The 70,476-nt window shown below is 35.6% G+C and overlaps 7 protein-coding genes and 1 pseudogene across 10 annotated transcripts; 3 read left to right on the forward strand and 5 right to left on the reverse strand.

Moving 5' to 3' along the window:
• The first annotated feature begins 16,134 nt into the window (after positions 1-16,134).
• On the forward strand, positions 16,135-20,679 carry scoca (short coiled-coil protein a). 4 transcript variants are annotated; one of them, XM_051100993.1, is made up of 4 exons: positions 16,135-16,381; positions 18,877-18,948; positions 19,071-19,151; positions 19,346-20,679. In XM_051100993.1, exons 1-4 carry the CDS (start codon positions 16,318-16,320, stop codon positions 19,486-19,488), a joined length of 360 nt encoding a protein of 119 aa, XP_050956950.1. In that variant the 5' UTR covers positions 16,135-16,317; the 3' UTR covers positions 19,489-20,679. The 4 variants fall into 4 exon arrangements, with proteins under 4 accessions (XP_050956950.1, XP_050956949.1, XP_050956953.1 ...); XM_051100992.1 differs by having other exon boundaries at positions 16,137-16,381; positions 18,877-18,969; XM_051100996.1 differs by lacking the exon at positions 16,135-16,381 and adding an exon at positions 18,122-18,285 and having other exon boundaries at positions 18,877-18,969.
• An 18-nt stretch (positions 20,680-20,697) lies between these two features.
• Positions 20,698-32,742, reverse strand: clgn (calmegin). The gene is made up of 15 exons (XM_051100991.1): positions 32,592-32,742; positions 31,848-32,021; positions 31,295-31,368; positions 30,925-30,983; positions 30,642-30,783; positions 30,480-30,561; positions 30,102-30,294; positions 29,685-29,874; positions 29,304-29,417; positions 27,365-27,521; positions 26,962-27,177; positions 26,748-26,864; positions 24,034-24,196; positions 23,837-23,952; positions 20,698-21,699 (listed from the first exon to the last, which is right to left on the reverse strand). The coding sequence occupies exons 2-15, from the start codon at positions 32,019-32,021 to the stop codon at positions 21,619-21,621; spliced, it is 1,878 nt and encodes a 625-aa protein (XP_050956948.1). The 5' UTR covers positions 32,592-32,742; the 3' UTR covers positions 20,698-21,618.
• A 1,151-nt stretch (positions 32,743-33,893) lies between these two features.
• Positions 33,894-50,311, forward strand: naa15b (N-alpha-acetyltransferase 15, NatA auxiliary subunit b). Its single transcript, XM_051100998.1, has 20 exons — positions 33,894-34,137; positions 38,759-38,843; positions 39,774-39,878; positions 40,597-40,754; positions 42,455-42,589; positions 44,115-44,268; positions 44,462-44,581; positions 44,673-44,768; positions 44,859-44,965; positions 45,049-45,121; positions 46,642-46,811; positions 46,976-47,128; positions 47,221-47,349; positions 47,445-47,658; positions 48,583-48,776; positions 48,947-49,055; positions 49,148-49,246; positions 49,381-49,524; positions 49,605-49,702; positions 49,807-50,311. The coding sequence occupies exons 1-20, from the start codon at positions 34,084-34,086 to the stop codon at positions 50,005-50,007; spliced, it is 2,598 nt and encodes an 865-aa protein (XP_050956955.1). The 5' UTR covers positions 33,894-34,083; the 3' UTR covers positions 50,008-50,311.
• Positions 50,312-50,906: 595 nt separating this feature from the next.
• Positions 50,907-54,644, forward strand: LOC127157741 (ras-related protein Rab-33B). Its single transcript, XM_051100999.1, has 2 exons — positions 50,907-51,540; positions 53,545-54,644. Exons 1-2 carry the CDS (start codon positions 51,328-51,330, stop codon positions 54,016-54,018), a joined length of 687 nt encoding a protein of 228 aa, XP_050956956.1. The 5' UTR covers positions 50,907-51,327; the 3' UTR covers positions 54,019-54,644.
• A 2,306-nt stretch (positions 54,645-56,950) lies between these two features.
• LOC127157735 (GTPase IMAP family member 7-like) lies at positions 56,951-57,618 on the reverse strand (annotated as a pseudogene).
• Positions 57,619-59,325: 1,707 nt separating this feature from the next.
• Positions 59,326-60,548, reverse strand: LOC127157743 (GTPase IMAP family member 7). Its single transcript, XM_051101001.1, has 2 exons — positions 60,482-60,548; positions 59,326-60,366 (listed from the first exon to the last, which is right to left on the reverse strand). The coding sequence occupies exons 1-2, from the start codon at positions 60,483-60,485 to the stop codon at positions 59,651-59,653; spliced, it is 720 nt and encodes a 239-aa protein (XP_050956958.1). The 5' UTR covers positions 60,486-60,548; the 3' UTR covers positions 59,326-59,650.
• A 3,896-nt stretch (positions 60,549-64,444) lies between these two features.
• On the reverse strand, positions 64,445-65,813 carry LOC127157742 (GTPase IMAP family member 7-like). Its single transcript, XM_051101000.1, has 2 exons — positions 65,780-65,813; positions 64,445-65,661 (listed from the first exon to the last, which is right to left on the reverse strand). The coding sequence occupies exons 1-2, from the start codon at positions 65,796-65,798 to the stop codon at positions 64,940-64,942; spliced, it is 741 nt and encodes a 246-aa protein (XP_050956957.1). The 5' UTR covers positions 65,799-65,813; the 3' UTR covers positions 64,445-64,939.
• A 3,650-nt stretch (positions 65,814-69,463) lies between these two features.
• Positions 69,464-70,457, reverse strand: LOC127157736 (GTPase IMAP family member 7-like). The gene is made up of 2 exons (XM_051100990.1): positions 70,338-70,457; positions 69,464-70,194 (listed from the first exon to the last, which is right to left on the reverse strand). Exons 1-2 carry the CDS (start codon positions 70,339-70,341, stop codon positions 69,464-69,466), a joined length of 735 nt encoding a protein of 244 aa, XP_050956947.1. The 5' UTR covers positions 70,342-70,457.
• Positions 70,458-70,476: the final 19 nt, after the last annotated feature.

Here is a 70,476-nt window from a genome sequence, read left to right on the forward strand (position 1 = left end):
GTCTCTGTGGCTCCCTCCATTCCCCGCCAGCGGGAGCCTTCACCGGAGTTCTAGTCACTACATTTCCCATAATCCCGTGCCTGGGGCGCCACTTCCGGTTCCGGGTTACCCCCGGTGCACTTCCCGTTTGGCGGCCATTTCAGAGCGTCGCGCCGAACTGTTCCCCGCGAAGTTTTGTTAGTCATGCTATCAATCCTGAGCTTTTTTCTATCGGACTGCTTACCCGTTGCCAACCGGACTGTCTATCATTTGTGCGAACCGTTGCTGCCTGCCCTCCTTTGACCCTCGCTATTCCCTTGGATTATCCCCGCCGCCGGCCCGCCGCCTGGACCCTGACCTCTTGCCTGACCACACCAGTCTTGTTGACCACCCCTGTTGCAAAATAAAGGTTTGGATCCTACGTCTCCGGACTTCCACTGTGTCACACTACAGTCCGCAAAACTGTTGTTGACCCAAGCCTGTCGTGGCTTTTATTTATTGTCTTGTGTGCAAAAATTAAAAACTGTTGTTTTGCAAATGGATCCCACTACAATTATAATTATATTCCAAACTGTAACACCACTACATCTTGTAACACCACTACAATTCACTACAATTATAATTATACCCCAAACTGGTATAATAAATCTGTCATTATATGTAAAAAAAAAAAAAAAAAAAAAAGTAAATAAATAAATACATGTTGTGTGTTTTATTTGTTTATTTACACATCTTGTAACCCCACTACAATTATAATTATACCCAAACTGTTATTATAAATCTGTAATGTGTAAACAAACAAACAAACAAATGCTGTGGCTTTTATTTATTTATTTATTTATCCATCTTGTAACACCACTATAATTACATTAATAACTATTATTGTATTATGTTATTGTAAATCTGCCTAAAGGGCAAACAAAGATACAAAAAACAAACAAACAAACAAACAAAACAAAAAACAGACAAATAAAAGTAAAAGCTTTAAAATAAAAAAATAAAAATCTTTAAATGCATAATAAATAATTTAAATGCAGACTACATTGTATGGTACACATTTGAATAAAAAATTTAACAATTTTAAGTTTAAAATTTGCAATGACATGCATGTCAACCATGAACAGAAGAAGACAAGTGTTACCAACAAAATCAGTGCATTAAATTTTCCTGCAGCTGGTGTTTTGGTAAATCTGTTTTACACTGTCGCTTTTGCTGCAGCCAAATCATGTTTACAGTGAAGTAAAGACAACATGTGTTGCGCATACACTCTCTGACCTGTGTGGAAATGCACATCGCTCCAGGATCTTGGCTGAAGAATCAATGGCAGAACAGCAGACTGCAGCAGACAGCAGAGGCGAGCAAACGATTGGCCTGTGCTTTTAACCACACTCTTGTTTGCTGCCTTTTTCCTTTTTTTTATTTTACAGGAAACCAAAAACGAAAAGACTGCATTTATTCCTCCAAAAAATGTTAAAAACCTTTTAAAATCATCAAGCTTGTTCGCTCTCCACAGCATCTGAAATGTAAAGAAATCTTAAATATAAGGCTCTTCTGAAGAAATTAAATTTATCACATGACATTAAGTATCAAACTAAAAGGATTTGATAAGTAATATTGCATCTTACCACAACCCCAAAACACAACACAAATATAGTACCTAACAATCCGAAGCAGATATGGAGTTGAAACTATATTTATATCGCTACTGGTGCTTTTCTTAACATCAAATTCAAAGCTCTTACAGTTGTCATCTTCTACAGCAAAAAAAAAGGAGGTACAGCATAAATGGCAACAACATAACAGAGACAGCTCACATGAGACTGAGCCCTGAGATCTGTCTGGGGTATTTACCATGGTTTGATTACACTGGAAAGACAACCTTTTCCCCGGAACACTCAAACAAAGACATTCCTTTTTCCCAGAAGAACAGATTTATGCATCTTTTGTCATCTTGACAAAAGAACTCAGGCGTGGTTGTGCTAATCATACTAATTAAAGAAAATGAGATGCATGGAACAGTTCCCAAGATTTAACTGTCCACATGCAAATTTAATTGGCATACAGTATGGTGCGAACTCCTACATGCTTTAAATGTCTGTTTAAAATTCTGTGACAGAATAGTCGTAACAAGTTTCCTAGATTACAAAAAAAAAAAAAAAAAAAAAAAACGAATGCAAATCTGTGCCAAGTAACTGTATAATTCACGATTTTCTTTCTTCTTTTTATAAAGACTGTTTAGCATGCTTTTATGATACTTTTGCATCATTTTTGATGCTTGAAAGTTTTAGCCCTGTTTATAGTTATAGCATGAAAATGTGTGACACACTATTTTCTGCAATATTTCTCCTTTTATGTTTCTATGCATGACAAAATTTTCATTTCTTTGGTGAACTTTTCCTTTAATGAGGGTTAAAGAAATGTCATTTTGAAAACAAAATTTTGTTTTGACAACTTTGTTTTCACATATTTACCACAGTCATGGTTGCAATCACGATAATGACTGTCCAAACCACTAATAGCAGTTTGGTTGGCCAATTAGCATTATTATGTTGCAACCAGGTGTTTTCTCACAATGTCGATGGCATTAGATGTAGACCTATGTGGGCAACACGGACCAAACAGTGTTAAATAAGAACATGACCTCATTGTTTGTTTGCTCAATCTTAGATTAGTGTTTTTCACATTTTACTAGTCATGCTGAGACTTGGACTTCTGGACTGCCTCTGGGCTAACCAATGACTAAGCATATTTTAGTACATACAAGACACAGCTTGGATTCTTAATAAATGAACAGATAAGCACTGAAAGGAGGTGATTAACACTCGGAAAATGACGTTTGTCAACCTCAGGAAATCAAGCTAATATAAGCTATGTAAATTAAAGGAATAATTCACCCAAAAAAAAAAAAAAAATTACTAAAAATGCACTTAACTTCAGGACATCCATGATGCTGATGGGTTTGTTACTTTATAGTAACAGATTTGGATAAATGTAGCATAACATCACTTGCTCATCATAGATCCTCTGAGGTGATCCTCAGAATGAGAATCCAAACAGTTAGTAAAAAACATATGACTACAGTGTATCAGTTAATATCGTGTGAAGCAAAAAGCTGCATTTGTGTAATAAAGAAATTTCATTATTAAGGTGTTTTAACTTTAAACTATTGCTTCTGTCCATAATTCATAATACCTTTTCCACTTGTCATCCTCTCACTTTAAAATCCACCAACATATTTGTTTAGAATAATTTTGGACTGTTTTCACTTGTAAATTGTGCTTGATATGTGCACTCCTCCTATCAGTGAATGTCCTGTGAAGCAACAAGCATTCTAAACAAATATGTTGGTGGATTTTGATGTGAGAAGTCAACAGAAGGAAGAGATGTTATTGATTACAGGCTCGTATTTTGGCCAGAAGCAATGGTTTAAAGTTAAAACACCTTAATAATGGATTTGTTTCTTACACACTTGCAGCTTTCAATTTCACAAGAAGTTAATTGATGGACTAGAGTCATGTGGATTACTTCGATAACGATAAAAAGACGATATTTTGCTGAGTTTGTTATTGTGCTGGTATCTTAAGGACTACTGTGGACAGCTGACTCCTAAAGTTTTTGATGTTCTTCATATTCTGTGTGGTCAGTTCACAGTTGTGATATAAATGATTCTTTTCCAGTAAGTCTGAATTGATTTTTACCTTTTATGGGCATTTTTACCTTAAAGCCACTTTTTCTAAAAGTGTGCATTGCATTTGAGTCAAATCCTTACAATCAGTCAGTTATAATCATAATAATACATTTAGACAGTTATCAAACAAATGTGACCAGTATCAACAAAAGTCATGTTTGCAGAAGTTGCATCTGAAGTGACATGTATTTACACACTGTTTAATGCAGCTCAGCAGGACATGGAATGCTTTAACCTGCAGGTACAAATGCATAAATAATGTTTTGATATTTTAAACATAAAACGTTGAATACTGATATTTGAAATTATTTTTAAAATGAAAAGATACTTTAAATGTGAAATTAAAACTAGGATAGGTGGCAGCAATAAGTCACAGTTAATAAGTGAGTCATTGAAATTGAACCGAATCATTTAAATTGATTCATTCAGGAACGAAACACAGTTATGTTGCTCAGAGACACTCTGGCTTTTTCGTTTGCAAATAAAAAATAGTAAAAACAGCTAATTCGGTGTCTAAAACGTGTCTCTTATTAACTTACTGTTTACTGAACAGTATAAAATCAATATCACATTTTGTAACCAATTACAATATTGAATATTGAAGACGATATATATCACACCCCTAAGTTTGAACTCTCATTCTGACAACACCCATTCACAGAGGATCTGTTGGTGTGCAAGTAATGCTAAATGTCTACAAATCTGTTGTGACTATGAAACAAACTCGTATACGTCTCGGATGGCCTGAGGGTGAGTACATTTTTAGCGAATTTTCATTTTTGGGTGAATTATTTATTTAAATACACTTTTAAAACATGATCAAATAAAATGTAACTACTCATTTTAATACAACTACACGTTCCTGGACTACAACTTTACGTTTTAAAACAAGTATTTGTTTGATCGTTTATTCTCACAATAAGACGGGTAGCATATTTCAGCTGTTGATGAATTTAAACAATTATGAAAATTGTATAGTATTCACGTCGTGAAAGATTCTGAATGTCCCATTTCGTGAATGTGTAAAATGTAAAATGTTATGTAAAGCAGTGAAATCAAACAAATATATAAATATCAAATATAAAATGAATATCACTTCAAAATATTAAAATTATGACACTCGTGAAAGGTTTTAATTGTTGGATACAGTCTGGAAGGTCATGACCTGTGAAACGGAACAGGTTTAAAACTAGCTACATTTCATGCTAGGTTTATTTTTTGTTAGATAACAGTTTGTTTATATAAATCTCACAGAGAACATGTGCCTAATGCTTTCAAAATATGACCGTAAGGTGTACTGTAATCATACACTTATATATGAGGTTGTTTTCTTAGACAAATACATTTATGTTGACAAGGCCAATTCTGTGACAAAACAGAAAGACTCAGAGGAAGGTGACTATATGAAACTCATAATATTACCTTGTAGCACTTTACAAAAGATTATAGGTCTTTCTAAATCATGAAATGGAGTCATGGGCAGGTGAGTTGGAATCAGGTTTTATCTCTTCACTTCAGATGTTTATGCTTATACCAGGAAAAAAAAAGTAAAAGTAAAACCCATGTATTCTATGATCACTCAGACTTAAGCAAGTCCACAGAACTTATCCATGATCGAAAAATGTAACTAAACCCACATGCACTATCACACACATACCTAGACCAGCTGAGATCTGTTAAATATTTTAAAGCCAATTCCATTAGTAAAATGAATTACACAGTAAGGTAGACTGGTAAGAAAGACACACAAACACACCTATTCATGTACTCACAATATGTTCATGCATAATCCATGTGCAAATCTATTTGTGTCCTATTTTGAACCACAAAGCACTGGTATTTATATCTGGCAACATTTTTTTTATTTAAACACACAAAAGAAAGACTCTGTGCTGTTAGACAGTGAAAACCCTGATGATTAGCAGATCACTTGAGGACATGAAAAGCCACAGTCAGGACACCGACACACACACACTCACACAGAGCTTAGATTAAATTCTCCCAGTTAAAGTAGACATGTTCACATTCCCTACGGATCACATCTTATACAGTAAATACAGTATTTCACATCAAGTCTAAATGAATTGTTTTTGATAAGAGGAACCACTGGAAGAACTGTGAATCATATGCTCAGATGATTTTTTACAAGGACAAATCAATTGATGATCAGATAAAGGCCACTTAGAAAATAAAATATAAGAACAGTCTAGACCTACTTGGTTTTAAGCATGTATCTGGTATGTATGAGTATGTTTATACATGTTTTGTGTTCAGTATGACATGATTATGTAATGAAATCCACTTTTGAGTCAGCTCCTGTTAATGTTTTGGGAGATTTACCACATAATTATGCTCTGGTTTAAGACAAGTACATGGGTGCATGTATTCGTCTGTACTTTTTGGAGTGTTTCAGTGGCTGCCGATGATGTTTTGGACTGACTGAATCATGCTAACTGGCTAAACCCTGATACATCTGTATTTGTACTAGAACAACAGGAAGACTGAACTGGACTACAGTTATGAGCTGGCAGTGCGTAAGAGCAAAACCTGAAAAGGAATGAGTCGAGCTGAACTATGGAATGTAAAACTACAGGTTGCAGATTAAGGGAAGGTAAACTTACAAGAAGGTCATTCAAAGTGTTAAGCGTCTTTGACTGATTAGAGGGAGGGTTGATAAGATTGCGCTGAACTGTGCTCATATATTGGTCCTCTTCGAAATGTAGTGAGAGAACATATAAGGGAGAATGACAGTAGTGGAATATCAGTCAGAATATTAATAGACCTGTTTCTCATTGAGAAACAGAGCAGGAGGTTTTCAACCTTCACCTTCTATTTTATTGAAAATTATGAAGTAATTTTATTGTCAATTATTATTAAAAAGAATACATTTTGAGAATATATAGACAATCCTATGTTGTCAAGCAAAGTGGCCTTGACAGACCAACCAGGGGCCTGCAGGAAAAAATAAGGTAAGCAGTGCTTCTTAAGCTTTTAGACTCCAGGGTCCATAGCAATATTCAACAGCTCAATAATTATTCCAGTCAATCTTTATTAACAGGATATTTAAAAAATATAATTGTTTTATAATTTTTAACCAAATAAAATATTTTAGAGCTAGAAAATGTGTGTTCTTTATGAAATATGTAAAGATTTTTTAAATGTACTTTACTTTTCTATGCTTAAAAGTCAAATTTTCAAAAGTCAATGTCTTGATGTTTTTTTTTTTTAGTTTTAAACTTACTGAAAAAATATGTTAAATCATTTTAAGTCATCTTAAGGCCCCCTTGGAAGTTTGCTGAGGCCCCCTAGTGGGCCTGGCTCCCTGACTGAGTACCACTGCTTTAGAGTGCTCTTGTCCATAAGTGCAGTGAGCCTTTAGATAAAGACAAGGTGATTTTAATTTCACTACAAGAACGCATATCATGTACCCTGTTAAACCAGAAAGATGTCAAAGGATTCCTCCATTAGTGCTTTGTGCTATGTCCTTCAAACATTATTGTTTTTCTATTATTGCAAATGTTGCATCATAGTCTATGGCCACGTTCACACTGTCAGTTTTTGGGATTGACAACCGCATTTACTTACAGGTGTGAGTCTCAAAATGTCCCGTTCACACAGCAGCTTACAGTCGCTTTTTGAATATTGTCTGTATGAATGTGCAATGGGAGTCAAGCCTGTATTCCTTACAAGTAACCATACCAACACAGACCAATGCAATATCAAAGATGGCGACGTCCGTAAAACTGAAATCCAATCTACCCGCGAGTTCATCCATCAAATCATCATTAATGACAGCAGCTTTTAAATTTGAGTGGAGAGCGGAGCATTTGAGCCGCGCGAAGAATGCAAAGCTGATGGGAGGGAGCGGCTCCGGTGGAAAAAGGATATAAAACTTTCCGATGAAATTTTCTCTCTCGCACTGTATGACGTGACAGACAACTAGTTGTCGAGTCCTGTTCTGTTTACACAGCCCGAGTGTTCCAAGAATGCGGTTGTGAGTCCTGAAAATTTACGGGTGTGAGTTCGGTTGTAGAATACGGTTGTCACACCCGTAAATAACTGTACTGTGTGTGAACGTAATCGTATTAAGGACTCAAATACGGTATTCTGCTGCTGTGTGAACGTGGCCTATGATGGCTGATATTTTGGAATGAGAACTGTAGACAGTAAGAATGACCAATACTCCAACTGAACTTAAAGGGTTAGTTCACCCAAAAATGAAAATTCTGTCATTAATTACTCACCCTCATGTCTTTTCAAACCCGTAAGATCTTTGTTCATCTTTGGAACACAAATTAAGATATTTCTGAAGAAATCCGGGAGCTTTCTGACCCTGCATAGACAGCAACGCAACTACCACGTTAGGTAATAGGGACATCATAAAAATATGTGGTTCAACCATAATTTTACGAAGCTACGAGAATACTTTTTGTGTGCAAAGAAAACAAAAATAACAACTTTATTCAACAATTTCTTCTCTTCTGTGTCAGTCTTTGACTTTCGTTCATGACATTAGCCACCACATGGCCACCATTGGCCGACAAAGTTTGAGCACCTGTTAGACAAGGTTAGACAAGACTCATGGCCCCAAAGGTCTGAAAGAAGTTTGAAAGAAATCGGCCACTGGGGGCGATATAACATTTTTCAAGGGCGTAAACGATTGTACGTTGCATGGTTTTTTTACACATACGCATGATATTCCTATTATACGATAGAACTGCTCATTCCGGACAACTTTGCCTATAGAAACGTTTGTTAAATGACTCCCGTTGCACGTTCACACAGTGTTCGAGACAAATACTGATTTTACTTACAGGTGTGAGTCTCGAAATGTCCCATTCACATAGCAACTTACAGAAGCGAATACTGTCTTGAATACTGCAACGGGAGTCAAGCAACGTGCAACGGAGTCAAGCCTGTATTAATTACTAGTAACCAAAGCAACAGTGACCAAAGTAATATCAAAGATGGTGACGTCCATAAAAATTAACGTTTTTTCACTTTCTGACACGACAGCAGCTTTTATATTTAGATAAGGTGCGGAGCATTTGAGCTGAGCATAGAACATAAAACTGACAGGAACGGCTCTGGTGGAGAATGGATATAAAACTTTCTGATGACACACAGCTCATTTCTTCATCACTGTAAGTTACTGAAACTACACATGAAAGCACGCAACACATGGTAGACTTGCATTTTTGCAGCAGAGCAGCTCTCGCGCAATGAATGACGTGACAGAAAACTTGTTGTCCAGTCCTGTTCTGTTCACACAGCGTGTGTGTTCTGAGAATGCGGTTGAGTCCTGAAAATTTATGGGTGTGAGTTTGGTTATAGAATGTGGTTGTCACACCCGTAAATAACTGGACTGTGTGTGACCATAATCGTATTAAAGACTCAAATACAGGACTGACAACCGGATTCTGCTGCCATATGAACGTGGCCTGGGTGAATGGCACAATTTGAAACTCACACCTGTAAATAGGATTGTCAGTTCACAGTGTGAACATAACCATGGACTATTTTAACAATGTCCTTATTACCTTTCTGAGCCTTGAACGTGGTAGTTGCGTTGCTGTCAGAAAGCTTGTGGATTTCATCAAAAATATCTTAATTTGTGTTCCGAAGATGAACGAAGGTCTCATGGCTTTGGAACGACATGAGGGTGAGTAATTAATGACAGAATTTTCATTTTAGGGTGAACTATTCCTTTAAAGAACAGTTTGTTTAGCATGTGGATTTACGGGTGGAGGTTCTGTCAGGCGAGGAAGATGACGTGATAATGTCATAGAGACCATCTGCGGAGATGGCCCTGGCACTCCACCACGATGACAGCTTCTTCCTGTAGTGTCGTCACAACAACGCCTCGCACTCCCCTTCCTGAAGCCTCTCCAGGGCCAAACCTCCCAATTTCTCTCTTACACACTCATATACATATCATACTCGCAGCATGAGTGTAAACACGTTTAGACAACAAATCAATACATCATATACTGGAAATGACAGAATTACAGACTATCTACATTATTTACAATGACACATAAATTCATATATATTTTGTTGTTTTTTTTTCCTGTGTCTGTGTCATTGCACAAGAAAGCAGGACTGTTTACAGATTAGAGATTCCTTTCTTGAAGTCTTGTTAAGTATCTTAAGGAGGATTTCATGCACTACACAGAAGGGAAGTGATTTGGAACATGTCTTCTGTGTCTGGGGTTTAGTTCTACTGCATCATTTTGCAGTGCAGGCAGATTGAACCTCGGCTGGATGTCACGCCTCAAAGCACTGGAGCCAGGTTCAGTGCCGCCTCCTCTTCCCCTGGCTTGGCTGACCAAAACGTGGGCACAGGGGCACCTTCACTCCCTGGTGTGTCCTACGGTCTGGACACGCTATGTTAGCATATTATCATTTGCATGGTCAACTGTGACATGATTTCTATTGATAGAGAAGAAAGAAAGAGGAAGTTGGAATTGGTGTGAAAAACTAAAAACAGAAAACCACATGCAGGTGTTTACTGTACTGCATGGTATTATTGAAATAGATATATAGCCCTAGTATATTACAAAGCCGTGTTTTTTTTTTTTTCATGTTTGATTTGTCAGTGTTTCTAGTGACCCTTTTTTCATGTGTACATCTTTCCACTATTAGGTGGCAACTAGTAACTTCTAGTCAGTTTTTTTTTTTTTCAGGATTGTTCAGGAATAAAACAAGTGACTACCTGCACCTGAAATCAGATGTTTTCTGAGTATGTGTAGTATGTTTGAGCATGTGTAGTATGAATGTAAGATACTCAATATTTAGGGGTCCGAGCGCATGTAACAATTGTTAGAATGACCAAGGATCAGCACGCTCCACGTAAAACTGATCGGTCAGACCAAACTGTAAGTCATAGAGACTTGAAACTTGGAGAGATGGTAGTACTCACACTGTCTACAAAGTCACCAAGGCTCATCCAGTTCGGCCTGACAGGGCGCAACAGCGATCAAAAGTACAAAATCGCTCATAACTCCTCAACCATTCGTCGCAGGTTTAAGTGCCTTATGTTGCTGACAAACTTTTCAGGTATTTTGAATTTTTTGAAAAACCTACTTTTGAGAACTAGTCCGAGGTTTTTCACTTGATCAGAACCAAACCAGTGCAGGAAGATTCTCTGAAGAATGAATATCAATAATTATTCAAAAAAAAAAAAGCCCTCTGTTGCAAAGCGACCCCAAAATGTTTGAAAGAGGGAGGGCCGCGTTTACTAAAACGGCTATAACTTTTGAGTGGAATGAGGTACCAAACTAATGTGTATGTAAGAGCTGAATCTGAGGTCACCTGACAAAAGTTGTGGAGATTGGTCACTTGGTGGCACTATAAGAGGGGAAAAACATAAATTCGGCCATAACTACACACCCATTTGTCCTAACAACATGAAAATCATTACACACAGTCTTGGTCCAAAGTGCCACAAATCGCTATGGGGACATTTGCGTTTTAAAAAAAAAAACATGGCCACCATAGGCCCTTGAATTTTTAACACCTATTAGACAAGCTTAAGGAGAAGTCCACTTCCAGAACAACAATTTACAGATAATGTACTCACCCCCTTGTCATCCAAGATGTTCATGTCTTTCTTTTTTCAGTCGTAAAGAAATTATGTTTTTTGAGGAAAACATTTCAGCATTTTTCTCCATATATTGGACTGATATGGTGCCCCGAGTTTGAACTTCCAAAATGCAGTTTAAACATGGCTTCAAACGATCGCAAATGTGGTTGTAAACGATCCCAGCCAAGGAAGAAGACTCTCGTCTAGCGAAACAATTGGTTATTTTCATAAAAATAATACAATTTCTATACTTTTTAATGTCAAATGCTCTTCTAGTCTTGCACTCCCTGAACTCTGTGTATTCTGGCTCAAGACAGTTAGGGTAGGTAAATAAACTCTGATCATGTTTTCTCCCAAAACTTTGCTGTTTTACCTTTTTTGTTAAGGGTGTTTGATCTTTGCATGTTCACTTTGCAAAGACTGGGTCAGAACTTCTGCAGTGATGTAGGATGATTTTAAAATGATTTTGAAGTTGAGGGAGAAAATACTGTTGGAGTTTTTCAACATACCGACATATTTCTACAACTGTCTTGAGAAAGAAAGACATGAACAAATTGGATGACAAGGGGGTGACTATATTATCTGTAAATTGTTGTTCTGGAAGTGGACTTCTCCTTTAACAGAGGTCGATCAGAAGGAAACTCTGTGGGCCTGTTTGACTCACAGCCCTAAAGGTCTGTGAGAAATTTGAAAGAAATTGGCCACTGGGGGCGTATTGAATTTTTCAATGCCGTATGTTGTTGTGTGGTTTTTCACACATATGCACAATATTTGTATCATAGACCTCATTGTTCTGAACAACTTCGCCTCTAGAACCACTGCTGTCAATCAAACCATTTGTTAAAGGATTGAGAAAATGTAAAAAACCTACTTTTGCGAATTAGTCTGGAAAAAACTGCAGTGCAATTCTCTGGACTCTCTAGGTGAATAATCATCAAGAAATGTTGAAATTTACCCTTTGGGAAGCGATAACGGGGTCGTTTAGAAAAGGGGCCTGTCCAAAAATACCCAAAAGCTTATAAAGCCTAAACAAAAACCCAAGACTTCATGAATCTTGGTGAGCTCATGCGACAGGTGATTCTAAAAAAGCATGCAAAGTTTTAGGAAGATCGGACCACACCTGGCACTATAACACACACAAACGGTAAAAAACTTTTCTATGGCTAATGATGTGAATTCGCCAAAATGTTTTTTTAAATAATTGATTTAGGTTGTTACAGGCTTGATAAATAATATGTAATGTCTTTTTTATACTTAAATGTCCTAAAGCGCATGAACCCCGATAATCACTGCTTACTGCTTTACCTTCTTGTTTGCTGAACTGCTATATAACAGCCCTTCTTTGTTCACAGCATTACATTTACATTACAGCTATTCTGGCTGTACAGGGAGAGATTCCGTCGCAGCACGTGTTTGGTAACACGGTTAATTACAGCTCTTGCACCAGTCAAAAAATAACATTAATTCTCATTGCTCTGCTGGTGTTTCTAAACCCAAAGCTGATTTTGGGTCTGTACAGGATTGATTGTTGCTGGTGCTTATGCACAGTGCAGATGGGTCGAGCCTTCTTTACAAGCATCAAGAGAGCTACTGCCAGCCATGGGCATCTGTTAACTTTGCTGTTAGAAAGGAATGAGAGAGACTGCCTATACATCTCCATTAGTGCGTATGTTTCATTCTGGGCCTCTGTCACTTATTGTGCCATTTTCTATCTGTCAAATTCTTATCTCCTGTCAATATATCATTTTGGTCTATACTTCCATCTCTCCTATTTTCCTGTCTTCATCTCAGCCTTCATCATCCTTTCTTTATAATTCCCTTATTCCTTAATTTTCATTCACTCACTTTTTATCTGAAGAGGCCTTTAACATAAACTTTATTATTATTATCTTTTTTTATCTATTGCTATAATGTTATTTATTATTTAGGTATTTTAAATTATGTTTATGCCATAAAACCCTTACCTTCATTATTATTACTACACATTTAATAGACAAAATTAATGTATTTTCAAAATGAATATAAATATTTGAAATTAGCCTACTAATATTTAACAGGCAGGATTAAAAGCACACACAAACATTTAACCTAATTAATAGACAGTAATCTAGCTGTGATGCATAAGTATGTTTATTTATTTTGACAAGCACTACATCTGAGTTTCATGAGCACAGCTAGAGACCAACACAGACGATGAAACACTGTCAATTCCTCGTTTAATTTATGACAGGCTTTATCCACTAGGAGGCACTTCACACATACTTGTCAGACGATTATCAAAGCTTTGTTGGCAACAGACAGCCTTCATTATTCTTAACCAACCCGGATATGGATAACGTGATTTTGCACAGACGATCCTTACCAAGTATTTAATATTTTATTCCACACTAAATATTTTGTAAGGCTATGCCCTATGCTCTCAAATATATTTAATAAAGTATAGATTTTAAAAATAGTTAAAACTTGTAAGTATTTTAGAAAGAATCTAGCGCTTGTGTTTAGTCTAAAATTTTAATCTTAATTATATAACGCATTAGTCTATGTGTTTTCCTTTATTAGGAGCATAAGTTGCTATCAAGAGAAAACATAGGTAATCGAAATCTGGATTTATCCTGGTTCTAACCTCTGTTATATCCATCAAAAGTACAATGAGCACACTTCCCAACTGTTATATATATACTGTAGATGTGAGTTCGTTTTTAAAGTCTTTAATCTCATTTATTCTCTGGCACATTTACAGAGTGCTCTACTGGATGTGTGTTTAATCTTATCTGCTCTGTCTGTAAGCATGATTAAAATCATTTACATTCTCACTAGAGCTTGTCTCAAGTATTTCTTTCATTAAATGAATAGTTCACCCCAAATATGAAAATTTACTGAAAATATAGCCTACTCACCCTCAGACCATCTAAGATGTAGATGAGTTGGAGAAAGGTAGCATTGCATCACTTACTCACCACCAGTGGATCCACTGCGGTGAATAAGCGCCATCAGAATTAGAGTTCAAACTGCCGATAAAAACATCACAATAATCCACAAGTAAACCACTCCAGTCCATCCATTGATGTCCTCTGAAACAAAAAGCTGTATGTTTGTAACAAAGGAATCCATCAATAAAGAAGTTTACTTCTAGAACAAAAATGTTCAGATAATTTACTTACCCCCTCATCATTCAAGATGTTCATTTCTTTCTCTCTTCAGTCGTAAAGAAGTGATGTTTTTTGAGGAAAACATTTCAGGATTTCTCTTCATTTCTCTCTTTTATGGTGCCCTGAGTTTTAACTTCCAAAATGCAGTTTAAATGCAGCTTCAAAGGGCTCTAAACAATCCCAGTTGAGGAAGAACGGTCTTATCTAGCGAAACGATTGGTTATTTTCTAAAAAAAAACAAAAAAAATTACAATTTATATACTTTTTAACCTCAAATGCTCATCTTGTCTAGCTCTGCGTGAACTCTGTGTATTCCGGTTCATGACAGTTAGGGTAGGTCGAAAAACTTCTTCAACTTCAAAATCATCCTACATCGCTGTTTTACGTTTTTTTGTAAAAGGTGTTTGATCTTCTTTGCATGTTCACTTTGTAAACACTGGGTCAGTACTTCTGCAGCGATGTAGGACAATTTTGAAGTTGGAGGAGAAAATAAGATGGAAGTTTTTTGACATACCCTAGCTGTCATGAAGCGGAATAAAAAAAGCAGAGTTCACGCAGAGCTAGACAAGACGAGCATTTGAGGTTAAAAAAGTTTTACTCTATCGCTTTGTTTTAAGAAACGGGGGCATTCCGGGACTTGAAATTCACAGGGTAGGAGGGGGTGTGGTGATGCTGAGTGTAACTAAAAAGGTCCCATTGTCCGGTGAGGTCCGGTTGGGGCGTTACGGAATGGCCCTGCGATCTTATATCGCATAATTTTATTAACTGTTTATCCACCACGCTATTCAGCGCCAATCCCAGCGTGCAGTCAGTTTCACTGGTTAAGGTTAGGGTCAGGTGTGGGGTAGGTTTAGGGGTTAGCATTGTTTGTAGCATAGTGTAGGAAATCAACACTGTGATTGACACAACCAATAAAATCTTTAGAATCAGTTGTGGGGCGGAGTTTGCAGTTAGGGAAAAAATTTGTGTATGTGTGTCATGTGCCTGTATGTGAATGGGAGGAGGCCACGCCCTATTTTGGAGCTCCCACCACATTTTGGAGTTCCCGCCCCCATTTGGAGATCTCCAGGCTGCAGTTATACCCTTCTCTCTTCCTTGGCAAGTTCAAAATCGGAGGCACCATAGAAGTCAACTATATGGGGAGAAATCCTGAAAACCCACAAAATCAAGTAATTTGAAGTCCATGTATGTTAGCTTTGCTGTCTTTGCTGAAGATAATAATATTAGGATCAAATGCTATTGCATTATAGAAATACAGCCTGTGCATACGAATTGTTTGCTGCAGGTGTCTAACTCTAGAATCAGAAACTAGACTGTCAACATTTCTTATGCCTGCAGTTTAAAATGAAACAAGAACAAAAGCACCTAGAGTGCCAATCAATGTATCACCGCAAGTCATTTCAGTAGCTTGTAGTAATACTCTGGGCTTTTTACAACACTGATCAAAGTGCAAACCAATTAAGTCGGTGTAGTTAGACACTGCCATGTGGTTTTGTTTGTGTGAGGCCATCAGACACTTCCTTTAGTTAATGTGCCACACTGTTACACAGATGAAATGAGACAGATGGTGCGAGAAAGTTAAAGGTGTGCGCAGTTGGGTGAGAAGGTGGGGGGGGTCTCACTGTAATCTGAGAAAGTGAACGAGTGAACTTTGGATCTCTCAGCAGGCGTCGCCCTACAGTCTGCTCCGGCTTTGTCACCTGAGTTACCACACAGGTCTGGTTGGTAACCGTGGTGATGGTGAATAATTGAGAGGGTAAGGCCGGACAAACTACACAGCGTTTCAGGAAGAGAAAGAGAGAGCTAGACAGAGAGAAAACAACCTTTTCAAAGGCATTTAACTACATGGTTTAACTTAGTCAACAGTTGTTTTGCTAAAAAGCTAAAGTTGAGTGCGTTTGCAAACACACTCAGTCATGGATGGTGACGTGGATGAAGATGATGGGACTTTTACTAATATCTCACTAGCTGATGATTCAGGTAAGCCTTGCATTGTCTTGTCCTAAAGCTGATCTGAAACCAGTTTTATTTGTCCGGGAATCAAGTCAGTGATGGAACTGAGAAATGTACATGAATGAAAGCATACACGTGCACATTATATGACAGCTATAATCTGAATGAGAGACTTTCAGGGTAGTAGTAGTTATCTAAAACAACTAAAAAAAAAAAAAGTGAAAAAAGCAGTATTTGTAGTAAATTTTGGCAAGGTAATGTTCACTTAAAAACTGAGGTGAAAAACTTTTGAACTTACCTCACGATTTGGTCAGTTAGCCAGAAGCTAACCATATTGGAGATACTCGGATGTAAACAACAGCATGGATTGCAGAGTTAATGTACTACTGAATATGTTGTTCTGCTAATTTGTGCTGTCTAAACCATGGAAAAAACATGTGGAAGCTGTTAAATCATATAGGGAAGGACTCAGTAAGCAGGAAAGGGCGCAATATTTTGACAAACTAAAGTTAACAGATGGTAAAGATACATACAAGCAATAATAATTAAGGGAGTGCCAAATATTTCACCTACCTGACAGGAAATAATAAAAACAAACACAAATGTTGTCAAGATTCTCGCCCTGGAAATCCTGGTTTAGCCAACCACAAGCACACTTTGTTCCTCAGACAGTTTTTTGCACCTCTCCTTGATTTCTTATAACTTTTGGCAGTCTAAAGTACTCCAAATGTTTTTCCCAGTCTGACCGATTAGCACAGCCCAAAACATGACAATATTTGATCATCTTCAGCAGTAATAATCAGCAAAATATGCAAGTTTTGTTCGGTTCAGTGGCGTTGTTTATGTTGAGTGCCACCAGTATGGCCGATTGATGACGCGCCGTGAAAACACACTATACAAAAACTGTGCAAATTGAAAGAAAACAAGTTAATAAAACATTAAATCCAATATTTGGTAACAATGTAGCATAACAAAAAAATTGTAAGAAATTTTTATACCCTGAAATATAAATATTATATATATTTGTTTTTTTGGAGGGAAGTTGTTGTACCCTAAAAGAGCAATGTCAGTAAGTTTTAGCCCAATCCAATAACATCAAAGGTATTTTTGTGGAAAAAGAAAATCTAAGCTTCGTTTAAACTTGTAAGTATAAGTTAGCACAATAACTTAAGCATCTAAATGCTTTAGTGCTGTGCAGCATGTGGTTTTCTTGTCCAAATACAGAAATGAATGGAGAGGCTTTGTGTCAACACATGTCAGAAACCTCCATAAGAGGCAGTAGGTGTGTGTTTGTGTACAGGGAATGTGCAGAGACGAGCTCACACATATACAGTAAGCATGTGTGAATGTAACTACTGCCAGAGCAGCAAGTAGAACAAAGGCTGCATATTTCAAAAGACTCAGGCCTATGCTGATCTGTCATTTTTAAAGGGATAGTTCACCTATAAATGAAAAGTCGGTCATCATTGTAGTTTCGAAAAACCTGTATGACTTAATTTCTTTTTTAGAACAGAAACGTTATACTGGAATATATCATAATACTGGAATTCATTCTAATGAAGCCATGTGACAGTAAAATAGCATAATGAGATATGAATGATTTAAAATAATTATTAAAAATGATTATAATAAGCTGAAAATTTGATTATGTTGCATAATGGATTCTGTTTCACATACTATTCTTTAAAAAACAGAAGACCGTGTGCAAAAAGCAACATACTAGTATTGCTTTGTGTACAGCTAGGCAGCCTCATGTTTACAGAGAGCTTTTGCTCCATCTGTCGGTGTTTTTTGGTAGTGAGTGTATGTGAGAGAGAAACAGAGAAGCGATGAGGTAACGGACGGTCTGTATCATTACCTTGACATCAGCTTTGAAGGCTTGATAATTTTGAACATCTTTAATAACGCGGAAAGATTTAGTCTTCTACCAGGTAGGACTGTATGACTGTATCAGTGTGTTGTTGTGTGTTTAACGTACTTAAGTTCTTTACTATAACAAGCGATCATGTTCATTTCTTCTCGGTGTGTAACGTTATTTATTTTTCTATTTGCCTCTTCACCAAGTTTATTTGGTGCTGATTATTAAGCTGAATCTTGATATCGGGGTCATTTAAAACCATTTCTCCAAGTCTTTTAGCACTTAGGCTGCAGCGGCCTGCAATGCATGAAAACCAATAGAGATTGATAAGTTAGACGTTGGATGAGTTAAAACTTCATTAAACTAAGTTAAATGCAATGTCTTGAGTACTAATTGCAATATAATTATGTTTTAAGCATGTAATGTTAAATGACAGTGATCTTAGCTCTCTGTGGACTATATTTCATTATGTCAGGCGATGGTTTGTTTTGTTAGCAAACAGCTAACTGTATCTTGATGCGCTGGGATCTTGAAACAGCCTAGTTTGCACTGTATTTGTGTGGTACTCGAACGAATATAAGTAAAATACTTTTGTACATGTCCAAAAACATAAGTACTTGTTTGTATTATAAGCATATTTTATATCACATAATATCTCTCACAGCTGACGGAGAAACGACAGTTCTTCGCTTCAGACCAGAGGACCAAAGCAGCACCATGAACTGTGAGATTGATGGTAAATATCACCCACAGTTTGGTATGTTGTATATTTTTATACATATATTATATTTTAAATACGAGTTTCCTCCGTTTAAATCGCTTTGGAACGATTTTAAATGTATATGTGTGTCTTTTTAGGAGATATGGAGAATCAAGTTGAGCAGGAGGAGAAGACGAGACTTATAAACCAAGTGTTGGAGCTTCAGCACACACTTGAAGGTTTAAAAGTCTTTCAACATACATTTTTTAAAGAACTACTGGTTAACTGTTGCTGTTTTGTTTTATAACTGAATATACACCCCTCATGTTTCTGTTTTTCCTCTAGCCGTTCTCCTCTGATACACTCAGGCACTAAATGGCTGCCGGAAAAAGCTAAGTGATGCGCTCTAATGTGTTTTGTCTGTTTCCATTAGATCTCTCTGCGCGTGTGGACGCAGTGAAAGAGGAGAACCTTAAGCTCAAATCGGAGAACCAGGTTCTCGGGCAGTACATAGAGAACCTCATGTCCGCCTCCAGTGTGTTTCAGACCACCGACACTAAAAGCAAACGGAAATAAGTGAACGTGTGGATCGCATAATCCGTCATGTCCTCCTTCCGGCATTCAAGCTACTAGCCCATACATATAAGCCGCTGTTTGTTTTGTATTTATTTTGTTGTATAGAATTTCCTGATGCATCTACACGCATGGTTTGGGTAATACTTGAATGGACTCTCAGCCGCTGCCTCTCCCTGTCAGCTAACTGTGTTACAAGATATAAAAGGATGCATGATGCAGTTTGTGATCAGATACTTACAGTACCACTCCTGTAATTCATTTAGCAAGTACATAACCAATCTCAGACCCTCTCGACCTTTTTAAATACAAGACAGCCAACGTCTGGTTTGGAAGAGGTCTTTTAAAAATACTTTTTTGGCCTTCCAAGATTAACTTTTACAGTACAGACTGAACAAAGATATGTTCCCTTGAAAGTGCATGACATCTCATAACCCATAACTAAAGTGCATGATCTAAAAGGTTAAGGATGGATCTAAATTAGCACACTTGGCATGTGACTTTTCTAGTTTGAACCAAGTTTATTGCCAGTTATCTCAACAAAGGTTGCTCAGCTGGTGCAGAAAGTATGCCGTTTCTGTAATTTACTGACCCATTGGTTTAAATGAAGTACTTCCTCGGTATGTTACACTATAAGAGGCCTTTGATTCACCGAATGACATTTACTCACTTTCATACTTGGATTTATCTTAAAAGGTCTGACTTGTGCACAAACCCGACATCTCTTGAGCAGGATCAATAGATTGAAACCTGCTCGTAGTGTAAACCGCAGCATTGTGTTGGAGAGTTTGCTGTTCATGGTCGTGTCCTTTGGATTGAGGGACTTAAAATGGATGAAATAAATGGATTTTAGCTTTTACTGCTTTCAATGACTGAAGTGAGGTTGGGTCTGCTGAGTGATATTGATCTGATTGCTCCAAAGCGTCTGCTTGAGCGGCATTTATGAGGACGGATGCTCTGCTCTTCGCTCGGAGTTTGCTGATGTGAAATTTCACTTACTATGAATTATTGACATGACACTGAAGCATCTGCCACTACATACCCAAGCTGTTTAATATTATTTTTGTGAAACTTTTCATTCATGTAATTTATGTTCGCGAGCACCCGATGTAAAGTACTGCCTGTTCTCAAAGTGTACATTTTATTTTGTTACAATTATGCCTTTAATAAAATACTTTGCCTTTGCACAAACAAGTCAACAGTGCACAGAAATTTATAGTAAATATTTATTTCCAAGAGCAATGAACAGTTTGCAAACATGTAAACAAAAGGCTCTTCTTGTAAGGCTGAACACATAACCTAAAAAAAGCAGAAAAACAAAACTGTTCATCACTTGAAAAACAACCTGTCTGCTTTCAAAGCTGAATGGTTTCATACACGGTGATCAGTTTTCAGTGTGCTTATGTTTGGGTCTGCAGTTAGAGAGTGTCAGTGATGATGCTGAGCTGAGATCAGCTTTGACTGTGCGTAACGACTTTCTTTGATGCCAAAAAGCAATACTGATTTGCATTCCTAGCACTTTACTGACCTAGATGTTCGTTGAAGACAGCTCCTGGTCTCCTGGAGCTCTTTTCCAGAGCCTGCTAACAGTGGTAATGACAGTAGAATGTGAGATTAAAAAGTCCTATGTCTAAACTCAACTGCATCATATTTCAAACAAGATACAAACAATAAATACGATCAGAGCGATTTGATCATGTTAAAATGCTCATAACTTAAAAACAAAGAACTGAACCCTTTTTAATAACTTAAACTGAAAAGTTGATCATAAACTAGTTTATCTTTCTAAAATATCCATTTTACATTTCCCTTCACAGTATTCTTACTATTCAGGAAACACCGGCTCAGTACGACTCTTTGAATACTATTTTAAAAATGAAAAAGTAGGAAAAACATGGAGCTAAAACTCAGCAGGTCTGACTTTTGTATCTAAATCCCAACGGTAACCGATAAGAACTAAGCGGAAGACTGAAAGAGGGAGGCGAGGTTCGTCGGATGAAGGATGACCTCTTCAGGAAAGCGGCTAGGTTTGCCGTTTTTTGCATGCTGAAGGGCATAATGCCGAAAGCATGCAGCAAAAAGAGGCAAAGGAACGAGAGAAGGGAGGAAGAAACGTAGGGAGAATGTGGGTTTTCAGTCCTTCCGTACTCTTCGCTTTCTCACAGCTTTAGGTTCTTCTCCTGTGCTCTGAATTCCTTCGTCGGCGTCCTTCATCTGCAAAGACCCAAAACTGTCAGTCTAACAACAATCAGTGGATTTAGATAATCAGTACAAATGGAAATCTCAGTCGAGATTCAAAAACATGGCACAATCACACTGTTTCTTTAAAGGGGACATCAGATGCAAATTCACTTTTACATGGTGTTTGCATGTAAATGTGTGTTAGCAGTGTGTGGACACAACCACTCTACAATGATAAAAATCCGTTCATTCCTTTTTTCTTTAATTCCACAAAAACCTAAACAGTCTCTATCAAGCCATTTTGATTTTCTGAGCAGTGTGATGTCATATTGTTCGGGCCCGGCCTACGACTGCTGACAGATTGTCCCGTATTTGCACATTTACGCTCTCAGCCAGTTGTACGCTGTCCTCTATTTTCTCCACACTCGAGCAGCTGTAGCGAACAACAATGTCTCATAAGCAATACAGGTGTTCTTTGATAGTAATGTGCCACCAAAGAGACAAATAAGAGAAGAGAGGGGCGGGGTGAGCAGTAGCTCATTATCATTTAAAGAGCCATGCACCGAAATGGGTCACTGAACAGAGCGGTTCTTAACAAGGTAATTTACTTATTAGTGTGTAATATGTTACATTTTTTTAAACAAATTTTGAGTTGTAAAAATTGTTCAGAATTCTCTTTTGCTTTAGACCATTTACAAATGTTAAATCTTAAAATAAAATGTTAAGGTTATCACTTCATTTTTCAGAGAAAAAAAATGCAGCGATGGATATATCATTTATTTATAGTTATTTTTAAAGCTTCAATGTACTGTCATTATAAAAGGACTTCATTATTGTTTATTTAATTTCAACAAATAGGTTCTTGTTAAAAACTAACCAAAATACCAAAAAAACTATACTACAAATACATAATATACTGGTACCAGCATCGGCTATTAGCCAAAATAAGTTGAAAAATATTGGCATATCGGATATCATCAAAAACCCAATATCGTGCATCCCTAGAATTTTGCAGACATTTCATGAAGACCCTAAAAAAGTCATACTAACTTGTGGAAAATAGGTATTCGATGCCCCCTTTAAAATAGAGTCAAACACTGTGACCATTCTTTATATTTCAAACAGGTTATTTCTAACTGTATTAGCACTTATTTCAGATGTACGCACTCATAAATGTCACATAAAAACACTATGATTGATCATTTTTGATCATTTTTCCAAACTGTCTTTGTCATTTCCATGATAAGAAAACTGACGCAATTGTGGAATCCATTCTTAAAAAATGTAGTATACAGTATAATGCTCAGTGTCACAGAATTTGTTATATTTTGGATGAATAAATCACAGATGATTCTGTGTGAATATTTAAGTGCATAAAGACTGATATAAAAATCAAATATGAAGACCTTTTTAAAAGACACTATTACAAAAATTTCGTTTAATCTTTAAAATCGAATCTAGAAAAATTAAAACAGAATTTGGGAAATTAATAAAACAAATATAAAAAATTAAAAATAAATAAAACTACTCTAAAAATGTAAAAAAAAAAAAAAAAAAAAAAAAAAATACAATGTCTTTAATTGGTGATAAATAATTAATTAATTAATTGAAAAATCTGTCAATATCAGGGCAACGCTGCAGTTTATAGTGCTTTGAAGTGCCTACACATTTGGATGCAAAATATGTGAAAATATTTTAGTTTCGCATTCCAATCAGCTCCAACTATTTGACTCACATACGTGCACCGGCACTCATTGAAGTCTGTAAAGTTAAATGCAGACTCACTTGCTGTCACGATAATCCTTTATGCAAAATGAAAGTACTTGCCCAAATTTGTAACATTTACAGATAAGTATATAGCCATAAGATGCATTTTGTGTGGTGAGCCAAACAAATCTCAAACACATTAAACCACACACATATCTGACAGTAGGGCAGGAAGTGTTTTTGCAACATCAAAGTACAGAGATATGAACGATAACGTCAAATCATAGAGGGGAAACCTGGAGTTTGAAATTATGTTTCATACCCAGTGAAGTTCCTCACATGCAGTAAAACAACACTATACTGTGTGTGTTAAGACCCATACCAAAATTATTTGGTACTAATTCATGTACCATTACATCCCTACTGGCTACAGAGGACTAAGTGTCAATGCAAAATTGCTTACTTCATCCTCTGAAGGTGTGTCATTTGGCTTACTGGCCTCTTCCTCCTCTTCCTCATCCTCTGTATCTCCTCCATCTTTTCCATTCTCCTTGTCTATCCCGTCCCCATTCTCATTACCTGAAAAGGAGGAAATTATGTTTAACATCTACCCTGAAAAAAGTACTTAAATAGCAAACAAGGATAAATCATTTTACAAACCAGTAGCTTCAGTAGCTTCCTCTGCTTTAGCATCTTCTTCATTTTTTCCTTTCTCCGCCTCTTCTTCCTCCTCCTCCTCCTCTTCTTCTTCTTCTTCTGCTACCTCCTCTGGTTCAGCTTTGGGCTGATCAATTTTCTTGTATACATAGTCATCATCTGACTTCTGCAATAGATGCACAAGTGTGTGAGTTGAGAATTTTCAAGATCCAGTTGACCAAGATGACCTGACCATGACGGGCTCAAAGTAAAGAAGCATTAAGATGAAGACATGCTTCATCCTGTTCATAACTGGTGACAAACCTGTGGAATGCTACAGGACAGGTCACTGATTGTCTGTTGCTATGCTACTAATGATAAATACTTATTAAGAGGATTTTGTACTTGCAAGCTAATCCTAAACACTCTAATCTTTAGCAATATAACAAATGAGGTTAGCATGATAAACCAGATTTATCAACTGTGTTATGCTCAGAAAAAGGCTAGCTGTAATGAGGTTCTGCTTATGTGGATCTCATCACACAGCAATAAACAAATACTGCATTTAAACAGGGATTCTCAGAATGACCAACTGAGCTTGAGTATAACAATCATGGCCATATACAGGGTTTCAGAAATATTTACTAAGGTCCAAAAACCCAGCTTGCTTGGGGAGTTTGGAGGCATTTGGACCTTTGGAAAAAGACTGATTTTCCTAATATACGTATGTGCATTTTAAGGTATAGTTCATTCAAAAAACACAATTCTGTCATTAATTACTTTCCATCATGCCGTTTCAAACCTGTAAGACCTTCGTTTATCTTTGGAACACAAATTAAGATATTTTAAACAAATCAGAGAACTTTCTGACCCTACACAGACAGCAAGGCAACTACCACTTTCAAGGCTCAGAAAGTTACTAAGAACATTGTTTAAAATAGTCCGTCACATCAGTGGTTTAACCATAATTTTATAAAGCTTTGAAAATACTATTTGTGCCCAAAAAAAAACACTTGAACAGAGAAATTACATTGCTGTCTATGCAGAGTCAGAAAACATTTGATTTTCATCAAAAAATATCTTAATTTGTGTTCTGAAGATAAACGAAGGTCTTACAGGTTTGGAACGACATTAAAGTGAGCAATGTACGACAGAATTTTCATTTTTTGGAGAGCAAAGTTCAGGTAACAATAGCTGTAAAACCATCCCAGTCTATTTCATTTTTATCTGTGTCAGTGTAACAAAAAAATTACACATGGTCACGAAAAACACCATGTGAACTATCCGTTTAAACTAAGAGAGGCGAGTATACAGACACTGTAGAGTTTTTTTTTCTTAATAGGCTAAATGCTAATCACAACCTATAAACACACTATTCAAAGCCACATGTTTTACCACATTTTAGTTTACGTCTGAGGATAAGTGAATTTAGATTTAGATTAAACAAGAATTTATTCTTGAGAGCTTTCTGACTCTGCATAGACTAATTACCATGTTCATTGCCCAGAAAGGTAACAAGGACATTGATAAAATAGTCCACGTGACATCAGTGGTTCAACCATAAAACCAGAGTTTTCTTTGCACACTTCTTTGTATTCTCATAGCTTTATAAAATTAAGGTTGAACCACTGATGTCACATGGACTATTTTAAAAATGTCCTTACTACCTTTCTGTGCCTTGAACATGTCAGTTGCATTGCTGTCTATGTAGGGTCAGAAAGCTTTCGGATTTCAACAATAACATATAAATTTGTGTTCTAAAGATGAAAGAAGGATTAGTAATTAATGACAAAATGTTCATTTTTGGGTGAACAGTCCTTTTAATATGCTCTGGTTGACTTGTTTGCATCTCACTTTTTGGCCAAAACACCATGCTGGAATTTACACTCGGTTTCTGTAAAAAGTAATGGCACTGCCTTCTTTGACTTGATTGGCCATCTCAGGCATTTTGACATTTAACAGCACTGATATGCTGCTTAGTGTTATCTTGGCATTGTACAATATCTTCAGCTATTATTAGCCAATTATTTCCAGACCTCTGGGGCCTCAATGGTGGGTACAGCTATGAACACGGTACCTCTTTTCTAGAGCCTTATTAAAAAATAATTACAGAACTGAATAATCGGTTTTGGATATCGATTGTTCAGTACAGCATTTCAGCCCTTTGAGAAAATAACATATTGCACAAAACAGTCAAAAACATGCCTTGCTTAAAAAAAATTGGACTGAATTTCCAGAATTACCAGTTTTTTCCAGACAGCAAACGAAACGAAACAAAACAAAACAAAACACTAAACAAAATCAACCCAAAACAATGGTTTTAGGAAAGCTCTTTAAAGCCACATTTGCTTGCTCGCACTGTATGTTCTAGCACATTTTGGCTCAGTGTCTTTCAGCAGTTCTCCTCAGGAGTCCTCATTTGTAAATCGCTTTGAATAAAAGCGACTTTTAAATGTATACATGTAAAATGTAAATGCAATGCAAATGTGTACAGTTAACTGTGCATGTGTGTAGGCAGAGTGTTTGTTTAATTCTGCTTCTCTTGTTATCCACTTTGATTATGGTTATACGGAACAGATCCTTTCTGTTGTGATGAAAACAGATTATGTAATGAATCATTACGCTGTACCCACACATCTATATGATTCACAGCCTAAATATAGCTGTACTTCAGGCCTGCTATATCAAGTGCTTTATTTTGCATTCACTAGGATCTCCTCTGTGGGGTTAGGACTTACCTTTGGCCAACAAAAGAGCACAGCCAGTCCAATAGGCAAACCAACGGTAAGGATGTAAACCACCCACAGCCAGGGCCTCTCTTCTGCAGCCAGTGCCAACTGACTCAACACTCCAGGCTAAGATAGAAAGAGACAGTCTGAGTATGTCAACCAAACGAAAGCCCAATGAGCAATAATGCCCAGAGCAAAACATGGGTGAGAGGCAGAGGCATACCTCATTGGCACTAGCCACCAGTTTTTTGAGTCCCCAGCTGTCTGCAGCCCAGCGGTCCGCCACTTCCTTTTCTGAGGTAATAATAAAATTGTCAAAGTAAATGTCAGAGGTCATAGACCACAGCTCCAGACCCACAGCTCTGAATGACTCCATTCTAAACGGGTGAAGATCCTCAAAGTAGTCAGGGTTTGCAATCTTCCTTGGACTCCACACACCCTGTAAACAAAGACGCAAAGTTGATGATCAAAGCTGAAGATCTTTGGTCATTGTGTCCACTCATTCTTTAAAAAATATAAATAAAATCAAAAATTAGATTATAGCAAAGACAGGCTGTGTGGCATTTTATTGTACTGAATAAAATATGGGCTCTTCAGCAAGATTTCCAGATTCCACATGTCAATACCTGGTAGTTGGGGTTGTCTATGAGAGGAGCCTTCCATTTGCCCTTATACTGTGGATTATTGATCATGGGCGGCTTCCATTCACCACAGCCAGGAGCAGATGAACATGCTGGATTTGGCACTTGAGGGGCCTCCCATTCTCCATCCATTTCTTCATCCCTGAGAGAGACAAGGGTGAAGAGAATATTGCTGACAAGGTGCTATAAAAGGATGAAATACAGCTAAAAATGAAAGCATAGGGTATTACATAGTGTACTAAAGAAGACTGTCTGCCATTTCTACCAGATAAAGGGAGGCTAGACTGAGGCATATTATATAATTCATGGAATAATTGCATAATAATAACATACTTGGCACTGTACAAAATTTACAGCACCCAAGATAACTGTCTTTCTCTGAGCCTCAGGGGTCTAATGTCAAAATGATCGAGACGGCCAATCAAGTCAAAAAAGGCGAAAATCAAAGATTTTTCTGTTCACAAAGTCTGAGCATGAATTCAAGCACAATGCTTTATTTTAATGGTAAATGTGTGTAGCTATATCATATTTGACAACTGTTACAACAGAAATGTTTAACAAATGATAGTAATATCCAGGGATGAAACTACTCAACATTTGTCAAATTTCACCATTTTGAATTGCAAATATGATAAATGCATATAACTAAATGTGATAAGACCAAAAACATCACTGAAGCAGTTTTCAACATTTTATGCATACAATTAGAAATGAATGTGTGCACATTGTGAATGTTCATTTGAAAGTGAAAATTCCTTTAATTAGTAAATTAGTAAAACGTAAAAAAAAGTTTCCATCCTTAGGGCTACACTGACATGGTAAAATGTGGCTTTGACTTAAGTGTGTTTATAGGTTGTGGTTAGGACAGTCATTTAGCCTATTCAAATAAAATATTATTTGCAAATAGTTCAAATGCATTACTTTACAATAAATTGTACTTCTTGAACTTTATTCGTCTCTTTCTTCATTCTCTTAATTTTCTCTTTTTAACAAGAAACCCCCAAAAGTCTCCAAACTAGGGCTGTCAAGCGATTAATCATGAATAACTACATCCAAAATAAAAGTTTGTGTATATATTTTAAATATATGCATGTGTGTATTTATATATACATAAACATATATATGCAGCACACATATATTATGTAAACACAAGCCTGGTTTCACAGACTAAGCCAGAATTAGGCCATAGCTCAAATAGGACATTTAAGTCATTTTTAGAAATGTGCCTTAGAAAAAAAACATTACTCGTGTACATCTTAAAACAAAACAAAGGCACTGATATATTTTAAGATCAGTCAGTGCAAGGCTCTTTCAGTTGAAACAGCTCAGACTTACATTTTAGTCTTGGACTAGGCTTAAGCCATGTCTGTGAAAGCAGGGCACAAGCTTTTATTTTGGATGCAATTATTCACAATTAATTGTTTGACAGCCCAAACTTTGTATTTGTCTATGTCCGTGTCTGGTCTGTGTTCAAAAAGGGTAATTTCACATAAAAATTAAAATTCTTAAAATTATGTCCTCATGTTTTTCACGACATTTCTCATGAACGTGTTTGTTTTCTTCACTGATAAAAATGAAAAAGACTAACAAAAATTTCCTTATAAAGGTAAAAATACCCGGAAATCAATTTAAGGTGGTAAATGCTGCCCATTAATGAAAAAGTTCATTTCTGTCACTGCTGTGAACTGACCACTGCACCGAATATTAAAAGCTTTGGGAGCCGGCTGTCCACGACAAGCCTAAACCTGTCAAAGTAAAATCCCACATCTAGAATGCATAAACTATTATTTTACGGTACTTTGTTTTGAGTTTTAAGGTACATTCTTGTGAATTTTTAAAATGGCAAATAAATTGATTCTCATTATTACTGAGAAGCTCTTCATTGTGCACTGCCACAAGCCTCTCGAAACACTTTATCTCTCACCAGTCATCAGGCTTTTCTGCAGTGGGGTCAGACACAAACTCCGGCTCATCATCCAACCAACCATCAGGCTTCACTGCATCAGGATCAGGCACCTTAGCTGGGGCATCTTCATCCCTAGACAGCCAGACGAACAGATAAAGAAAAAAATGGGTCTTGACATACCACTGCTGCTTGTTTTTTGTTTTTTTTTGTAAATAGACAAAATAACATGACTTCATAAATTCTCATGGTTCCCTACTCATATGACTACCATGTCTGTCACTAGGACTATAACTGTGAAAGTAGTAGTTACAACAAAGTACTGTTTTACACAAGTTACTCTGGCAAGTAAACACAAGCTATCAAAAAATAGGCAAATACATTCTTTGTATTTTGGCTCACCAGTCATCAGGCTTGACTGCTTCTGGGTCAGGGATTTTGGCTCTCTCATCCCAGTCTTCTGGTTTGGAGTCTTTGGGATCGTCAATCTCTTTTGGAGGGTTCACAGGTGGAACGACATCTGTCAACAGACTTCCCCTGCTAACACTAGACTGGTCTACAAAGACCTCATAGCTATTGTCTGGATTTAAAACTGAGAGAAGAAGAGAGTACAAATAATTATTTAATAATTTACCACTGAATAATTGATTATAGATTATTACATCCAGGCAAAATTGCTTTCAATTAAATATATATTTTTTTTATTTCACCTCCAATTATTACAATTGATTAATTCAATTACTTATTATTAAATAATAATAATAATGTAATGAATTTCCACATCCTTTCCATTATAGGAATACGAGTAAGTGTACACACCAAGTGTATAAAGGTGAGTCTTTTTATCGGTGTAGATCTTCTTCAGATCAACATCTGGTCGTTTGGCATGTTTTTCTTCCACATCTCCATTAAGAGGGTTTTTATGTCTGAAGATGAAGTGCAGTTTGTAGTCTTCTCCACATTTATCCGGCCCAAACATGATGCTGTACGGTGTACGGTCATGAAACTGCTCCTATGGGTCAAAAGATGCATACATCACCCCAAAATGTGGCATCACTTGTTTTCTTTACCGTGGCAATTTGATATCATATTACTGTTCAAATCCAGTATATTACTATTTCAGTCTATTTTCTTTGTAATTTATGTTGTTTATATAAATTTGTTCCAATCATATAAAGCAGTAGTCAATGAGCATACCAGATCTAAGTCTTTTGAGTCTGACAAGAGCTTGATGTAAGCGCCGCCACAGTCAATTCCGCTTTGAAAATTGACCTCATACCTGCATAAATTGGATTTTGTTAGAATGCACAAGCATTATTTTTCAAATGTAATAGATAATGCACTAAGAACCCCACTCACTGGACGATAAGGGGTTTGTCCTTGAATACGAAGGGTCTGTTAAGCAGAGCTGCGATGGCATGGTGCTTAGCACGAGATTTCAGCACCAATCCCAAATCACCAGGCACCTTGTTTTCTTTCAGGGGCTCAACCTCCCATTTACCTACAGGTATGAGAGACGTTAGAATAATTTTAATAAGATAATAGTTTTTAGAAGTGGGGTTAATGATAAAATATATTCTCAATATTATTTAGTAACAAAGAATCATAAAGCAACATTCAAAAATCATGCTGGAAAACTAACCGTCATATTTTGCAATATCTTCATCTGCATCCTCCTTCATTGTCTTAGACACCTGCCAACTGCAGAAAAAAATAAAACATGAAAAAGCTAAAAAAAATTTAAGCAATAAGCAACAAGAGACCATACTGTGTGAATAGAATTTATATTTTAAATACATATCGTGATCATTAAATCAGTTATTGGACAAAAATCTGAAGTGCAGAATCAGCTATCAATATTTTTGTTCAGTTCGCCTGCAGAAAAGCTGTACATTTTAAAACAAGAATATCTACTAAACATAACTGTTGTTTAAAAAAGCATACATGCACAGATTACAAGCCGAAATTATTTAAAAAATTTGTTCAATAAAAATCTGATAAGCTTTACAAACCTGTTCAAAGATTCATCATCAAATGTCGCAGTGAAGTACACCTCTCCTGTAGGAACTGGGGTCTTATATGTTACCTATGCATGTCAAATAATGAATATTTACAAACACGAAAAAAGCTCACCACCCAAGACATTCAGTATTGAACACTAATCATGGAGAACTTATCTGGTTTAATTTTTTGGAAACTTAGACTTTTACATCATCTGAAAAAACAATATTTGACAATATTTGGCCGAGATGCAACTATTTGAAAATCTGAAATATTGAGAAAATCACCTTCAAAATTGTCCAAATGAAATTCTTAGCTATGCACATTACGTTTTGATATATTCATGACAGGAAATTTACAAAACATCTTCATGGAACATGATCTTTACTTAATATCCTAATGATTTTTGGCATAAAAGAAAAATCTATATATTTTTTGACCCATTCAATGTATTGCTGGCTATTGCTACAAATATACCAATGCTGCTTATGACTGGTTTAGTGGTCCAGGGTGAGAAATGTCCATTATAACAACATCTTATATTTTGAATTAGTAGTATCTTACCTGAAAAGACACACTGGCATCTGCTTCTGTGCTTTCTCCACTGTCTGTCTCCATGTCCACGTCTCCATCTTCCACTTGAGCCTCCTCTTCATCATCCAGCTCCTCTTCCTGGGCCCATGTTACCATGGAGATGGAGAGTAACAAGAGACACGTCCAGCCCCACCGCAACTTCATCTACAAAAACCATGCAAAAAAGAGCATGACCAACAGAAAACACCTCAATAAAAACGCAGGATCAAAAAGTTATATTTTTATTTCAAATTATTATCTTTAGGGCGGAACGTCTTATCTTATGACACGTTGACCCCGATATTGATCGACACAGCTGCCGTCACAAGAGGAGATTATTGTTTACTGTTTCAATATTTTACCTCGAAACTTAATGTTTTGATAAATATTGATAGTTAAACAGCACAGCAAATAGCAGACAATATGCCAGCAGAAGAAAAACGAAAAACAGGTTATCTTCAAAATTACTTTTAAATGCCATACTGTATATTTAACCGCAATTGCCTCCAGCTCTTCGGTGTTTTTTGGTTTCTTAAAAATACTATACATTTTTATTTTTTAAATAATATTATTTATAATATTTATAACAATGTATTACATTATAATAACGCCCTCTGGCTAGCTGCGGTACCGTTAGCTGGATGATGACGATGATGATGAAGAAAATGATGATGATGGCTGTCTGCATGTTCAACGTTTATAGTGTTTAGCAAAAAAATGTCTTTGTCCACTCACCTCCTCCAGCTGAATTAATATTGGCAATATTTCGGTTAACTGTAGCTTAAGCGGATGGGTTCGTCATCCAGCGTTTCGGCGCGAAGAGTCCGCTATGAATGAGAGCGATAGCCAGTGTTATCAGAAGCGCAGGATGCCACTGACAACCGCCCCTCTGTGATAAAAAACACTTCCGCAAAACTTGTCAAAATAAAAGTCCTATTAATTTACGCAAACGTTTATTCGCCACTGCACTGTACGATAAAATTCACTTTCACATCTCATTCCAAAATAAAAGTCCCATTCATTTATCCAGTCATTTGCTAAATTCGGAACCGCATACTAGCATACTACTTGCATTATATCGTTATTTGGCAAACACAGTAAGAGCAGTATCCTAATTATACAGATGCTGTCAACTGCTGCCATTTATTTATCAAACCTTTTATGTCTTTATATCTTTATATCTCTGACTAGTGTAATTTTAAAAATGAATAAATAAACAGTTTCATTACACTATGTTTTTCTGTATGTTTTCACAAAATAAAATTCTGCATCACTTGCTTAAAAAGATCAATCTAATAACTTACTCAAGCAAGAACAGCACTGATTCACCAGTTTGTTTTTTAATTAATAAAAAAAAGACTTAACATTGTTTGATGCTATACTATTAAAACATTCATATACATGCTTCAGTAATGGTATATATAATCAATATACATTTTAGGTATTTTAAGTGTCTGGGTAATAATCTTACCCTGATTCCATGTGACAAATGAATGTTAAACATAAAAATAACTAACAAACTTTAAATTACTAACACCAGAGAAGCCTTATATAATAATAATAATAATAATAATAATAATAATAATAATAATAATAGGGATTTATCCTTTGGTACATGTATTGAATGAGAATGTGGATTTAGATTTTTCTAGAAATGATGTTGCATTTAAATAAAATTTCATATAGAGGAGGATAAATAGGCCGTATATATTACACTATCCTAAATTTATTTTATTAATATTATTGGGGAAGTTACATACACATAACATTTGTCAATAAATGTATATTATGATATTACAAAGCAGTACAGGACAACTTTTGTTTTGTTTTATTACAATCTAGCGCAAACAATTATTGTTTGCATACAACCAATTAACCAATTATACTTGTTATGTTCATTATATAATGGAAATACTTCTCCATTGTTGTTGTTTATATTAACGTTCATATATTCATAGTAAAAAATGTTTGACCTACAAATGGCGCGCCCCCTGCTGCCCGTCACGAGCAGCAGAACAGCTTGACCCGGAGGAGAAGCGCTGCATCGGCCATTTTGGGCTCAAAGGGGGCTTTTCTGTCACCACGTGAGGGCTGGGTTAGTTAGTCCGACACGGGCACTAAATCGAGCCGAACGAGCACTCGGAGAACAAGGGGGTAAAAATCTGGGAAGACGCTGCCTCACACACCCGCACTCATTTCACATGTGCTGATATAGAGAGAGTAAAGGATGCCGACAGTCACTCTGCCTCCCAAAGAAAACGCTCTGTTCAAGAGGATCCTGGTGAGTGCTAATGTTTCAGTGCAACAACATCCATCTTCCAAATAAAGCTTGCAGGCTACCGTCATGAGTGTGATTGAGAGCTGCTAATGCTCGCTGGAGAGCTGTTCATGCAGCACTTTTCAGTGCGTGCACAACTGAACAATCAAGAGTCACTTTCTGTCAAATGGAGGTTAGCTTTTAGCCTGTTAGCTGCTAGCTGTCAGTTGATGTAGCTGAACATACAGACACAATGCTGTTGGAAAGAGGCTGTCAGTGGATGGATAAAAGCATACGAGACTTGTGGGCTTTGTTTATTTGATTTTAAACGGCATTAGCACTGTGTTTACACGGCCAAGCTGCTTTGTTGTATGTGAGTGGCTGAAATCAGTCTTTGGCCTGTTCATCCAGCAAACCCCTTTTAAAGATTCCCAGGATGTCTCTCTGAAAATTACATTTCCAGACGAGTTTTGATTTAGTTCCAGAGTTGTTTGAGAAGATAGGAAGTGATTAACATGTTTGTGGTGTTTGCTGAAGGAAACCCTGGAAGTTTAGTGATGCTCAACTTCAAACTACAAACACTCGACGAGTTTATACACGGTTAATTCACTGTCAAATTGTGCGGTCTGTTCACTTAACTTAAGTATGATCATTGAAACTGCTAACCTGAATAAAGATTTTGACATTTGACACAGCCAGGACTCATAAAGCAAATGATTAATTGTGTTAGCTGCATTTTGTCTACTTTGTTTCATAAGACTAATTTGAACTAATTTGATTAGCTTTGTCTAATTGCAGACCTTTATATATTAGATTCGGATGTGGGCAGTAATTTGAGATGGGCATACATTGCATGAGAGTTGACACTGACAGCATGATGGGCCTACAAACCACAAACTTAACCAAAACTTTCAGCGCTTCCATAATGTCTGTGTAAAAGCAGACAAGTGTCACAGGATTTTGCAGGAGGATGCATTTTTTTTTTTTTTTGTATTCAATTGTAGCCAAAACCAGTGACACTTAATTGCTAATTTGGTGGAACTGATATGTATTAATTGTAGCTGCCCTAAAAAAAAAAAATCCTGTTAAGAGGTTTAAGTTTTGTGTTAAGAGATTGTTTTGTGCATTATCCTTCTTAAATTATGTATTCAAAATGCAAAAATACAAAACTGCAGAATTTTCACACAGAAGTAGAAGTTTTTTTTTATAATTTAAAACTATTTATACCATATATGAGCTTTTATGGTTAGTAAGTACATCTCATCTGTATAATTAATCACGTTGTCATCATGAATACACTGAATGATTTAGCTGAACGTTAAAGTTGTGGTAGACTATTATGGATTTTTTTTGATGGCCGATGCTGATATAGGTCTATGTATCACACTGACTATGTAAATAACACGTGCATTACAATTTATGCAGTTTAGTTTATATTAATTCAACATAGTGTTAAATGAGTCAGTTTGAAAAATTATTTGAACCTGGATCACTACGTGAGTTGAATTTTGATTTTTGTTCTGTCATTAGTCGACTTTGATAGATTGTACATAAACTTCTGATAAAGGGTTTTCTGATTGCACACACGCAGAAAGCGGCTGTCACACGGTACTAAGTTAACTCTTTCACGTCTTAGTGAGCTTAAACTGTCAAATACTCACACGTTTATGTTAAAAACACACACAAAAACATTCGGCTATGTCTGTGAAGGTAGACGGCTGGAAAAGTAATTGCATGTTTGTATTAGATGTGTATGGCAGCAGCGTTATATACAGTAAGTAAATCAATAAATCCACTGCTCCCTTGTCTGCTTTGAGGCTGGGACTCTAAATAGTGTTCTGTGCTTGTCTCTGCAGCCAGAGACCTTTGTCATGCTTTGCTTGAACTTTCGCTATGGTGTTAGAAGTGGTATAGCGTTGTCACTTGCGAAAACAAAATGACGCCGCTGTAGATAGAAACGTGCAGATTAAGGGATGGTATTATTATAATAAGATCCCCTTTCTACATAATTGGACGAGGGGAATCTGACTGGCTTGTTTTTTTCACGTGCTTGCAGAGAAAGGCTTACTAAAACAAAGTTACTAGGTTTTCCTCTTTCGCATTTTTTGGGTTGCATGGGGTATAGCACTTATTTTATGATATTATAGTACTTTTTTATGATATGTCACATTTAAGCTAGGACAAGCTGCTGGTTTGTTTTGTTATACACACCTGACTTTAATCTTCATCCTCATGCATGTCCAGCTTTTATCCTGTCAGCTACTTAGAAAAGTTGTACTTGTAGTGATATGAGTACCTTGAATGCGCTGTAAAGGTCAAATCACATTGCGACAGTCAGTAAATTACTGTGTGGAACTTCTCAGATGTTCCAAGACCTGACAAATGCAGATTCAACATTGATCTATAATAACAAGCGCTGACCAGAGGCAACCCAGTGAACATGTCTGTTGCTGTTTTCTGTGTGTTTCAGACGGCAGTGTGAATTGGCCTGAAGTCGCTTTGGATTTAAGTGGTTGCCAAATGCATAAATGTAAATATAAATGTAAATATTCGGTTTGGAGTCTGAGAAACTCTGTTATAGTGGATACAGTGTCTAAAGATTTTTGATGATGGTAAAACTGAAGAACTGACCCCCTAGAACTCTCATTACATTCATGGTCAATGTAAAAAGATGCTCTTTGCTGTTAAAAGTGTGTAGTTATGTCTATATGTAACCTGTAGGCGCTAATGGGGCTATGCTAACCAACAAAACCTTGACCTCTCGGTCAGGACTGTCTGAGGGACTCAAGATCATCATCCGCACGTGGAGCCACAGAGTTGCTTTCTAATGCCAGAGAATTAAAAAAGGACAGTGGTTTCAGTTCTTTTACATTAATACATTTTGACCCTCAGTTCTGTGCCATTAGCAAATCTGGCTTTTAAAAATGTATCTTGAATGTTGCCGCCACATAAAAGTCAGTTTTGTTACTGTTAACTAAAATTATTGATTTCAAAATTGTTAATTGAAATGAACCTAAAATAAAATATAAACATTAGATTAGATAAAAAAACTAAATAAACTAAATATTAGAGATCCGCTGATTTTGATTGCTTTCATTGTGGCTCAATAAATTTTAAAACACATTTATTGTGTGTAATAATGTGAATTCTGTTCCTTGAATTTTTGTGTTTACACAGAAATTAACACTTGAACAGTATTAAAATCACTCACTGAGTAACTAAAATTAAAATGAAAATTGAAAATATAAAAATAAAAGGTCATTCAAAATTTTAAAAAAGCTGTAGTATTATTTCAGTATTATTAAAATACCACTGATAAGAATACAGGATATTAAAGTCATCATGAAATTAAAACAGAGTATTTACTTACTTAATAATTTAATCTTATTTTGCAAAAATTAATCTGTGCATTTAATTAAAAAAGATACATTTATTTCATCATAATGTAAAAACATACTTTGCTTCTGAAATTTCCTTTGTTTTATAGTAGATTATCTTATGTCAATCTTCTTCTATTAAGAGAAGCTAAATCATTTGCAGTTTCATGGGAAGTTGGAGTAGGTGTACTCTTTGAATTCATTGTTCTATTGTACAACAAAGTTGTTAGCATCTGAAATCATATCATGTTGTTAAAAGCCTATGTATTTTTAAGGTTGTGGTATATAGGATGCCCTGAATTGATCTGAAATCACTGATTCAGTAGTGCTGTATTGAATGTGGAAGAGCAGATTCCAGATTTGCTGACAGAATGAGGTGATGTTAGTGATCTCACCACCTGCTGGCTGAACAGAGGCCTGTGTAATAAAGAGGAAAGAGAAGCTGCTCCAAATAGAACTGCTCAGAGTAAATTACCATCATTTACAGTGTTTGCAGGGGACACTGTGAGCAAGTGTGTGTATATCTAGCACACAATCACACAAGGTTAGCCTGCCAGCGCTTTAGTAAGTGCTAACCAAAAGAAAAGCTGAGGATCCGCACACAGAAGAGGTTAAAATAATACTTTAAATATAAAAATCACAAGATTAATTTTTCTGTAGAGGATTGCATCCATTGCTTATTTTTTTTTTTTTTTTTTTTACTAGGACACTTAATTGTGAACCAGAATAATTTGACTATATCAGTATTATCAGCTGTTTCTTTTCTGTCTTTAGGTTGCACCCGTCCCAACTTTAAGATGTGAAATTTCCTCAGTTTAAAGGGGATGCCCATTTTCCATAAGTTGAAAATGAAATGAAATGTCTGCAAAATACTCGATGGTCGTGTAAAACAACACCCTTTTAACTTGCCAAAAACGGCTCTGTTCACAGCGACCCATTTGGGTGCATGTCTCTTTAAATGATAAGCTCTGCTCACCCCGCCCCTCTTTTCCTTTTTTTGTGTATTAAGTAGCTGTTACTATCAAAACCAAAACAAATCCACTGCGTCCTCATGTCTGGAGAAAATTAAGATTCTTATGATCACTTTCACATCCAACTACAAACACCTGCATTGCTTACGAAACGTTGTTGCTACAGCTGCTTGAGCACGTAGAAAATGCCAGACAGTGTACTACTGGCTGAGGGCGGAAATATGCAAATACAGGACGGTCTGTTAGTTGATTTAGTTTTGTCTTTAATATTTTTTTTTTCTCTTTTTATGTCCTCAGAGATGTTATGAACACAAACAGTACAGAAATGGGCTGAAATTCTGCAAACAGATTCTCTCCAATCCCAAGTTCTCAGAACATGGAGGTAAGAACCTCACTTGTAAGTGTTTATGACGTACAACTACACTTACAGTTGAAGCCAAAAGTTTACATACACTTTACAGAATCTGCAAAATGTTAATTATTTTACCAAAATAAAAGGGATCATACAAAATGCATGATTGTTTTTTTTGTTTTGTTTAGTGATAGCTGTTCATGAGTCCCTTGTTTCAGGTCCCACTAATTCTTTGGGTTTTCAGCATTTTTGTGTATTTGAACTCGTTCCACGGCTACTAATGCATCGTTTTTTCCTTCTGGGTTCTCAGTGAGTGCTTGAACGTTCTGTGATAGTTGCATTTGAGTCCCTTAGTTGTCCTCAGTGTGAAAAGATGGATCTCAAAATCATACCATCATTGTTGGAAAGGGTTCAAGTACACAAAAATGCTGAAAAACCAAAGAATTTGTGGAACCTGAAGGCTTTTCCTTAAGAACAGCTGCCTGTTTAACTGTTCAGGGCAAACAGGGACTCATGAACAACTATCACTAAACAAAAAACACAGCTGTGGATCATTCAGGTAACAACACAGTATTAAGAATCAAGCGTATGTAAACTTTTAAACGGCGTCATTTTTATAAATTCAACTATTTTTCTCTTGTGGACTAAATGTCAATTATATTTCATGTGAAATATCTTATTCAGGTCCGTACTAAATAAAACATAACATGCATTTTGTATGATCCCTCTTATTTTGGTCAAATAACATTTTGCAGATCCAGCAAGGTGTATGTGAACTTTTGACTTTAACTGTATATTTCATTGTGTATACAATTCAATGTGAAAAACATGGACACAAATCTAAATTAATTGAATTTAACTTAATATTCACTCCATATGCATTCATTTTTTTTTTTTTTTTTAATGTAGCTCATGTAAGTTTGCAAAGGCTTATTGGGTTAAAAGCTACTGTCTTTACAGAGACGCTGGCGATGAAAGGCTTGACCCTGAACTGCCTGGGGAAGAAAGAAGAAGCCTATGAACTTGTTCGCAGAGGACTCCGAAATGACCTGAAGAGCCACGTCTGTATCCTTGGGTATAGAGACCAACATATATTTGAAAGCATTCAGTTTGACATTCATACACAGTAGTATGATAATGGCCCATGTGTTGGAGCGGTTGGAATGAGTTTCTTTCCTCATGTTCACAGCAGCAGAATTAACACTTGAGTATTTGTCTCAATTTGAAGCCTGTCGTGGCCGGTGGGGGTGATGGACCCCAGCCAAGATTCCTACCCTGTGTCTGACTATAATGTGCAGTGACACCATGAACTGTTTAGAGAGCCAAACACACAGTGCACTGTTTCTCGCTGCCAGTCAAATGCTTCACATCCTAGAGATTCATGTTTTACAGAGACAAATACCATATAATAAATCACTTCATGCTTTTATTGGTCGTTTTTTCATTAGACGACACTACCAGTTTTTAAAATGCTTTAAAAGTTTATTTGAACTGAAAATGTTTAAGTGTGGGTAGACTGAAGACAGACTTAGGTCAGCTTGATACTAAATATTTTCTTGCTATTTTTTTTTGCTTACAATCACTCTGTCTTCCCCATAGTATGAATTACACTATATAGCTGTCTTAATATATCTTGCGTGGGGGATCTTTATATTTAGGGCGCCCTAAAATGTCTCTGGCTTTGTAAATTTTTAGTGATTGTCCTGAGCACAGTGTTGTACTGTCATCAGCTCTGTAGTGTTTTAGCGAAGTTCCCCTGCTGTCCTTAACGTGACATTTTCAGGCTGGCACGTGTACGGTTTGCTCCAGAGGTCTGACAAGAAGTATGACGAGGCTATTAAGTGCTACAGAAACGCACTGAAATGGGACAAAGACAACTTGCAGATCCTTCGAGATCTCTCCCTCCTGCAGATCCAGATGAGAGACCTGGAGGGTTACAGGGTATGTTTATGAGTACATTTCATTTTATTTGTTAAATCAGAGTACTGTTCAAAAGGTTTTAAAATAGTTCTTAATTGAGTTTAGTATGATTTTTTTTTTTTAAAAAATAAATTAGCGTAGATGAATTCAGGTATTTAAAAGTGACAGTAAAGCCGTTTATCAGGGCTTGAATTTCAGTGTAGGATTGTGGATATTGTGCATAATTTTACTAATTCCCACACTTTCCACATTTATAATGCAGGAAATGTATCCACATTTATCCACTAAAGCATGCAGGTTGAATGAGTAAATGAATCCACACAGATTATCAGATCAAATCAGTATTTTGAAAACTTTCTGTGAGACTGTAATTTCACAAACAGCGTGAGTGATTCAGCGCTACCAACTCTTCCCTTTTCAAGAGGTAACAATTCACGTGCATACTGTTTTCTGATCTTTCACACCTAAAATGCACACACGCACAGCCGCCTCTACGATAGCTCACGAATACCGGATTGAGTTATTTTTTGCAGTTTGTGTTGGTTAAACATTCAGATGCGCAAAAACTATGTGAAAATGTCCATCTTGGTGAGTACTCTCATAAGTGAATGCAAACAGTATATTGGATCCATGCATTCAGTCTTAAAGACAAAGAGAAAATCACTCACTGCTCTGAACCCAATAACTTTTCTAACTTTAAATGTAAGGATAAATCTGTATTTATTTATAGAGATTTATAGAGACTATCCAGTGTTGATTGCTTAATTCAATTTCTGTAATATTTCTGGACCTGAATACTAATTGTAGACCTATCTGAAAAACTTGTAACTCTTTTATATTTGTAAATATATATTTGTATATTTATTCTGCTGTGTTTATTTGTGCTTTTGCTCTGGATTTATTTGTTCTAATTTTATTATTAAATGTTTAACTTGCCTGTTTTTAGTTCAAATATGTTCAATTCAGAGTTTGATATCAAAATTTTGTGCGTTGTTTAAATCAACACAATTTTTATGTATTTATTTATTTATTTTTTAAATATGTCTAAAAATGTTTCTTGAGCACTAAATCATCATATAATGATTTTTGAAGAATCATATGACACTGAAAACTGGAATAATGGCTGCTGAAAATTCAGATTTGCCATCACAGGAATAAAATACAAAAGTGAAAAGCTATCTTAAACGGTAATATTTCACAATATATTTCAATATACTTTTAATATGTAAAATGTTATTTAAAACAATATAATATTTATTGCATTAATTTAATTAACAGCCACATATTAATGCATAGTGCTGAGGTGAAACACAAAGGATGTGTGTGTATGTTGGAACAAATATGGAGGCCATGACTCAGCAATGTCCATTTCCTGTGTTTTGCACTTGCTTGTTTCTCCTCCTCTCGTGTCTTTATTTCTTTGTCTTCTGCGGTATGATAAAGTGGGTGTTTAATGATTCATACCCTCAGGCTACTCTGATACCTACTTTTACCACTGAAATAAAAGCCTTTCAGATTTGGGCTTTGTGCAATATGACGCCACTGTTGTTTTCTGTAGTTTTAAATGGTACTTTGTTACATTATTTTGAAAGGGATCTAATTTGCATTCACCAAGAACGTAAACCTTTTAAAAGCCTTTTTAAAGCCTTTTAAAACCTAACACCAGAGAAATCCCGGTTCTGATTGTATTGACTTTTTTTATTTATTTATTTTTTTTATAGGAGACTCGGTATCAGCTGCTGCAGTTGCGGCCGGCCCAGCGAGCGTCATGGATTGGTTATGCCATTGCATATCACCTCTTAGAGGATTATGAGATGGCAGCCAAAATCATTGAGGAGTTTAGAAAAACACAACAGGTAAATGCAGACAGGAAAGATAGCCACAATAAGAATAGTGTTCTTAAACTTGTAGAGTTGTCTTAATATGAAAATGTTATTAGTTTATGGCCGTACCAGTGAACACATTGTAAACCCCAATTTTTAATAGTGAAAACAAGTATGCAAATGAACACATGTAATTTTATTGGATCAGTATGCTTTGAAATGGCATGGATTGTGAATAGCCTTATTTGTGACCCTGGATCACAAAACCAGTCATAAGGGTACATTTTTTGAAATTGAGATATATACATCATCTGAAAGCTAATGAATAAATAAGCTTTCCACTGTATGGTTTGTTAGGAGAGCACAATATTTGGCAGAGATACCACTATTTGAAAATCTGGAATCTGTGGGTGCAAAAAAAAAATCAAAATATTGAGAAAATCATTCTTAGCTATGCATATTACTAATTAAAAATTAAGTTTTAATGTATTTAAGGTAGAAAATGTACTAAATATTTTCATGGAACATGATCTTTACTTAATATCCTAATGATTTTTGACAAAATAAATAAATCGATAATTCTGACTCAATTGAGTATTGGCTATTGCTACAAATATACTAATGTTACTTATAACTGGTTTTGTGGTCCAGGGTCAAATAAAAAAAAAAAGACTTGACAAATTAAATGAAAACAATGTTATGTACAAGAATTTAAGTTTTATTCATACAATTTTACAAATATCTATTAATATTTTCAATTATTTGTATATTTTCAGATTTAATTTTAATTTATATTTTTCTCTTTTATTTTATTTTTATTTTGTAATTTTTATTTTTATATTAAATTTATTTTTGTTTCAGTAAGTTTAGTACTTAAATTTGTTTCACTTAGTAACCAAAGCTACATTTCAAATTTTCATTTACTGTTTTTATTTTATTTTATATCAGCTTTATTTCAATTAAATACATTTTTGGTGTAGTTAACAATAACAATTACTTTACAAATACCTAAGCATATTTTTCATTTCAGGTCTTTCAGTACAAAGTACAGAGCCAGTAAAATAATTGGCATTTGACAGTTTTTTTCTATCCAATAATATTAACTAGTATTAAGGGTAAATTTTTTTATTATATGATTTGATAGGAAAGTGAAGAGAGATTTAAACTCACATCTGCATTGTATCGAGATGCAAGCACTCTTAACAGAGCATGTAAAAAATGTTCAACTTAGCACCAAAGTACTTTTACTTTTTATATGCCTACTAGCTTGAAATAGAACTTAAAGAACAGGGGCAGAGGTAACAGGAGTGGTTAATGAGGTATTGTGAAGACGTCAACCTGCCACTCCAGGTCAACAGGCAACACAATGGCACACGGTTGTTGTGGCGTCCAAGATAAGACGCTTACTTCCTCTCATTGGTTTCTAGCACAACAGGAAACTGCCAGTTGGCAGACTAAAAAAAAAAAGATTCCTAACTGTTTTATAGTGAGATTAGTTCACACAGCATATCCTTTCTGTATTTGTTTTTTATGATGTTTATCAATGTTGATTTTTCAGACGTCCCCTGACAAGGTAGATTATGAGTACAGTGAGCTGCTGCTGTATCAGAATCAGGTCCTGAGAGAGGCGGGACTCTTGAGAGAAGCTCTGGAACATCTCACCACCTACGAGAAACAGATCTGTGATAAACTGGCTGTGGAGGAAACCAAAGGTACATCAGTGCATTTCTTTCTTCCTCATCAACACTTTTACTTTTTTTCCCCTCCTTCTGCTTTTATCTTATTTTGTCTATTATGCAGTTTTTCCTATTCACATTTTGCTTGTCGAGCAGACTGACTTCCTGTTTGTGGTCCCATGGAAAATTCTGTGTTTTTATTTTCTTTCCTCGTGTTGTGGATGTCTAGGAGAGCTGCTGTTGAATCTGGAACGTTATGAGGAGGCGGCAGATGTGTACAGACGACTACAGGAGAGAAATCCTGAAAATTGGTCTTATTACCATGGCCTGGAAAAAGCCCTTAAGCCTGGTATACACAAAATTATTTGTCGACATATTTTTTTAAATCTCTCATCTTATACACAGTTTAAGAAAACACAACCTTTCTGGTGTTTTTTCAGCAAGTACAGAAGAGAAGCTGAAGATCTATGAGGAGGCCTGGGAGAAATACCCTAAAGGCCTCGTGCCTCGCAGATTACCCCTCAGCTTCCTGTCTGGTAGGCATTTACTCCTCTAGTCTAACACATCAGCTTCTTTTGCAAGTTGTACGTATGTATGTTGAAGGAAATTGTTTCTGTATTGCGCAGGCGATAAGTTTCGGGAATGTCTGGATAGGTATTTAAGAATGAACTTCAGTAAGGGCTGTCCTCCCGTCTTCACCACACTCCGATCTCTCTATCAGGACAAAGAGAAGGTGAGGACATAGTCTGATCACACAGAACATAATGTCTAGGGTTTACATCCTGGTGTGTTTTTCACATTTTGTTTAAATTGCAGGTGTCAATAATTGAAGAGTTAGTTGTTGGTTTTGAAACGTCGTTACGGAGCTGTCGAATGTTCAGCCCAGATGGTATGTTAACTACTTTATCCTATGATTTTACCTTTTTTCGTATTTAAAGTATTGGATCATAAGCATTCAAATTTGGTTTATGTTTTGAAATTAAATGCCTGTACTATAACTCCCAGAACTCAAAACTTCGTCTCTAGTGGCAAAATACCATATTGAAAAATTGTCGGAGCAGTAACGAATATGTAAACACCCACATTTGTGTGGAAAAACAGTTAAATATGTGGAAATTTTGCCAGACCATTTGTTGTTCCTGGCAGTGTGTAGCACCTTCTGCTCCATATATAAATCAGAAAGATCCCAAAATGAGAATTTAGCAGCTAAAATTTGTATTTTCAAGCTCTCTAATAATCAGTCTGATCTTTACAGTTTAAATGCCACTTTTTTGTGTAAATATGTCAACATAATGCAAACTTTGCCAAGATGATATTGAAGAACACTGTTATGAACTGTTCTTATTTACAATTTATGTGGTTAAAATAGTAGGATGGATGATGTGTATTGTATTTATGTGTGTGTAATTTAATTATAATTGTTACGCAAAGTAAGAGGAACAGTTTGACGGCACAGTAATCTTAAAAGAAGCAGGAAAATGCTTGTAAAAGGACATTGGTGCAGAGAACCAAATATTATAACAATAGATTGAGCTTCCATGTAAAGTAGCTACTACTTACATATTTTAGATGAAAAGCCATATTTGAGTTCAATGAATGATAGGTGAGTGTTTTGACGATCTACCCAAAGTACTGTATTACCACATAGACCAGCTGTTAATGATCTGTACGTCACGGATTGCGTGACTTCGCCATTTCCTGTGGACTAATAAAATTTTGGTCCCAAGCCTTTTCTCATTGACTAACAGTTAGTCGACTTTTAGGGGGCAGACCTAATAATTACCGGCCCTCATGTTGTTCCAAACTCGTAAGACCTTCGTTTGTCTTTGGAACACAAAGTAAGATATTTTTGATGAAATTTGAGAGCTTTCTAATGCTGCATAGACAGCAACACAACTGGCACATTCAAGGTCCAGAAAGGTAGTAGGAACATTGTTACAATAGTCCATTTGACATCTGTGGTTCTGCCTACTGCATCATGGTACTCTCATGAACGTGTTGAGGACTAAAACGGAAGAGAAGAAATTTTTTAATAAAGCCTTTATTTTTGTTTTCTTTGCACGCAGAAAGTATTCTCATTGCTTCATAAAATTAAGGTTGAACCACTGAACTATTTTAAGAATGTCCTTACTACCTTTCTGAGCCTTAAATGTGTCATTTCTGTTGCTGTCTATGCAGGGTCAGAAAGCTCTTGGATTTCATCAAAAATATCTTAATTTGTGTTCCAAAGATGAACGAAGGTTTTACATTTTTGGAACGACATAAGTGAATAATTAATAACAGATACAGAAGCTTTTCTTTTTTTTTGTGAACTATCCCATTAATATGAAGCTTGTAATGCTGTGGTGAATCGTCTTCGTATCAGTGGATTGGAATTACCTGATTGGTTCTTTTGATGTTTTCATGTAGATGATGGTAAGGAGGAGCCGCCCACTACGTTACTCTGGGTGCAGTATTTCCTGGCTCAACACTATGACCAGATCGGCCAGCACACCATGGCTCTTGAATACATCAATGCTGCCATTGAGAGCACACCTACTCTGATAGAGCTCTTTCTCATTAAAGCCAAGATATACAAGGTACAAAATGCATCGCACACAATTACAATTGCAATATGCTAACGATTGCAGCGATTCTGTTTCTCACTGAATGGTCTTGCTAATTAAAAGAGAATTTGAATAATTAGCTGGTTTCAGTGATTTAATTGTCATATTCTGACTCTGTTTGTATTCCCTTTACACAGCATGCTGGGAATATCCGGGAAGCAGCTCGCTGGATGGATGAAGCTCAGGCCCTGGACACAGCAGACCGTTTTATAAACTCCAAATGCGCCAAGTACCTGCTTAAAGCAGGTCTTGTCAAGGAGGCTGAGGAAATGTGCGCAAAGTTCACAAGGGTAAGGGAAGTGTGTGCATACGTTTGAATACATAATCTATTCACAGGTGTTTTGGTGTAACCACTCTGTTTCTCTCTCTCTCTCTCTCTCAGGAGGGAGCATCTGCGGTAGAGAATCTGAATGAGATGCAGTGCATGTGGTTCCAGACTGAATGTGCTCTGGCCTATAAATCTATGAAGAAATATGGAGAAGCACTCAAAAAATGCCATGAGATTGAAAGGGTCAGTAGTCTTTGCTTTGTCATTATATTATGGTATTTGTGTGCTGAATTTACCTCCTCGTCTGATTGCCTCCCTGTCGCATTTGTTCATTACAGCACTTTGTAGAGATAACAGATGACCAGTTTGACTTCCATACGTACTGCATGCGGAAGATGACGCTGCGTTCCTACGTGGACCTGCTTAAACTGGAGGACGTGTTACGTATGCACCCATTCTACTTCAAAGCCTCACAAACCGCCATCCAAATCTACCTCAACCTGCATGATAACCCGCTAACGGATGACAGCAAGGAACTACAGGCTGATACTGGTAATATGACATAAACCTATAGAAACCAGTTTCTGTATTCAAATAAAAAATAAAGCTAATTTTGACTGATTCATCTCACAATTCTGACTTTTTTTACCAAGGTAATTACAACTTTTTCATCTCCCTATTCTGACCTTTTTCTGTCCTCACAATACTGCAACGAAAAGAAGAGACACAATTTTGGGATGTAGAAAAAAATAGTCAGAATTGTGAAAAAACTCTGAATTGCGAGATTTAAAGTCAGAATTGTGTTATAAATCTCTCAGTTTTTACTTTTTTTTTTTTTTTTTAATTCATTTTTAAAATGATTTCACATTTGCCTTTTTTCTGTGATGAAAACAAAAAACAATAAATTGTGAGATCATCAGTAAAAAGTAAAAATTGCAAAGTAAAAACTCATAATTCTGAGTTTATATTTGGTGAGAAACTCGCAATTAATTTATTTCATGGTAGTAAAGTGTTTTCTGTGAAAACGTGTTTCCACTACTGAATAAAAATAAAATCAGGTAATTGTGACTTTTCTCTTACAATTCTGACCTTTTTTTCAGAATTGCTTGGTACAATTCTGATTTTTTTTTTTTTTTAATTTCCTCAGAATTGTAAAGTTATATCTTCCAATTGTGACTTTATAACACAAAATTGTGTTTATTTCCCAGAATTGCAAGTTTGTCTCAAAATTGAGTTTATTTCTCAGAGATGCGGGTTTGACTCTTAATTCTGACTTTATAACTCACAATTGTGAGTTTATATCACACAATTCTGACGTTATTTCTCAGAATTGCGAGTTTATATCTCTCAATTCGGAGGAAAAAAAAGTCCGAATTGCGAATTTGAACTTTCATAGTTTTCCTATACACCAAAGCAAGCTCATTCATGTTTAATGTGTTTTCTTCGGAAGTGTGCTTAACGTTTTTTTTTAAACAGGGAACCTGACTGACAAAGAACTGAAAAAGTTAAGGAATAAGCAACGGAGAGCACAGAAGAAAGCACAGCTGGAGGAAGAAAAAAAGAATGCAGAGAAAGAGAAACAATTAAAGAACCAGAAAAAGAAAAAAGAGGATGATGACGAAGAGATCGGTGGACCTAAAGAGGAACTTATACCAGAAAAACTGGCCAGGGTGCGTGTTTGTTTTAAGAGAAATGTTTGTGAAAGTGGGGAATTCTCTATCTGAAAAGCTTCTAAACACATCGTGACCCATTAGTAGGAACCCAAGGGGAAATTCGAAGACACTCAATGACTGTTATTGTGTGGGGAGAAATACATTTCTGTTTCTCTTTAATTTTCTAGGTGGAGAACCCATTAGATGAAGCTGTAAAGTTTTTGACACCCTTGAAAAACCTGGTGAAGAATAAGATAGACACGCACCTTCTGGCCTTCGAGATCTACTTTAGGAAAGGTATATGCTTTACATCACTGAACTCCAATCTCATCTTAATTTGTACAGTCTAATAATAGAAAGATGATGATAATTCATCAATTTACTCACAGAAAAGTTCCTGTTAATGCTGCAGTCAGTGAAGAGGGCCTATGCAATAGACCCAGACCACCCTTGGCTTCACCAGTGTTTAGTGCGCTTCTTTAAAGGAGGTGAGTGAACCCAGTGTGCCTTTGCACATCTTTATCTTATCTTTACATTTAGTCTTAATATGTTTCTTTTGACACCATATTCACCTCCATGTGTAAATTTGGGTGGTAACGTGTTCCTGTTGATTGGCCGACAGTGTCTGAAAGTAAAGACCTAGCAGAATCGGTCAGCATGGTTCTCAAGCAGGAAATCTCCAGGCTGTTTGGGGAAAGTAATCCTAAGAGCTTCAACCAGGCCTTCCTTACCAAGCACTTCAATTCCATCCCTCATCGAGTAGCAGGTACGCATACTCAGCATTTTATATGCACACAGCTTTTTTTAAAACTGCTACTTAAGTTCACCTGTGTGTTTTCCTTCTAGCTGCCAAAATGATGTTCTACTTAGACCCTTCAACACAGAAGAAAGCGGTGGAACTGGCTATAGCACTTGATGAATCACTGAACAACAGAAATATTCAGGTACATAATGGGCTACATGACCTTAATGTATAAAAACACCCTGCAGTTTCTTTGTGAACCCCCAAATAGGAAACCCTGGTCTAAAACATACTTTATTTTTGCAGATCTGTACAGATGTTTTGGAAAGCCTGTGTGACGGCAGCCTTGGAGACGCTAAGGAAACCGCCGAGTCATACCGAGCGGAGTGTCATAAGATCTACCCCTATACGCTGGCCTTCATGCCCCCAGGCTATGAGGAAAACATGAAGATTGCGGTCAATGGAGACGTCTCCACAGAAACTGAGGAGCTGGCCAATGACATGTGAACATCCGAAGAGGGTGAAGGACTGAGGGAGGAGGCGGAATGGGAAGCGGTGCGGCACCGCCACTGTCAAACACTCGAGACGGTTGCCATTGACTAATGCGATTCTGTGAGGAACTTCCTGCGATCTTTGACGCCCCCAGAAATTGCAGTTAGGGCTGACAGACAATGACTGTGTTTTGGAGTGGAGGAAGAAGAGGAGGGATGTTGGGGGGGGAGAGAGAATAAAATGCCCATTTTACTTTTTTAACCTTGCTGATGACTACTCTCTAACTGAAAACTAGTCAAACATGCATCCCATTTTGAAATACAGTATGTCTGAATGCAAACTTTGTGCAATGGCGAGAGCAAATCCCATAGTCAACAAACCGAGCAAGAGACGCGCACTCAAACCCATCTTTCCCCTGTTTTAAAGAGTAATTTATATGAAAATAAAAGCTTAAAAAGGATATGTGGCTTGTCGTGCAAAAGATCTGGTTTGAGTCTTTGTGAAAAGGCAGCTGAATCATTGGATGTAGTTTAGAGGGGAGACTGGGTGTGGACAGGAAGTGATGTCATAATGGGGAAGCGGCATGTGTAGAGGTTCCTTATTAGGCATCTTGGAGATGGAAGAGGCTGTATCCAACAAACGACAGTAAACTGTGATCAAGAGCCTGTGGAATTGACAAAAGCAAACCTTTTTCCCAGTTTCTCCTTCATCTTACCTCATTCTATCACTCTGTTTGATCCAAATGGGTTACAGTGTTCAAAGAAGAGTTTGTTGTATGATAGATTTTTTTGTAATAAAAAAATCAAACAGTGAGAGCACACATTTGGCACCAGTCCATGCACACCGCTGTTCTTTCTCATTGACATTAGTGGAGATTCTAAAACTTTTCAAAGCTCCTCAACACCTAAAAATGTATGTGAGATGTGTATACTTTGTTTGTTTTAACCTTACTCCAGAAACCGTTTTAGCTACTGAGAGGGATATGAAATAACTGGGGGTTGGTTTGGTTTCTGTCCAAACTGGAGTCAGACTTCCCTTTTAAAAACGGTTCGTAGCCTTTTTATTATATGCTTACTTGCATACATGAATTCATGCTTTAAGTAAATGACTGTGTTTTTGTTATATTGCAAAAAAAGCAAAAGTTTACTTTAATCACCTGCTTTGACGTCTTCTGAAGGTGGGCTTTGAAAACGAGTCTCTTATTTAAGGGGAAGTTCTTGTAATCAGTAACCACCCGTCATGGGCATGTGAGGAGTGCTCACTGGAGTGCTCTGACCTTTTAGCCTTCTTTTAACATCTATTTCACATGTTTTCGTCGCCACTGCTACACGGTAGATGGATTCGTCCTTGGAGAGCTCCACTTCATCGAATGGTACCCCGGTGCGCTGTCGTCGTACCTGTAAGATCATTGTGATTGGAGATGCCGGTGTCGGTAAGACCTGTCTGACTCACCGCTTTTGCACCGGACAGTTTCCCACCAGAACGGAGGCTACAATTGGGGTGGATTTTCGTGAGAAACTTCTTGACATAGAAGGCGAGAAAATCAAAGTAAGACGTTCTACTTTACGATATTTGGGTTTATAGTGAAACACGTTCATATTTTGAGCATACTATGTTGTTTGGATGCTTAAAGCTAATTTAGGCAGTGCAATGAAATAGTCGATTAGTCGTGTATCCGTTCTTTCAAACAGCTCATTTAAAGGGGAAAAGCCAATTCAGCGTTTTTACGTCATGCAGTAATTGCGTAGTCTCGCCATCTCCTGGCTGGAAATTACGTTTTAATAAAGTGTAATCGTCTGTTAAACATTATCATTTGGTTAATTTAACTTTTCACTCCTTAAACCCTAATGCACAGATTATCTTCCTCTTTGATTGAAATAATAAATGTGACTTCTTCGAAAAAGAAGAATTGATGATTTATTCGTGAACTGAATAATTTGGATTTCCCGGATCTGTTGTCTGTTTAATAACCTACGCATTTTTTTTTTTTTTTTTTAACTTCTGTGGTAGGTTGATTTCTTTTGTGAATCCCATTGAGGAACTAGAGCAAAACGTGGGATTTCACGGTGTTGTTGAGATCTTTTTTTTAAGCTTTAAAATGAGGAACCGGTTTTGCGCACTAACAATAAACAAGCTTGCTCTGCTTTAAAGAGAATTGTTTACATTGTCTGTGTCTAAGAAATAGTTAAGCTTGTCATTTAAGTAGGTCATTCTCATTTTAAGAACATTTATGCAAAGTCACTGCAGCACTAGGTTGCTGGTCTGTGTTATACATATGTATAATGTTTTTAATCGTCCAATTAACACGTCATGTGCCAATTAATTAAACATAATGTTATTATTAAAGATCATTTAAAGTTGTCATTGTGTTAGAAAAGCAGCCTATACATTATATGTACAATGTGCATTACAATATATATATATATATATATATATAATAAAAAAAAATTATTAATTCAACACACAAAAATACAAATAAATACTAAAACACGAAATGATTTAAAAAAAAACAAACGATACTCTAAATATAAAACTAAAAGCGCCAGTAGATGGTGGCAAATAATAAATATAATAAGGAAGTCATTCTGTTATCAATTTAATCGATTTGTTCAAACGGCTGATTAATACGGAAAGGAAGCAAGTGACTCACTGAATCATTGACTCGATTCGTTAAAAAAGTGGATTCGATTCATTCAGTTAAACACCGCTGTGTTGATCGCACAACAGTTCTCCTAGGGCTTTATTTTCGTTGGCGAAATTATTGACAGTGTGTCTAAAATGTAATTATTCTCACCTTTACTATATCTTAATTTTTTAGTAAAATCTTTTATGTAACCTATTTTTTTTTCTACTAGCCAATGATGATACTAACAGAAAACACACAGTGTTTGTTACTTTCTATCCGACCCTACATCTAATACACCTACACCTACACCTAATAAATTTCATTTAAATACTCTTAGGTCAGGCAGATATAACCCTGTGGAAATTCAGTTTGCAGTGTTTCTGTAGTTCAAATGGTAAATCATGGCAAGGTCATGAGTTCAATTTTCAGTATACAGTTTAAGTTAAAGTTTAACAGTTGCATATGAGTCCTTCAGTCCCTCAGTGTGAAAAGATGCATCTCAAGATCATTCAGTCATTGTTGGAAAGGGATCAAATACACAATTTCTGAGCCTGAAGGATTTTTCTGAAGAACGGCAGGTAGTTTAACTTCATGACAAATAAGGGACACATGAACAACTATCACTAAACAAACAAAAAAAAAAAAACACAGCTGTGGATCATTCAGCTAACAACACAGTATTAAGAATCAACAGTGTGTAAACGTTTGAACTGGGTAATTTTTATAAATTCAACTGTTGATTTGGAGAATATGTATGCGTCTTTTAAGTGAAATATCTTATTCAGGTCAGTACTAAATAAAAAAATAACACACAGCTTGTGCGTTCCCTCTTATTTTGTAGATTCTTCAAGGAGTATGTAAACTTTTGACTTCAACTGTGTGTGTGTACAAAACTATAAATCTCTTCATTTTCTGTTTCACTTCAGGTACAGCTGTGGGACACGGCTGGTCAGGAGCGTTTTCGTAAAAGCATGGTTCAGCACTACTATCGCAATGTGCACGGAATTGTTTTTGTCTTCGACGTCTCTAACCCCACCAGTTTCTGCAATCTTCCCATGTGGATGGACGAGTGCCGGCAGCACTCTCTTGGTCCGGATATTCCCCGCGCCCTCGTTTGCAACAAGTTCGATCTGGTCACTTCGGCGAGTGCTTCTGTGTTAATCGATCAGGCTCGACATTTGGCTGAAGTCCACGGAATGTCTTTTTATCTTACTTCAGCCAAAGGTCGTAAAGGGGACCCGCTGGACGCCATCTTTGTGACATTGGCACAGAGGTTGAAGATCCAGAAAAGGGAGTGTGTGAATGAATTAACTTTACAGTGCAGATCTGAGAGCTTCAATATCCCAGCAAGAGTCATAACAGCACAGGAGACCAAGAAGAAATGGGCCTGCACCTGCTGACTGATGAATGAACATAAGACTTATGTGCTTGTTTTAGTATGTCCACTAAAAGAGGCACTGTAAATAACAGCATGTACTTTGAGAATAACAGGTCAGTGGTCATGGTGGCATGAAGGCTGGTTTAAATGGCAATTACCATTTGGAATTTTATAGTCATCTGACTCTTAGTTTGGTAGACAAGGTATTGGTAAGAACATAATCTGTATGAAGTAATGTCTTATAATGAAACAAACAGCAAGACAGTGATATTTGATTTCATTTCCAGTTTCTTTGGGGTTTTAAAATAGTTGCTGTTGATTTTGATCCCTAAACTTTTCGCAGACAGCAGCCAGAGTTCTTGTCAAGAATAATGTTAGCTACTACATGAGGTTGATAGTTATCAGTGTAACAGCATCTGATTTTCAGCCACTGGCAACCCCTTTGCTTTATCCTGGAGCTATAAGACTAATGTGAAAGTTTTTTCCTGACAGCTGAATCTTCATTTGTTCTTGCTGTTCTTTGTGCTCGGTCTAGGCTATAGTGACTAACCACATCCACATCCATGTAACCCTATTTAAATATACTGTTTATATAGGTAGCAAAGTGTTTGTATGATTCAATAAACAAAATAAAAAGGTCTCGTTCTGTTTTGGCTTTTTTTCCTGCTTTCAGCTTTTTACTTCAATTACTGGATGATTGGGAATCAGTATTTTTATAATGCGTTATTTTATTAACCCTTGCGGTGTGTTGATAAGCCTTTACCTAATTTGGTTTTGCTGGTCAAAAAATGACTTGTAAATCTCTCATTATGCTATATTGTCACCAAATCGTGGATTCAATCTAATAATACAGCAATAATATTACATTTAGTAATATAAAATAATACAGTAATAATATAGCACAACAGATAGTCACCTCTGATGACGAATTGCTCATAACTGTAATATATTAACATGCATTAGTCTAGCACAAAATGTGGGATTTCAAGGCGCTTTAGAGTAAGATAGATTGATGGGATCTAGTAGATATTTTACATCACCTTGTAGATTCCCAATAATAATTTGTTTAAATTTATGTTAATGCTTCTGATCCAAAGTTCCTGCATCAAGAGTCCTTAAAAACACAAATGCCTTCTCTCTTCTTCTTCTCTGAATTATTGTTTCTGTCCATACAAACAGGAACCATTGTGTCCAAATCTCCTTGAAGCCAGCTGTAAATCATAAGACATAACTCACAATATTCATTGAAAACCTTGAAAATCTAGTTCATGTAAAGTTGTTGCATCAGAGTGCCTCAAGATGGTGTTCTCTCACCATACTTGTTTGGACCTTGTATACCAACTCATAAAATGTCGATGGTACTTTGGATACAGATTATGGTTTGTTCTATCTTTTGTACCTTACAATCTAATGCTGCTATCTCACACCTTTTGGACAGTGCTGATTTAGATTCACTAGAATGTTTGGTATCATGTATTAATGACGTGGTAATGTTTAGTTTTTATGGCATGCATATCATAATATGGTCCATATAGCCATTTAACATGTTCAAAACAACCTGCAACATGAATATTGTTGTGTATATAAGTGTTATTCTGCTTTAGTTGGTAAAATCTGTTCTATTTAGATGGCTTTCATGATTCACTAAAATATGGCAGATAAATTCTGCAGCAGTTCTGGATTACTTAGTGACCTAAGTGGCATAATCAGTGAATAGACAAACAAAAGAGCAAATATTTGTAGTTCTTTATACAACATCACCATCCAGACTTCTGGATCATGAGCTTTTAGTATGTTTTATTATATTGGTTGAAAAAGAGCATTAAGACTTTGCATTATATTCACAAAATCATTAGTACTTCACTATGTGCTCAGACAGTATCAATACGTCTACACTGTAAAAATGAGTGTAATTTTAACTTTTAACTGTAAATACGCTATGGAGAAAAAAAAGGGGGTAATAGCTTTACAGATTTACAGAACAGTAAGTTTCCATACTATATACCTATATAAGGAAAAACTGTTAAAGATCTAACCAGACGTTTCACGTAATTTTACAGCAAAATGTTGTTAATTGTACTGTATAATTTACAGTCAAAACTTTAAACTGATATTCCTAGAATTCCCTGCGTGACACTCCACATTTGAATGTATTTTATGTAATCGTGTTTTTTAATAGTTTTTTTTTACTTTGAGTTATGTACATGGGCATCGCTAGGCCATTTTTAGGGAGGCTATAGCAAAAGGACAAAGGACAAGGTCTGTGTTTATCGATACATTGTTATAATATCTGCATCTGTGCAGTTTAAATACAGTATATAAAATATCATGGGGGAGCAATCGGTTCCCCATCTACTGTAGCCTACGTTTTCGATGTGTTCACCCCTTAATGTGGCTTTATCTTTTATCACCTGCATTATTATTGTGGTTGTTGTTAAAAGTACGAAACAGATTATTAGTAGCAGTGTGCGTTTTTGAATTTACTGGTTTACATTTTTTTGGTTTGTATTTTAGTTTTATCCTATAAAATGTACAGTCTGTGCTGTAAACGTATGTATGCATATGTGTGTGTGTGTGTGTGTGTGTGTGTGCATTTGGATGGGTGAACTGCAGAGCACAAATTCTTATATATTTCACAAACTTATCCTTTTATAATAGACAGTCTGTAAACTTCTAACCCCCAAACAAATTCCTAGTAAATTAAAACAAAATATCTGTACGTGTACATATTTAATTAGATAATTAAATGAAAAAATAACGCATACATATATTTTTTAAAAAATATTTAATTATCAATATAACATTGATTTAATGTTTCTCTTCTGGCTTGTGAATTTTGTAGTGCCTCGTTTATACGTTAATGAGATGCTGACATCATACTCAAGTATACTATAGTATGTTGCAGAATGACTTATCTGTTTTTTTTTTTTTTTTTTTGGTGAATGTGAATATAGTTACATATGCAAGTTTTGTAATGCTATTATCTGAGCAAAAATTTTGTCCTTTTCCTCCATGGTTCTCTTAGCACTGTTGAGTTCTTGTTCCATTGTAAATATGTCGTGGCTGTAGTACCTGTTATGATTCTGTTTTATCATGACTACAATCTTCCTCATGAGTTCATCAACTTGTGTACGGTTTGACTTCTCCCTGTTGTTGAATACATGGTAATTCCCTCCACATGCATTTATCACTTGTTGTAGGTCTGCTGCCTCCTTAATGTAATCCTCAAATGTCCTTTCTTCAAGATCATCATGTATCTGTGCACTTCTCGGCCAAAGAGTGTTTGAATCAATCCAACGATGTTTCTGTCTTCTTCAGTGAAGCGCCCAATGGCTATTACAAGAAGAAAGACATGAGGACCTGGAGCTGCAAGTCCAATAAAATTCATAACCTCTCTTAAGACTTCATTGGAGAGCTATGTGTCATATAGACGAGGTGTGTTCACAACACAAATCTGCCTTCTGTTTATCATCCGGGATCTATATTCACACTGTTTAGTGATTGATGTTACTCTTGCTTCTGAGACAAATGTCCCTTCACCAAGAATGGTATTTCCTGAAGCACTCTTGCCAACACCTTTTTTGCCAACCAAAACTATGTGTATCTCCTGACCTGTTGACATTTTAAGAAGTATTTGTTAACAAACATTTGCTAATTTGAATGAATATTAACTAGAATTAACTAGAATTAACTAGTCATAAGATGGTGGATTGATAAAGATTTTTGATTTTTGCTGGTTGCGTTACCCCTTTCAAGGATTTCAGAAGATCAGATGGCAGTGGGTTTGTTGAAGCAATGAATATGACTTCCTATTTTATAACCTAATTACCAGATTATTATCAGATTCACCAGCATGTTTGCTATTATATATTGATACCAAATATATATATATATATATATATATATATTTGTTTTTAATGTTTAATTTATTTTTTACATATACATATCATAACATGGTCAATACAGCCATGTTCAAAACAACTTGCAATGTGATTATTGTTGCATATAGTTTTATTCTGCTTCAGCTGGTAAAATCTGTCCTATTTAGAAGGGTTTCACAACTTATTAAAATATGGCACATAAATTCTGCAGCAGTTCTGGATTACTTAAGAGTGTGCATTATATTCACAAAATCATCTAGCTATATTTTTTACAGTACTTGGCTATGTACTCAGTACTAATAAATTAACTAGAAAATATTTTAAAATCTCTATTGGAAAAAAAGATTGTTAAATTGGTTAACAGTAAGTTCATATCTAAAAGGAAAAACTGTAAAACATCAAGCCAGATGTTTCATGTAATTTTACAGTAAAACTTTATAGTTTTTAGAAGTAAAAAAGCACATATCAATGTATAATTTACAGTCAAAACTGTAAACTGATATTTCCAAAATTGCCTGCATGACACTTAAAAAATCAGGTTTCTGAATTGTTGTTTTTTTTGTTGTTGTTTTTTTGCTATCACTTATGTACTGTACATTAGGGTTTTATTTCATATCATCCATTGTTTAATGAATGTTTATTGCATTAAGTATTGTGTGTTACCATGATGGTGTTTTATGTCTGTGTGAATGACTCTTGTACCTTCTGTATACTTTAACTTGTGGAAAAGCTTCTTGTTTTCTTTTCGTCTTCTTCTTCTTCTTTTTTTTTATTGCATTGCATTGCAGTTTTATACTGTAAAATTTACAGTTTGCTCTGCAAATATGTGTTTTTATTTTTTAAGTGATTTAATATTCTTTAAAAAAGAAATATATATATATACACTCAGGAAATGCTGGATAATAAATGGTGCAAATTTAAGTATGCAAATTTATTGCATACTTACTGTAAACTGATGATTGCAGTAGTATTATGTCCCAAGGTTCAATGTTCAAAATAGTTGCTGATTGCTCTAAATAGGTGGATTCATTGCAACAAGAGCTAATGATTGTATTGTTTCAAATAATCCTCATAGATTACAGTGGGTGTTTAATGGGTGTTTCACTACATTTTTAATTTTTTGATTTTCTTTAAAGGATTCATCAGTAGCTTTATGTTCAAAGAACAGCATTTAATGTTTTTCATTTTTGGGGGTGTCTATAAAAAATATTACATTTAGAAATGTGTAATAGTTTGCAGCAAATGTATACAAGCACTTAAAGGAAAAACTATAAAAGTGGAGTGTAATGCAAAAAGAGTCACAAAAAAGTCAAGTGTAAAACATCAACATCATTAGTATATATATATTTTGTAGCCACACTAATAAAACAAATGAATGTTGTAGTGTTAGTAACAACAACAACAACAACAACAATAATAATAATGATGATGATCATGATGAATAGAAATCTAAAATAAAAAGCAAAATATAACTGGAGATAACAAAATTAAAAATGACAAAACAAACATGGTTACTGTTAACAACTAATAATACAACAATAATGTCTGTAAACTTCTAACCCCAATCAAATTCCTAGTATATTAAGCAGATTATCTGGACATCTTTAATCTGATAATTAAATAAATAAGTAAGTAAATAAATTATACATATATGTTCACAAAAATCTAAAAGAAAAACAACACGATAAATAAAACATGAACTGTTAGAATATAACATTCTCTTCTGACTTTTCATACATTTTATGAGATGCGGACATCTTATACTCAAGTATACTATAGTATGCTGCAAGATGACTTGTCTGTTTCTTTTTGTAAGGCTTTTATTTCCTTTACTAGGTCAGCAATAATTTTGTCCTTTTCCTTTGTGGTTCTCCTAGCACTGTTGAGTAATTGTGCCATTGTAAACATGTGGTGGCTGTAGTAGCTGTTATGATTCTGTTTTATCATGGCTACAATCTTCCCCATGAACTCATCAACCTGTGTACGGTCTGACTTCTCTCTATTGTTGAATACATGGTAATTCCCTCTGCATGCATTTATCACTTGTTTTAGCTCTGGTCTCTCCTTAATGTAATCTTCAAATGTCCATTCTTCAAGATCATCTGCCCTAGTGAACAAGACCATCATGTGGTTGAGCACTGCTTGGCCAAAGACTGCATGAATCAAATCATTGGTGTTTTTCTCTTCTTTAGTGAAGCGCCCAATAGCCATTACAAGAAGAAAGACATGAGGACCTGGAGCTGCAAGTTTGATGCAATTCACAACCTCTTTTAAGACTTCTTCATTAGACAGTTTTGTGTTATATAGACCAGGAGTGTCCACAACACAAACCTGCCTTCCATTTATCATCCGTGATTCAAACTGACACTCTTTAGTGATTGATGAAGCTCTTGACTCTGCATGAAATATCTTCTCACCAAGAATGGTATTTCCTGTAGCACTCTTGCCAGCACCTGTTTTACCAACCAAAACTATGCGTATCTCCTGATCTGTTGACATTTTAAGAAGTATTTGTTAACAAACATTTGCTAATTTGAATGAATATTAACTTGAATTAAATACAGTTGTTAGTAGTCATAAGAAGTGGATTGATAAAGAACTTACTCATTCTAATGCTGTTAATGATTCTCTGCTGGTTGTGTGGCTCCTTCAAGGATTTCAGAAGATCAGATGGCAGTGGGTTTGTTGAAGCAATGAATATGACTTCTGTTTTTAATAATTACCTAAGCCCAACCTCTTTTTTCAAGTTTTATGATTGGATAGGCTTTTACTTGAACTATTTAGGAAGAGAGATGAGAGGAAGTGATTCAAAACTAGATCTGATTTCTGAAGGCAAGCGATTATGTAATTAAAGAGGCATAAGGGGTATATATATATATATATATATATATATATATATGAATCTTTACTTGTACATGTCTTCACTTATGCACAGAGAGTTCAGATGCAAAAGCCCCTAAATCCATCTGACGTTTTTCTTTAAAAAATGCATTTTTATCAGGCTCAGATGTATAGGTTTCTATGTAAGTACCGGTACTTCTGATTGGGCTGAGGCTGGAACTGAGCGAGTTTGAAGTAGAAGTATTTGATGGACGTATAATCTGTGTCGAGAGCATTCACTCAGTATCATTATCTCGTTTTTGCCCGAGATGGCTTTTAGCTGCTTTGCATCTGGACTCTTCACATGTACTTGCTGTTCTTTGTGCTGGGTCTAGGCTTTAGTGTCTATCCACATCCACATCCACATCCATGTAACCCAATTTAAAAATACTGTTTATATAGGTAGCACAGTGTTTGTAAGCTTTAATAAACAAAATAAAAAGGTCTGGTTGTTCTATTCTGGCTCTTCGTTCTTTTTCTGTTTTCAACTTTTTACTCTAATTATTGAATGATTGGGAATCAGTATTTTTATAATGCTTTATTTTTTAACCCTTGTGCTGTGTTAATATTACCTAATTTGGTTTTGCTGGTCAAAAAATGACTGCTCTTTTAAAAACTGCTTGTAAATCTCTCATTATGTTATATTGTCACCAAATCTTGGATTCAGTCTAATAATATAGCAATATTATTATTACATTTAGTAACACAAAATAATACAGTAACAGTATAGCACAGGGGTCACCAGATGTTCAGTCCTGGAGGGCCAGTGTCCTGCAGAGTTTAGCTTCAACTTGTCTCAACACGCACCTGCCTGGAACTTTCAAGTATATCTAGTAAGACCTTCATCATTTGGTGACCCCTGATATATAGCACAACAGATAGTCACCTCTGATAACAAATGACTGTAAATTGTAATACAGTCCAAGGTGCTTTAGAGTAAGATGTGTTGAATTATTTACCTTCTTTATAAGCAAATTGATAGAGATCTAAATGTTTTTGGTCATCTTGTATATTCCCAAACATGATGTGTTCAAATGAACACTATTGATGTTAATGGTTCTGGTCTAAATTTTTTTCTTTCTTTCTTTCTTTCTTTCTTTCTTTCTTTCTTTCTTTCTTTCTTTCTTTCTTTCTTTCTTTCTTTCTTCCATATTGTTTGATGATACCAGTATCAACAGAAAACTGGAATAAAGGACACTGAGCTGGTGTCCAAGATCAGGAGATCTTACAGAATAGTCCCTACGTCAAGAGTCCTTAATAAAAACACAAATGCCACCTGTCTTTGTCTTCTCTGAGTTATTGTTTCTGTCCAAACACACATTTGAAAAGCCTTGTATGTAAACCAGTGGGTCTGGGAAATCTCCTTGACGCCATATTTTGAAACCAACTCTTTGCACTCAGGAGCAACTCGTCCATCTTGTTCCTCAGGGAGATGGGTGCCATAGAATAGAGGTACATAAAACCAAGCACACAGAAACACTGGAGTACCACAAAGCAACAAACCAAAAATAACTAATTTCTTCATTTCTATATTTTATTTTATTTTATTTTTTATTTTTAGAAAACAGAAATCACTGTCTAATCAGGAAATTTAAGGCAGAGTTGAAAAAAAGGAAAGAGAGAGCAGAAAGCAAGGCGAGGCATGAAGCCCAATCTAGAGCGAAAAAAGGACGAGAAGAGCAAAATGTAGATGCAGAGTACAAAGCTTTTAAATATGATCACAATTAATGTTCTAATAAACAGTTAGGTAACGGAGCCGAACTCTCAGCACCCAATCCAGCTGGTGAATATGTTAAAAGCCTTTGGTCATTGTGATCATGCTAAGCTTTTTCAGCATTGTATCAACATTTTACTGTACAGCTAAACAAAAGCTGAAGTCAGAGAGTCATAATAATTTACAAATATATTTCATGTAAAGTTGTAACATCAAAGTGCCTCAAGATGGTGTTCTCTCACCATACCTGTTTGGATCTTGTATGCTAACTCATAAAATGTTGATGGTACTTTGGATACAGATTATGTTTTGTTCTACCTTTTGTACCTTACAATCTAATGCAGCTATCTCACACCTTTTGAACAGTGCTGATTCAGATTCAATAGAATGTTTGGTATCATGTATTGATAATATATGTATTTTATTGGTTGTTAATGTTTAGTTTTTATTGCATGCATATCGTAACATCTGTAATGGCAAGTCAGTAGAGTTGGGATCCATGTGCAGCTTTATTAAGTCACAATCCAAATCAGACAGGTAATGATCAATCAACAGCGTAAGGGACAACGTAGGCAAGGCAAAATCATACACAGAGACCAGGCAAAAGGTCAGGGCAGGCAGCAGACAGGGTACAGAGTAAATCCACAAGGCAGGCAGCAGAACGATCGAGAGACTTGATTTGTGACAACATGGTCCATATAGCCCTTTAACATGTTCAAAACAACTTGCAATGTGAATATTATTGCATATATAAGTTTTATTCTGCTTCAGTTAGTAAAATATGTCCAATTTAGAAGGCTTTCATGACTCACTAAAATACGGCAGATAAATTCTGCAGCAATTCTGACATAATCATTCAATCGATTAATCAACAAACAAACAAGTCAATAATTGTAGTTATTTATACAACATCAACATCCAAAATTCTGGATCATAAGCTTTCAATATATATATATATATATATATTATATTGCAGTTGAAAAAGAGCATTAAGACACTCATTATAAGACTGCATTATATTCACAAAATCATTTAGCTATATTTTGCAGTACTTGGCTACTGTATGTACTTGGTTTTAATAAGGTTACACTGTAAAAAATAGTGTAATTTTAACTTTTAATTATAAAATATTGTAAAAACTCGATAAAAAAAACTTAAATTGGATAACAGTAAGTTAACATACAATATAAAGGGAAAATCTGTAAAAAATCAAAGCAGATGTTTCATGTAATTTTACAGTAAAATTGTACAGTTGCTGTTAACTGTGCAGTTTTTATAAGTAAAAAAGCATGCATTAATGTATAATTTACAGTCAAAACTGTAAACTCAAAACAGATTATTAGTAGCTGTGTGCATTGTTGATTTTACTAGTTTACATTCAGCATTTTATTGTTTGTATTTTAGTTTTATACTGTAAAATGTACAGTTTGCTCTGTACATGTGTACATTTTTACAGTGTATGTAAAGCTTTAGTACATTTTAGTACAGTTAATTTTTCAGTTAATTTGGTTTACACTTAGGAAATGTTGGACAATAAATGTTGTTTCACTTTTAGATTTATTGCATACTTACTGTAAACTGTTTTACAGTTTTGCCCCAAGGTTCAAAATATTTTTAATTCCTCTAAAGAGTTTGATTTCTTGCAGCAAGAGTTAATGATTATGTTCTTTCAAGTAATCCTCATAGAGTACAATGGGTGTTTGTCTATATTTTTAACTTTAATTTTCTTTAAAAGGTCTTTAGTCTCTCAGTTGTTTGAAGTTTTTCATTTTTGGGGGTGTCTATAAAAATATTATATTTAGAAATGTGTAAGAGGTTGCAGCAAATGTATAAGAGCAGTTAAAGGAAAAACTATAAGAGTCGAGTGTAATGCAAAAAAATAGTCACAAAAGAGACAAGTACAAACATTGACAATAATTTTTTATAATTTTTTTATTTGTATTTTTTAGCCACACTAATAACACACATGAATGTAGTGGTGGTAGTAGATTGCTACTACTACTACTACTAATAATAATAATGAATAGAAATATTAAATGAAAACCTAAAATATAGCAGAGTGAGACCCTTGAGCAAGGCAACAAGCTCCCAACAGCTTTTCTGGGCGCTGCAGCAAAAAATGGCTGCCCACTATGTGTGTGTTTGTTCACTGCTCACTGCTTTGTGTGTGCACTTGATTGAGTGAAATGCAGAGCACAAATTTCTATATATTCCACAAATATATCCTTTTATAATACAGAATCTGTAAACTTGTAACCCCAACCAAATTCCTGGTGATTTAAGCAGATTATCTGGGCATCTTTAATCAGATAATTAAATAAACAAAGTGTACATGTTTTTAAAAAAATGTTAAAAGACATGAATTGTTAGAATATAATATTGATGTAATGTTTCTCTTATGACTTGTGCATTTTGTAGTGCCCCGTTTATTCATTTTATGAAATGCTGACAATATATACTCAAGTATACTATAGTATGCTGCAAAATGACTTAGTATGCTGCATGTTGGCTGTTTTGTTTTCTAATGCTATTCTCAGCTCATTAATAATTTTGTCCTTTTCCTTTATGTTTCTTTCAGCACCTTTGAGTTCATAAGCTAATTTAAAAAGTTGGTTGCTGTAGTAGCTGTTATGATTCTGTTTTAGCATGGCTTCAATCTTCACCATGAACTCATCAACTTGTGTACGGTTTGACTTCTCTCTATTGTTGAATACATGGTAATTCCCTTCACATGCATTTATCACTTTTTTAAGCTCTGGTGCCTCCTTAATGTAATCTTCAAATGTCCTTTCTTCAAGATCATCTGCCCTGGTGAACAAGACCATCATGTGTCCGTGCACTTCTTGGCCAAAGGCTGTGTGAATCAATCCAACGATGTGTCTCTCTTCTTCAGTGAAGCGCCCAATGGCAATTACAAGAAGAAAGACATGAGGACCCGGAGCTGCAAGTCTAATGCAATTCATAATCTCATTTAGGACTTGTTCATTGGACAGTTGTGTGTCATATAGACCAGGAGTGTCCACAACACAAACCTGCCTTCCGTTTATCATCCGGGATCCATATTCACACTGTTTAGTGATTGATGAAGCTCTTGACTCTGACACAAAAATCCTGTCACCAAGAATGGTATTTCCTGTAGCGCTCTTGCCAACTCCTGTTTTACCAACCAAAACTATGCGTATGTCCTGATCTGTTGACATTTTAAGATTTTATTTGTTAACAAACATTTGCTAACTTGAACGAATATTAACTAGAAGTAAAACAGTTGTTAGTAGTCATAAAAAACAGTGGACTGATAAAGAACTTACTCATTGTAGTGCTGTCCATTCTCTGCTGGTTGCGTTGTGGGTTTGTTGAAGCAATGAATGTGACTGTTTAAATTAATTACCTAAGCCCAACCTCTTTTGCACACAAACTTTATGATTGGATATGCTTTTACTTTAACTATTAGGAAGGGAGATGAGAGCAAGTGATTCAAAAGGAGATTTGATTTCTGAAGGCAAGGGTTTATGGCACTCACTTACAAAAAGAAATCAGCTAGTTGACTAATATGGATGTTAGTAGTTATCGCAATGCATGTAATAATGCTAAGATATAGACATTATATAGACATTATAGAGAATATTTCAAATTACAGTATTTTGAATACCATGACTGTAATGTAACATAAAAAATTAAATTAAAGCACCTCTTTTTGGAATTAGAGGTATAAGGGGTATATAGACATGGATTGTAATCCTTTACGTACCTTTCTATCAAAGTTATCTGACATTATGAAAACAAATTTGTTCTGACACAGTTTAACTCTGAGTTCTTGGCATATTTTATTACCATTCTCTAAACTATGGCAAATAAACTGTAATAATGTGAGATGTTGAAGGATATATATATATATATATGTATGTGAAGAGTTCAGATGCAAAATCAGCTAAAAGCCATCTCGGTCAAAAATGAGATAATGATACTAAGTGAATGCTCTTGACACATATTATACGTCCATCAAATACTTTCACTTCAAACTTGCTAAAATACCAGCCTCAGCCCAATCAGAAGTACCAGTACTTACATAGAAACCTATACATCTGAGCCTCATAAAAATGCATTTTTTAAAGAAAGACGTCAGATGGATTTAGCTGGTTTTGCATCTGAACTCTTCATATATAAATGCAGTTCCAAACATTCACCAGTGACTGATGTAGGAGCTTAACATGTGTTCACACTGGTGAACATTTGGAACAGTTTGCATATTCTTAATCTAAAGATCCAAAGGTAATAGTTACACAGCAATTATATCTCAGGTGATTGGCTGAAACAAGTGTCCAGAGTCCAAAGTCAATAAGACATATGCATCTTGAATGAGTGAACTTTAACAGTTTTGGCCTTTTGCCAAATATTTGTCAGGCTCACAGTAAACTGTGACTTGCACAGACTAGTGGTAATGGCTATTTTATTCCTAACCCTTGTTAGCTGGTTGAATAATCATTAAAAAAAATAGTAAACTATATTACAGTCATTTACTTCAATGCCATTCAATTCGCTCCAATTTTTAATATGTTTTACCCAGGTGCTGGGTATTTTTTCTGTAACTCAGCTGCTGGGTCATTTTTCTGTTTTAAATCAAGTAATATAGCAGAATATTTTATTTGTAACAATTTGGTTAAATGAACTATTCTCACCCCATACTCTTACCATCAGTTTACTCATCATTTAAATGAATTAGGGCTAGACAATAATCTCAGTATATACTGTGATATTTATGTATATATATATATATATATATATATGTATATATTTCATTATACATTACCAGAGTTTTCCATATATTGATTTATTTGTGGTGGTTCACTTCACTGAACAAACATAAGCACTACATGTTTCAAATTCAAAACACGACGCAGGTGTTTTATATGAATACGTCTTTGAAGGAAACTGATTATCTTCAGAAAAGTGTTGATTTCTACTGTTTCAAAAGCACCTCCTGCTGGCAGAGAATGAATTTGCATTTTCAATAAATCCCTCTCTGTTTGTTGTTGTTCACTTTTTATTTTCCTGCAGCACTTTTCATATTCTTTATCTAGGCTATTCTTATATAAGAATAATTAGCCAATCTTACAGTTTAAAGTTAAAGATGAGGTGAGTCTTATGTTTATTTGACAATGATTTTACATTTCTTGTTTGCATGAAGGCTAAATACAAATAAAAGGTGAATATTAGGTTACTTCAGACAACAATCTGTATGAAGTAATACCTTATAATGGAACAAACACCAAGAAGATGTTTTAAAATAGTTTATGATTCTGTTGATTTTGATCCTTAAACTTAACATCAGCCAAAATAACTTCTTGTCAAAAATAATGTTTGCCATTACATAAGGTTGATAGTGTATCAGTGTAACAGATATCCAATTTTCAACCACTTTCAACCAGTTTGCTTTATCCAGAAGCTATGAGACTAATATAAACATTTTGCTGCTACTTGTGCTGGTTCTAGGCTATAGTGACTAACCACATCTACATAACACAACATGTAACAGGTTGCAGATATAAAAGAAATATATACAGCAATATAAGAATAGTTAAAGGAAAAACTATAAGAGTGGAGTGTAATGCAAGTCACAAAAGAGTCAAGTACAAAACATTGACATTCATTTTTTTTTTTTATTTTAGTTTTTAGCCAAACTAATAAAACACATGAATGTAGTGTTGGTAGTAAGCTAATAATAATAATAATAATAATAAACAGAACTCTAAAATAAAAAGCTAAATTATAATTGGAGATAACAAAAAATGACAAAAGAAACATATGGTTACTAACAATAGAGAGTCGGACTTGTAACCCAAAGGTCGGAGATTGAGTCTCGGTACCGGCAGAGATTGTAGGTTGGGGAATGTCCAGTGCTCTCATCCACCTTCAATACCATGACTGAGGTGAAACACTTGAGCAAGGCATGAAACTCCCAACAGCTTCCTGGGTGCTGCACGCTGTGCATATTTGTTCACTAGTACTTACTGCTGTGTGTGTGCACTTGGATGGGTGAAATGCAGAGCACAAATTCCTATATATTCCACAAATATATCGTTTTATAATACAGAGTCTGTAAACTTCTAACTCCAACCAAATTCCTGGTGATTTAAACAGATTATCTGAACATCTTTAATCAGATAATTAAACAAACCCACACGGAAATAACCTATATAAACATATATGTTTTAATATAGGTTTTGATATAGGTTTTTAATATATGTGACATATATAAAATTGGCCGTTTTCCTATATTATATGTACATATATGCACATATGTACATATATGCACATATATGTACATATAATATAGGAAAACAGCCAATTTTATATATGTCACATATATTAAAAACCTATATCAAAACCTATATTAAAACATATATGTTTATATAGGTTATTTCCGTGTGGGTGAATTCCATAACATGCCAATTACATGTGATACCAATTTCACGTGTTCGCACATAAGTTTTTTGCTTTTTTTTTTTTTTTTTAGTTAGTTCTTAGTTATTGCCCTGATAATAGAAAATATGAGCTAGGCATCATGTATGACAGTTGCCAAAGTGAGATATGAGCTAAAATGACCAGATCCTGCCATGAGCTATATAGGAGACATATCTTGCATGTACATATAGGGCTTTTTTTGTGGATATAAAGAAGCAATACAGGAGACCTATATGGCCTGTATATGCACATATATGCACCTCAATGTTGCCTATATGTGGCATATATACGCATATATGCAGCATATATATTATCATATATGCGCATATATACTGCATATAGGTTTCATATATGCGCATATATCCTCATATAGGTTCTTTCCATGTGGGAATAAAGTGTACATATATGTTTAAAAAAAACATGAATTCTTAGAATATAACATTGATTTAATATTTCTCTTCTGACTTGTGCATTTTGTAGCTCCACTTTTATACATTCTATGAGATGCTGCCATCACATACTTAAGTATACTATAATATGTTGCAAAATGACTTTGTGTGCTTAGTATGCTGCAAGATGAGTGTTTTGCTTTCTATTTCCTTTTTTAGCTCAGCAATCATTTTCTCCTTTTTCATAATGTTTCTCTCAACACTGTTGAGTTCATTAGCCATTGTAAAAATGGGGTGGCTGTAGTAGCTGTTATGATTCTTTCTTACAATGGCTACAATCTTCTCCATGAGCTCATCAACCTGTGTACGGTTTGACTTCTCTCTATTGTTGAATATATGGAAATTCCCTCTGCATGCATTTATCACTCGTTTTAGCTCTGGTGTCTCCTTAATGTAATCTTCAAATGTCCTTTCTTCAAGATCATCTGCCCTGGTGAACAAGACCATCATGTGGTTGAGCACTGCTCGGCCAAAGACTGTGTGAATCACTTCAACAATATTTCTCTCTTCTTCAGTGAAGCGCCCAATGGCAATTACAAGAAGAAAGATATGAGGACCTGGAGCTGCAAGTCTGGTGCAATTCGTTATCTCATTTAAAACTTCTTCATTGGAAAGTTGTGTGTCATATAGACCAGGAGTGTCCACAACCCAAATATGCCTTCTGTTAATCATCCGTGATACACATGCACACTGTTTAGTGATTGATGAAGCTCTTGCTTCTGACACAAATATCCTTTCACCCAGAATGGTATTTCCTGTAGCACTCTTGCCAACACCAGTTTTTCCAACCAAAACTATGCGTATCTGCTGATCTGTTGACATTTTAAGTAGCATTTGTTAGCAAACATTTGCTTATTTGAATGAATATTGACTATAATTAAATACAGTTGTTAGTAGTCATAAGATGGTGGATTGATTAAAAAAAAAAAAAAAAAAAAAAAAAAAAAAAACTTACTCATTGTAGTGCTGTTAAAGATTCTCTGCTGGTTGTGTTGTTCCTTCAGGGATTTCAGAAGATCAGATGGCAGTGGGTTTGTTGAAGAAATGAATACAGAGTTGTGTTTATTGCCTTCTGTTTTTAATAATTACCTAGG

The sequence above is a fragment of the Labeo rohita genome, unplaced genomic scaffold (genome assembly GCF_022985175.1).
Source record: "Labeo rohita strain BAU-BD-2019 unplaced genomic scaffold, IGBB_LRoh.1.0 scaffold_119, whole genome shotgun sequence".
NCBI classification, from domain to species: Eukaryota; Metazoa; Chordata; class Actinopteri; order Cypriniformes; family Cyprinidae; genus Labeo; species Labeo rohita.

Bases quoted from the DNA above. Each gene is read 5' to 3' on its own strand.
- naa15b (XM_051100998.1), top strand. From the start codon at position 34,084: ATGCCGACAGTCACTCTGCCTCCCAAAGAAAACGCTCTGTTCAAGAGG. The intron at 40,755-42,454 runs GTATGTTTATGA...TTTTTTTTATAG, and splicing joins GAGACCTGGAGGGTTACAGG to GAGACTCGGTATCAGCTGCT. The intron at 49,703-49,806 runs GTACATAATGGG...TTATTTTTGCAG, and splicing joins TGAACAACAGAAATATTCAG to ATCTGTACAGATGTTTTGGA.
- clgn (XM_051100991.1), bottom strand. From the start codon at position 32,021: ATGAAGTTGCGGTGGGGCTGGACGTGTCTCTTGTTACTCTCCATCTCC. The intron at 27,522-29,303 runs GTGAGAGATAAA...TGTCTCTCTCAG, and splicing joins GCAGAAAAGCCTGATGACTG to GGATGAAGAAATGGATGGAG. The intron at 26,865-26,961 runs GTATGCCTCTGC...TTTCTATCTTAG, and splicing joins TGGTGGCTAGTGCCAATGAG to CCTGGAGTGTTGAGTCAGTT.
- LOC127157741 (XM_051100999.1), top strand. From the start codon at position 51,328: ATGGATTCGTCCTTGGAGAGCTCCACTTCATCGAATGGTACCCCGGTG. The intron at 51,541-53,544 runs GTAAGACGTTCT...GTTTCACTTCAG, and splicing joins TAGAAGGCGAGAAAATCAAA to GTACAGCTGTGGGACACGGC.
- scoca (XM_051100992.1), top strand. From the start codon at position 16,318: ATGGATGGTGACGTGGATGAAGATGATGGGACTTTTACTAATATCTCA. The intron at 16,382-18,876 runs GTAAGCCTTGCA...TATCTCTCACAG, and splicing joins CTCACTAGCTGATGATTCAG to CTGACGGAGAAACGACAGTT. The intron at 19,152-19,345 runs GTTTAAAAGTCT...TGTTTCCATTAG, and splicing joins GCTTCAGCACACACTTGAAG to ATCTCTCTGCGCGTGTGGAC.